Here is a 72,089-nt window from a genome sequence, read left to right on the forward strand (position 1 = left end):
ATCTGCGAAATTTCCTCTGTCTACTCTCATTGCGGCCCGCAAGAGGGTTATTGCGGCCCGCAATAAGGGTACTGATTTTCATTCCTTTGCCCATTTTCGTGACATTTCACCCCGTTTTCAAACCCGATCAAATCCCCGTATAACTAAACAATTATTCCCCATTCACTAGCAATTTTAATGACATTTAAAATGCAATTTCAACATTTAAATCATAACAACCATTTAAAACATACCGTTAGGGTTTTATAACATAATACGGTTCGATAACAACCTATTCATCAAAATAACCGACTACGGGTTCAACTACACATTCAAAATGGGTACAAAAAGGGTTTGGCATAACCTATTAGCTCGGCCTATACTCACGAGTCGAGCCCGAGTCCCACTTCACTCGCGTTTACCTGCACATATCAGTTCAAAGGGAAAAATTCCCCGAGGGGAGGGGGTGAGAAAACCTGTCATCCGTTTTCTCAGTGCGGAATTTAAAGGGCTACTGGATTTGTGCGAAATCCATCACCAGAACTAAATACACTGGCAATAGGGCATCTATTTATTCATTTACCAGTAATAATAAATGCACATGTACCGGGAATAGATTCAAACGGATTTCAATTCACATCTCATCAACATCAATCAACGAATTTTCCAGAAAGATTTGGTTTCACAGATATAATATATATAAGTCTGGTTATGAGGTACAGATATCAACTATCGATCACCTCCGGCTTAACAGTTCTAATTTCTGGTTTCAAGTCATACAATTTCATCAATTCATCACTTAAAATATGCACGGGCATATTCTGCGAATATGCAACAGAATATAAATTTTCTCAAAAAGAATCACTGACACTTTCACTGAATCACTGAACCACTGAACCACAGTTCTACCTAAAATTACACTGCACTTCCCTTACCCAACCGGTACTGGGTTCACTAGGGCCATTCTCCAGATGCGCATAAGGGTCCTGGATGAAAGTCTAGTAGCTAGCTAGACTTTCCACTATGATACACTGTTCACTTCACACAATCAATCCAAGTCATACTGTGGTTCCACTCACTTATTCAAAACGACAGATCAACAATCGATAAACCGTACCAACATGAGAATCATAACAGTTATACAATTCAATTACACTAATATCACAATTAATGCAATGCGGCAACAAATGCTTTCAATCAGAGATTCAACATGCTATGCACAGTTTATTTAAATCAAGCAATCAATATAAATATAATAATATGCACCGTTATTTAGTTCTACGAATAAACCCCAAAACAGATCCCGTGAACCCCCGCAGCTGGTTATGTAGGGCACGTGTTACACTTAGGGGCACCTCTAATTGCTCAAAAACTGAAATTAAATTGCAATTGAAAGTAAAGAGATGAGTTTAGAGAAATTTGACACGCGGGGTGATAACGGAGTTCGGCAAAACAAAGGCCTACGTCTCCGGGGCTTCGCAACCTTGTGAGGTGCGCCTTCCTATTACCCAATACGAAAGGATTACAACTTGTGAACCGTTGAGCCCTTACACACCAAGCGGGAAGTCAAACGGCCAACTCAAAGAGGTGAGAACAAGGTCTCGATTATCTAGGAACACAAGAGAAACACTCAATAGCTTACTCTAACCTAATCTATAGCTAGATTGGTGAAGTAGGTTGAGGTTGCTTGAGGGATTTTGAAGTTATAGGCTCTCACAACAATGGTGGATTCTAAGCTCTCAGAAAATCACTTTTTAAATAATTAGGGTCGGCTAAGGTACTTTTGAAAGTGATCCCCTCAATCTATTTATAGTGGCAGCTCAAAAATGAGCTGTTTGATATAAAACGTTACCAACGTTTTATTCAAATGCGATTTAGGGTTTTAATTCTCTGACAGCTTAGTAAAACGTTGCTCAACGTTTTATAAAACGTTACAACGTTTTATAAACGTTATAACGTTTTCTAAACGTTCCAAGGTTTCTAGTTTATACTGAACACCTGTTCTTCAGTTGTTCTGAGCCTGTTAAACGTTACAACGTTTCATAACCGTTATAACGTTTGTAAAACGTTACAACGTTTTATAAAACGTTCTAACGTTATAACTTGGTTTTCTTTTGATATTATTGAAGCTTCTGATCATTATAAAACGTTACCAACGTTTTGTAAACGTTCATAACGTTTTATCCCACTTTGATCAACCTCACACATACTTTATCAATCTTTTGAATTTACATTTTATATTCTTGATAAAAGTCTTCGTGATTTCTTCAGTCCAAGCATATTTCATCGCAGTTCTTTCTCTTCTTGGACCTATATGTTCTTAAAATAGGAGAAATCGTAAAATTCAATAATTGTATGTTTTTGCAAATTAGTCAAATAGACGTAAAAGATTATTGTACGAACAACAATCTCCCCCTTTTGGCGATTTGCAAAAACATACAATGTGAGTAAGTGCATAAATCGAAAATTTTCAGAAATTAGTTAATCCAGTTTTGATTTTGCATTTCAATCCATTTGTACCAATTTCTCCCCCTTTTGGAAATCGACGAAAGGGTTGAAAATTAGCACTAATTTAAAGTGCTCCCCCTGAAATTATGCACTCCCCCTCAATTTAGTAATATAGCAACAATAATTTACAAACAAAAATAAAGTTGAGGGCATAACTTTTACATGCAAAACAATTCAATTTCAATTCACCATATCAAGTTGTATATATCCATGTGCATAGCTCATGCATATACAACATTTCAACTCATGCAATCCAAGTAATTCAATAAAACTTGTCAAGGCGCCAAGATATCCAATTTTTGCAATTTTGCAATGTAGCCCCTTACAAGTTGCACCGGCTCGTCAATCCAACGGTCGGCTCGTCAATCCAACGGTCGGATCGCCAAGATATCCAATCTTTGCTAAACCGAGAAGAGGAGAGCCCTAGAAGTGCAGTGGTGAAGCCGGATCGTCAATCCAACGGTCGGATCGCCGGATTTGCTCCTAGGGTTTTGTCTAGGGTTTTGGAGAGAGAGAGATTGAGAGAGGGAAAGGAGATTTGGAGAAGAGAATTGAGTAGTGAGAAGAGAGGAGAAGAGAAATCAAGAAGAATTTCTTGATTTGGTGAAGTAGATGGCTAGAATGGGTAGAGAGAGAGAGAGAGAGTCGGAGTAGAGGAAGAAGGAGAGGTTTGAAGGAAGAAAGAAAGAATAGAGAGGAAGGGACGGGTTTGGAGGCTTTAAAACCATTTTTCGCTATAAAACGTTACCAACGTTTATAAAACGTTACCAACGTTTGTTTAAAATACATTGTTTTTACCTAAAACGTTATAACGTTTGTGTAACGTTTGTCCAACGTTTTTGTGAAGCTTTCGGACTTTTTGAAGTCTCATAAAACGTTACCAACGTTTGGAAAACGTTACAACGTTTTCACTTGTAATTTTTGCACTTTTGGTCCCTTGTCAGACAAACGTTGCAACGTTTGTATAAACGTTGTGACGTTTTGAAAACGTTGGAACGTTTGTGCAACGTTTGTCCAACGTTTTTGTGAAGCTTTCAGACTTTTTGAAGTCTAATAAAACGTTACCAACGTTTTCAAAACGTTTACAACGTTTATATTGTAATTTGTCAATATTTTGGCTAAGTATTGGAAGTGAAAACGTTTATAACGTTTATAAAACGTTATGTAACGTTTTTATAATGCTTTCGGACTTTTTGAAGTTTCACAAAACGTTAGGAACGTTTTCAGAAACGTTATAACGTTTTGTTTCTTTAAAACACTCCTTAAATGACCTATTTTGATTGCAAATAATAATTTTGAAATAAGTTATGAATATGACTATTCTCTAAGTTCAAGCATGCCTAATTTAAATCTCAATTCATTGTGTTGTTGTGTATTTAGGGGTTTTGTGAATATATCGGCAATTTGTTCTTTGGTGTCGATATGTATGAGTTCAATTTCACCTTTTTCTATATGATCCCTAATAAAATGATGCCTTATCTCTATGTGCTTGGTTCTAGAATGAAGGACCGGATTTTTGGATATCATAATGGCACTAGTATTGTCACACATAATTGGTACGTTGCGGAAGCGAATTTCATAATCATTTAGGGATTGAATCATCCAAAGAATTTGTGTGCAACAACTACCGGCCGCTACATACTCGGCTTCCGTTGTGGAAAGGGCAACCGAGGTTTGTTTGCGACTTGACCAAGATACAAGTGAACCACCAAGAAATTGGCATGTACCACTTGTGCTTTTTCTATCCATACGGTCTCCGGCAAAATCGGCATCGGCATATCCTATCAAGTCTAAATCCGATTGTTTGCCATACCATAATCCCAAATTTAAACTACCCTTGACATATTTAAGAATTCTTTTAACGGCTTTCAAGTGCAATTCTTTGGGATTTGCTTGATACCTAGCACATAGACATACCGCAAACATTATATCGGGTCTACTAGCAGTTAAATAGAGTAGGCTACCTATCATAGCTCGGTATTGAGTGATGTCCACCGATGTGCCATTTGGATCCGAGTCAAGATTTGCATTCGTAGCCATTGGAGTTTTGCTTGTATTGCTTTCGGTCATCCCAAATTTCTTGATCAATTCCTTCGCATACTTGGTTTGGCTCACAAATGTGCCATCCATGAGTTGCTTGATTTGAAGCCCCAAGAAGAAGTTCAATTCACCCATCATGCTCATCTCAAATTCACTACTCATAAGAGAAGAAAATTCCTCGGCAAGTGCCGCATTAGGTGAACCAAAAATTATGTCATCTACATAGATTTGCACCACCAAAAGTGATCCATCTCTTTTCTTAGTGAAAAGAGTTGTATCATTATTGCCTCTAATGAATTCATTGTCAATTAGAAAGGAACTTAATCTACCATACCATGCCCTAGGGGCTTGTTTGAGTCCATAGAGAGCTTTGGTGAGTCTATATACATGATTAGGAAATGTTGGATCAACAAAGCCTTGAGGTTGATTAACATACACCTCCTCATCTATGAATCCATTCAAAAATGCACTTTTAACATCCATTTGAAATAGTTTGAAATTTTTGTTTGAGGCATATGCTAAAAGCATTCTAATGGATTCAAGACGAGCTACAGGTGCAAAGGTTTCTTCAAAGTCAATACCCTCTTGTTGTTTGTACCCTTGAGCTACCAACCTAGCTTTGTTGCGAATTACATATCCATCTTCATCCTTTTTATTTCTAAAGACCCATTTGGTTCCAATAATCATTCTATCATTTGGCTTAGGTACAAGTTCCCAGACTTTGTTCCTTTCAAATTGAGCAAGTTCATCTTGCATGACACAAATCCAATTTGGGTCTATATTTGCATGTTTAAAATTTTTAGGTTCTATATGAGATACAAATGCACAATGACCAATCATTTGATTTAATTCGGATCTTGTTTTAACTCTTTCCCTAGGATCACCAATTACATTAGAAAGATGATGAGAAGATACTTCCCTTAGGTCTTGAGGAATTTGATACTCAATTCGTGAAGATTGCATCTCTTCGGTTTGCATTCCTTCAACTATTGGATCCATCTCGACAATGTTGGTTGCATCCATTTCGGGTTGAGTTTGCTCGGGTTGATCCTCAATTGTATCGGTTCTTGTCTCAATTTCATCTTGATCAAGAATTGGCACTTCAACACCTACAATCTCAATACCTTTCTCGACCTTTTGATTAGCATTTTCATCAAATTTAACATGCACGGATTCAATTACAATTCTTTGAGATGGAATGTAAATTCTATAGGCTTTACTTGAATTTGAATATCCTACAAACATTCCCTCAATAGATTTAGAATCAAATTTAGTTACTTTAGGAGATTCATCAAGAACAAAGCATTTTGAACCAAATACTCTAAAATGAGATATCTTAGGCTTGTACCATTTCCATAGCTCATAAGGTGTTTTATTCAATATGGTCCTTATGCTTACGCGATTTACCACGTAGCATGCCGTATTTACCGCTTCGGCCCACAAGTGTTTGGGTAAGGAGTATTCATTTAGCATGGTTCGGGCAAGCTCAACTAAGGTTCGGTTCTTCCTCTCAACTACCCCATTTTGTTGAGGTGTGCGAGGAGCCGAATACTCATGTTTGTATCCCCTTTTAGAGCAAAGTTGATCAAATTTTGCATTTTCAAATTCCCCCCCATGATCGCTTCTAATCCTAATGATTTTTGACCCCTTTTCATTTTCAACACGTTTGCAAAATTCAATGAAGTTGCTAATTGCATCATCCTTGTGTTGTAGGAATAAAACCCAAGTAAAGCGACTATAGTCATTTACAATTACATATGCATATTTCTTTTTGGCCAAACTTGGTACACTAATTGGTCCGAATAAATCCATATGTAACAATTGCAAAGGTTGATCGGTTGAAACCATGTCTTTGGATTTAAAACTACTCTTGGTTTGTTTACCTTGAACACATGCATCACATAATCCTTCAAGTTCTAATTTATGTGTTGGTAAACCACGCACAAGGTCTAGTTTGATCAATTTCTTAATGGTATCTATTGAAACATGACCTAACCTACGATGCCATAACCATGATCCACTAGATACGGCACTTAGACAAGTTTCACCGGAATCAAAATGAGTAAAATACAAGTAATACACATTTTTCTTTCGTTTACCCGAATAGATTAGAGCATCATCCGAAGATCTAACTAAGTGACAAGCATTAGCATCAAATTTGGCATAGTATCCCGAATCACATAACTTACTTACACTAAGTAAGTTATAGTCTAATCCATCAACTAGATATACATTGGATATGGTCAAGTGTTGGTTACCAATTGAGCCTATACCAATAATAGAGCTCTTCCTTTGATTGTTTCCAAAGGTAACCGTACCTCCATCATATGGTTCTAAGAATTTAAAGTTTGATTTGTCACCGGTCATATGGTGTGAGCATCCACTATCAATGATCCAAGCACTTTCCTTTTGAGATGAAATCAAACACACCTACAAAGTATATATTAGTTATTATTGAGTTAGTAACTAACATATACCTTGCTTTTAATCTCCCCCTTTGTATTTGGCAATTTTAAAACTTTTAGGGGAGATTAAGTGTGAACCTAAGATAGAATAGATTTAGGAACCCAAACAACATTATGTTTGTTGTTTACATTCCTAAATCCACATTCTAAGGAAGTGTGGCCAAATTTACAACAATAGTTGCATATTGTAGTCGATTGCTTAAGTGTAGTAGAACCTTGTTTGAGAATGGATTGGTACTTCACTTCACATACACTACTCTTATTACTATCATGTGACCTATTTGCAACTTTGAATGCAACACTTTTGATTTTGTTAGAATTAAATCTATTGTGATGTTGGGGAACATCTCTAGCTACACCATTTCTTTGAGTTTGGTTTTGTAAAGCATTTTTATTTTTAAGTTCATAAAACCATCCATCGGGTCCTTTGAAATAAGTTTTGTTTGACCCCTTTGGATTAAACATGTTCTTATCACTATTTTGAAAAGTATTTTTGTTCTTGAAATTTCTTTTATTATACTTATATCTAAATGCATAATTAGGTGACTTTTTATCTTGATTATCATTTGAGGCATGAGAGGACTTCAATTTGGATGACTCCTTGTTCAAGGGAGTCAAACCATTTTTGGTAAAGAATTGATAATTTGAATATTGTTCACAATTAAACTTTAGTTTTTCATTTGGAATACTTGAAGTTTGAGAATGTTCCCCTTTTTCTTTAGGGCTTAGCATGTGATTAGATTTAAGTGAGGATTTACCCTTCTCAAATCCAAGACCAACTCTATCATTTTTATAATAGGATTGATCATTTATCAATTTGCTCACATAGTAGGGATCTAGACTAGTGACTTTTGATAATTCACTAGGAGATTTCAATGCCCGAATTTCGGTTTCCAAAGTTTGAACTTTAACTTTTAAAATGCCTATTTCACCTAAGTGAGATACTTTTAATTTTTTATTTTCAAGTTCTAGCATGTCATTTTTTGCAATTAATTTTTGGATAATACCTTCCTTCTCAACTAAGGTTCTATTTGACTCATCAAGGAGTGATTTCAACCTAGATTCATTATCATAGTGCATTAGAATTTCACTATTGAAAGTGCTTGCATCATTGGTATCTAACCGATTCATATTCAAGTCATTATTGGTCTCATTTGTGATGATACAATTTTCAATATCAATTTCACCACTATATTCTTCACCACCTTCATTTACAAATTCAAGTTCGGTCTCATAACCATCCAGACTAAGAGTTGAATGTACCTCACTAGCAAAGTTTGTTGAGGTGTTGACTCCTTCATCTCCCTTCTTGGCATTCCTTGATTTAACAAGCTCCATGAGAAAGTTGATGGTTGTTTCATCGGTGATGTTCTTGCTAGCTATAATTGAGTCTATGTCAATCTTTGAGGAATCTTCATCTACACTTGCCATCAATGCAAGGTTGATCTCCTCTTCATTATCCGATTCCGTGTCGGATTGTTCCGTCTCACTATCCGAGAACAAGGCTTGCAAAGCTTTGGCCTTCTTCTTCTTATACCCGTCATACTTTTGTCTTGGTTTTCTATCTTGTTGTGTTTCGCCATCCGTGTTCTTCAATTGTGGAAATAGCTTGAAACATGTTTGAATTGAATGCCCTTCTCTATGGCATGCGAAACACATTACCCTTTTGTTCTTCTCTTCTCGTTCCTTGTTGTATTTTCTTTCAAAATCAAGCATTCCTTGAAACATCTTGGATAAGAGAAGAGCATCCTTGGATGTTTCATGATCAATTTTGTTGATAAATTGATCATTTGAGATACGGGTGTTTGAGGAGCTTGGAAAGTTTCGGTTTTGTGCCGGAAAAGCTACGGTTTTGGACTTTGAGCTTTGCTTCAAATCACCGGATTGTCGAAGTTTTTCTTCAAAACTCCTAAAATGAGCATAGAGGTCATCCGGTGTGAATGTGTCGTGCGTGCCTTGGATTGCCTCTAGAGCACTCACCAACCCGGACCATTTATCCCTCATGAGCATCACCCTTAATAGCTTACCTACAAGTTTATTGTTAGAAAGTGGTTCTCCCAATTCGGTAAACTCATTTTGGATATGCATAAGTCTATTATACATATCCTCAATGCTTTCACCATCTTCAACCTTAAAGGTTTCAAATTTTGCTTCTAAACCGGTTATTTTGGTTCGTTTGATTTGGGTATTCCCTTCATACCGGTTTACAAGAGCATCCCACATTTCTTTCGCACTTGATGCACTACCAAAGAGTGAGGCTACCGATTCACTAACCAAATTGAATATGGCATTGGTTGCTAGATCATTGTCTTTCTTGGTTTGTTTGGAAACGATGGTCTCAATTTTGGCATCGGTTGAACCCTCGGTAGCTACACTTGTGTATGTTGGTGTATACCCTTGTTCAACCACATACCATACCTCAAGGATATTCAAGTAATTGATCATGGTTTTCTTCCAATGCATGAAATTTTTGGTAGTAGTACCAAAAATTAGGGGTTCTTTCACGGATCTATAAGGTGCCATTTGTCAAGTTGATCTAATCTCCAATTAAGTGTGTCTTAATTCGAGTAACTTGCTCTGATACCACTTTGTTACACTTAGGGGCACCTCTAATTGCTCAAAAACTGAAATTAAATTGCAATTGAAAGTAAAGAGATGAGTTTAGAGAAATTTGACACGCGGGGTGATAACGGAGTTCGGCAAAACAAAGGCCTACGTCTCCGGGGCTTCGCAACCTTGTGAGGTGCGCCTTCCTATTACCCAATACGAAAGGATTACAACTTGTGAACCGTTGAGCCCTTACACACCAAGCGGGAAGTCAAACGGCCAACTCAAAGAGGTGAGAACAAGGTCTCGATTATCTAGGAACACAAGAGAAACACTCAATAGCTTACTCTAACCTAATCTATAGCTAGATTGGTGAAGTAGGTTGAGGTTGCTTGAGGGATTTTGAAGTTATAGGCTCTCACAACAATGGTGGATTCTAAGCTCTCAGAAAATCACTTTTTAAATAATTAGGGTCGGCTAAGGTACTTTTGAAAGTGATCCCCTCAATCTATTTATAGTGGCAGCTCAAAAATGAGCTGTTTGATATAAAACGTTACCAACGTTTTATAAAACGTTACCAACGTTTTATTCAAATGCGATTTAGGGTTTTAATTCTCTGACAGCTTAGTAAAACGTTGCTCAACGTTTTATAAAACGTTACAACGTTTTATAAACGTTCCAACGTTTCTAGTTTATACTGAACACCTGTTCTTCAGTTGTTCTGAGCCTGTTAAACGTTACAACGTTTCATAACCGTTATAACGTTTGTAAAACGTTACAACGTTTTATAAAACGTTCTAACGTTATAACTTGGTTTTCTTTTGATATTATTAAAGCTTCTGATCATTATAAAACGTTACCAACGTTTTGTAAACGTTCATAACGTTTTATCCCACTTTGATCAACCTCACACATACTTTATCAATCTTTTGAATTTACATTTTATATTCTTGATAAAAGTCTTCGTGATTTCTTCAGTCCAAGCATATTTCATCGCAGTTCTTTCTCTTCTTGGACCTATATGTTCTTAAAATAGGAGAAATCGTAAAATTCAATAATTGTATGTTTTTGCAAATTAGTCAAATAGACGTAAAAGATTATTGTACGAACAACAGCACGTAGAGGGTCCGCGATCTCGCGACTCGGTAAGCTCGTCAATCCCGCTAGCCGTGCTCGTTAGGATCTATCCATAGGTCAATTTATTAAATTCCGGCACTTTTACAATTTAAACCCTCAAATCAATTTTTTTTTGGGAAAAATCCGTAAATTGAAATTTGGTTGCACTTTGGAACACGGAATCAGTCAATTTACACTATATAAACAACAAAGGCACGGAATAATCAATTTGGTACGATTCTACGGGTTTTCACCGAAACCCTAAAAACAAGGAATCACGAAATGAGAGAGAAATAGGAAGGGGAATTACCAATGGAACGGATGGATGTGCGAGATTTGAGCTCCTCTTCCTAAATCTCCGTTTTCGCGCAATACGGTCACCGGGGTGTCTCTCTCTCACTCTCTCTCTCTCTTGGCGGAAACAAAGGAAAAGAGGAAAAGAAAAGGAAGGGGTGGGGACGCAGGAAGGGAAAGGAAGGAGGGGGAAGGAAAGAATGACAAAGGGGCCCCACTTGTAAGTGGTCTTTTTGCAAAATAAACCCTCCACTTGTTCGATATTGTTTAAATGATTTATATAACACCTATTGCTCCTCTTTCTTAACACAATTAATCGTATAATTATTGTTCACCATCCACGTCACTAATTTCGTATATATGTATATATATATTATTCGATTTAACCACTTATTATTTTAATTAAATCTGAATTTTAAAAGTTCACGGTGTTACACGCGGATAAAAACGGGAATCGAACACCCCACTTGGGAGAGGAGGGCTCGCCTTCAGACTCAGTTACATGCTGAGTCTGGTATCACACACTTGGCATAGACCCACCTATGGGCATCGACGAGTCTCGCGAAGACGATGCTGAGGTGACGCTTCATCGACTCGGGATAAAGACGACAGTAGTCCTCTCAATTGAGATATCAGCCGTCAACCGCAACATTATGAGGGGTTAGTCGGACCATACGGGACATGAGGTAGAGCTCAAAGAAATCGACGATGTAACACGTGTAACTAATGCAATTCTGACGAGGTTTATTGCATGATACAGAGGTATCGACTTAGTAATCGGAGGGAGAGCACAGGCCCCACCTTACTTCTTCTATAAAAACATTGCACTTACTTCGAAAGGCGTGTGGCAAACCATTTCTCGATTCCTTTATGGCATTCCTCTTTAGTACATAGACTCCAAGTACTTCTCAGCTTGTTATATTCATGACATGCCGATTGCAAATCGGTTTCCTTTGGAACCAACACCACCGATGATGATTTTGGAGGCGTTCCCTTCGGCATGTAAACACTGGCTCCTATGGAACACCCACACCTAGTTCAACTGCCTTCAGACATGCATTGGCACCCGCTATTGCCGCCACCACCAGAAGTTATAAGGTGTGTCTTGGGTAAGTGTAAAAAATGGAACTTGATATGGGTTGGTTAACCAAGTTGCTCCGCTCGAGCCTTATGAAGGGAAGTTCTTGTTAGGGTTTCCACGAGACCATACCCGTGGTGTCAGCCATACCGAACGGTACAGGTCTTTGGGGAACTCTTTTCAGTTTGATATGGTTGCGTACCAGTTGTCAATACTTCATGAACTGTACCCAAAAGACATCAGAGTGTTGTCCCTTTTCACCGGGATCGGCGGTGCTGAGGTGGCGCTTCATCGACTCGGGATAAAGACGACAGTAGTCCTCTTAGTTGAGATATCAGCTGTCAACCGCAACATTCTGAGGGGTTGGTGGGACCATACGGGACATGAGGGAGAGCTCAAAGAAATCGACGATGTAACACGTGTAACTAATGCAATTTTCACGAGGTTTGTTGCATGATACAGAGGTATCGACTTAGTAATCGGAGGGAGTGTTAGTGTTGGTGTCCTAGACCCAGATCATATCTATGATATGTTTAGTTTATTAGTGAATGATTTTATCATTTTGTACCTTGAGTATTCATATTAGTGGATCATTTGGGTTGATGACTTAAATTGTAGAACTTCACAATGAATAAATTTGTTTACTCTTAAATGTTTCTTATCTTGGCAATCAGCAAAGGTACACTGGTTGACCATATAAGATAAGTGTGGTGATTAGATGATGGCCATGTTCTATAGGTTATACGATAAGGAGTTATCGATCTAATCACACATGTGCATACATGGAGATGTATGGCACTGGACAGACCCAAGAATGAAATATCATATGGATTGTGTTCTGTGTCATTGATATTTCATTGTGTCTAGAATTCTTTGGTTGAGATATTTATTTTTCTACATAAGGGATGTGTATTGTTGGTACTGTCCAACGCTCTCTTTAACCAGGAGTTATAAAGGCAGTTACTGCAGTGCATATAACTTATGCGGAAGAACGATACGTATCAAGAAACCATTGTAGCACAAAAAAAACATATCATAAAATTGGATTTAGTGTTGATATAATTTAACTTGATCAATGGTTTAACAATTCAGAAATTCCGTATACGGTTTCAATCGATTATTTATATTTTATTGATTTAAAAAGAAAAAAAAGGACAAAAAAACAGAAAAAAAAAAACCCCCTGTCCGGACAGGACCAGACTCGTGCTACCCGGACCGTGCAATCCGTCTACCTGTGCTACCTGGGAGTTGGGTCTGACCGGATAGAGTTTTTGAAAAAAAAAAACCGTGCTACTCTACTCGTGTTGCCCGTTATCCGCCGCAGGTTTGACCCGGCCCGGACCGTCCGACCCGTTTTCAATACACTACTGGGTGTACCCAAGAGACAGTATTCAGTCACCTAAAGTAACTCAAATTTTGTGTTTAATCTATACCGTCAGATCTGTTTCGGCACGAATATTAAGGAATCAGTGCATTCCATCTCGGATCGGATTGGTCCGGATTTTGATCGGACGGTAGAAACTAAACTCAAAATTGAGTTACTTCAGAGGATCCGGACTGTTCCCCTGAATACGTATCACCTAAGGTAACACAAAATTTCTGTTTGGATCCGGACTGTCGAATCAGAATCTGCACGACTATTAACCGTTCGTCCACGTCCGACTTGATTAGTCGGATTCCGATCGGACGGTCATGATTCAAACAAAACTATTATGTTACCTCAGAGGATTTGGATTCCTCTTCCCCAGAGGCCTAGACATGGGATAAACTGCGCAAACCCTCTTCCGGCCAATCTCCCTTCCCACCCCGCTCGCGTCTTTCCGCTTTCCCTTTTTAACTTCTTTCCTCCCCCACACGAGCGCGCGAACGAGAGAGAGAGAGAGAGAGTCGTTTCTCGTTTCTTCTTCTTCTTCTTGGAGGCAATTGAGTCGCGATGGAAGAGCCTCTTGATTTCGAACAGGAAGATCACCTCCTCTCCCATGCACCTCGCCTCCCCTCCAAAAGGTACGCTTCCTTGGAGAAAATCATTTTTTTTTGTATTAGATTGTTTTCTAATTGTGTCATTTGTATTCATTTGCGGAACTGTATAGAAAAAGAGCGATTGGCTTGGATGATCTGTTAAGTGATTTCTATGAAAGAAAAAGGAAAACAGTGGAAAAGTGCTCTAGGCATTTCGAAGCGACAAACGGGTATGACTCAGATGAGGATGACAAGCGGTTTGCGCAGATTGAAACTTATTTTCACAAGTTTGTCGAGGTCTGCGAGAAACAAGACAAGTGTCAATTTCTTACCTTTCTTTTCTTATAATCGTTACTTATACAGGATTATTGTTACACCCCAATTTGTTTTTTTTTTTACTTCTATAGACATATTTAATTAAATTTAACAAGCTCCATTACTGATTTACTGGTAGTGCTGTGGTAAGTACATAGCCATGCTGATACATTTCTACCAGAATTGAGTAGTATCTCCATTACAGTCTGTAATCTGTATTGGTGTCATGTAGCTTAGTTTTAAATTCACAGGTGAGTGAGATTGGTTCTGAGGATGAATACCCTATTTGGGGTCGTAGAGCTTTTGGTATGCAGGTACCATTTTTCTCTACTTAAATTTGAGTTAGGAATATTTATATATGATCAATTGGTACTGAAAAGTCGCTAATTTCAGAAAGCTTTTCCACAATTGGAGAAACCAGTGACTGCAAACAGTGACTTTTTTGGGCATTTTTCTGGAACTGGCTTCGCTTCCATTTTCGATTCGAATGGTGAAAGTGGTTTGTATCCTCAAATATTCATACTAGCTTTGAACTGTTGGCAAGTTAATTTTCATTTTATATTACTAATGTACAATATTTTTTTTTGTTATTGATGTAGTTGAAATTTTTTTGGAAGGTCTGTTAACTAATGGGTGGCTGTCATGCTTGGTCGCCACAACAGGTTCTCTAGAAGATTCTATTGCTTCTTGGACATTTCATACAAGTCAGTGATTTATTTCTAAATGATGCAATACTTTTTTATATGGTTGTTAATTGTTGACTTGACCCAATCCAATCTGGTAAAGGCTGACTTGATGGGCCACTGTTTGGGTTAGAACTATGGTTCTTGATTTTCTGCTTAGCCAAGTTGGGCCTGACATTATGCTTGTTTAGTTTTTTGTAAATGAAATTTGAACTTCCTGCTAACCAGATATGTTTTCCTCAATACCTAGCGGTTAGAATTCCATTTAGTTGTTGTGGAGACTTGTGGAGACTTGTGTTCCTCAATACCTAAACCCGGAAGACTTGCATGTCTCAGCATGTGATTTCTGGTGCAGCATTCTCAGATCTGAAAATAAGGTAGTTCTAACTAAATATAATTTCAGTGGTAATTTCTTTCAATCAAACATATGAGTGATGCAGCGCGACTAATTAGGTTATATAGAGTAATCGTGCTGCATTGTTTGGTTTTATCTATGCAATGAAATCCAAAAAAATAATACAGAAGCAGAATTTACAGAAATAGTTGAAGGACAACTTTAGATCTTTAATAGTAAATTAGTAAGAAATATAAAAGGAGGGAAAGTCAAAAGCAAAATAAAAATTGTAATTCGGGATACTTCAGACCCAAAAGGACAGGCGTTTTGGTTGAAAGTCTCATTCCCATAGCATAAATTTATTTGAACTAGAAACAGTTTATGAAACATGTACTGAGCATGATGGTAATATGCAAGGTTACCAGGTATTTTTATTTATTTACTATATTATTATTATTATTATTATTATTTTTTTTTTTGGGCGGGTAGTGGGGTGTCATGTCGCATGCTGCTGCATATTAATTGCAAATTGGAAAAGTACAAAGAGGACCTTACTTTTTAAATAAACTTTAAGGGTGATCAATCACTGGAAAAACTTGGCTGGATACCTTCTTATACTGTACTAAAGGATGCTATCTGAAACTATGGTTATCTATGCCCCACATTCAATGGCACTGATTGTGAGATCTCCGAAGGTCAGTGTAGGCTATACTGCAAGGATTTTAGTAATATTCTTGGGCACTGGTATACATCAGCAAAAGTTCTTCTTTTTTTGTTCTTTTTCATATTTGTTTGTTGTTCACTAATAAAAATGTTCCTTTCCCTTCTTTATGGTCGGCTTGCACCAGTTCAGTTGATCTTGGGTGCTTAAGTGAACATTCAGGGTCAATTTTTTTCAGAAACTATTTGTTTTTAGGTTGCTTATGCCAAAAAACAAAAATGGTTCAAATTGGTTTTTCTTGAAATTGTATGCCTATTCAAGTTATTGCACTATCTGGAAATGTTCGAGGTCACGTGATTAAATTTTTGGTTTTCAGATGGCGCATGTGAAGGGCCACCTCTGAATATTTGTTCATGGATCAGAGCTCTTTCAGCCTGTTGTCAAATTAGGTAAATTTTGCAATACTGATAGGAGAGATGGATACCTTACCAGATAACTATTGTTTAGTGAGGTGTTGTCCTGCTACTCTTGCTTTTTGTCTTCTTTCTTTTTTTTTTTTTAAAAAGTTGTAGGCGAAGTGCCTTGGTCCTATATTTTTCTTATATTAGCAAGTTATAAACTGAAAGGGAAATGAAACTTAGTACCCACATTCCTTATTAACAGTTTGTTATCGTATCAGCACGCATTTTTTTTCTTTCTTTCAGAAACAGGTACCAGATTTTCTCCTCTACTGAAATGCAAGAGTTGCTGGAAGTGGTCATCTGGTTCTATTTGGATCGGCATCTCCTCGGATTGGCGTTGGAATTAAATGGATGTTTCCACTCCATTGTCCATTACTTTTTGGATGCTGAATGGGAAGACAGCTGTGCAAAAGTAGCTGCGTCTATTGCTCTCAGGTAATAGGTTTGCCACACTATTTTTGTACCGTTAAGGTTGCCAGTTCCTAGCAGGTTCAATAACCAAATTTCTTGGTGATGATTTATAGTTTCTTATTCAAGTGCAGGGTACCAAAGGATCTGAACTGTTTACGAATTGTTGAATGTATCACTGGATCAGATAATCGAACCAAGTATCTTAAAAGTCAGCTTGCACTTCATTTACTGATTGTTTGTTTTGACAACAAAGTAAGTTCAATTCTTCTTCTTTCTTCAAAATTGATTCTTTTTGACGTATATATAACTCTGGCACTCTGCAGACCTGTCTTACACTTTGAAACGATTATATATATATATATTCTTTAATTTCATTTGAGTTCAATGTTAGTTTTTTGTTTCCATGGAATTTGTTGGTCTTGAATTGAGATTTTAGGATAGTATTAAATCCTAACTTGCAAGCACGAAAACTAGTATTTGATAATCAAATACTATGCATAGCACATATTGGTCTGTACACTGTACTATGGATCAACATCTGTGTTTTCAAAGTTCAGTCAATCTGAATTGTTTAACATGATCTCCGTATGAAAATGTACTTACAGACTAAATTATATATTTTCTAGAATTTTTTACTATTTATTTTAGATAGGTAGAAAATCAATACTTTTGAATGGTCTTAAGAAATAATAAAAGAACTTCTAAAAACAGGTATATTTCCATATTTTCATATGGAGATCATGTTGAACGGTTCAAATCACGGTTCTCTTCACTTTGGACTCTTTCTAAATTCATCTTATTATATTAGGCAAAAAGTGCTGAGGAAATACTAAAGCTGCTTGCTTCAGTGAACTTGGAAGGAAATAGCTGTGATTTCTTCAAGCTCTATATTTACTTGGTTTTAACAGAGAACCATCTCTTGCTTTACCACCCATTCCAAGAGAAATCTAAAGTAGTCGACTTGTGGTGCCAGTATCTTCGCAATTGTTCTACTCAAATTACAAGCACCGACTGGAGGACTTACCCATCCAAGGTACGCCTTTTGCTATTCTATTTCATTATATTTTGGTATTGCTATCCTATTTATTTCTTTGTTTTCAGGATCATAAAAACCTTATTTAGTACTGATTTATTTTTCTTTATTATATTTTATAGGTTCGGAACAAGGCATCATACCTTCTACAAAACATGGCACTGAAAAGTAGTAGCTGATTACATTTGTACCTCACTCTTTTGATTAGTACTAAATTATAGGAGGCTTTAATTTATCTTATGTAGATGCCCCACTCGTGCGGGTGATTTTGTTACGGGCATGTTCGGTTGTTACGGAATTGTGTGGGATAGAATGTTTGATTGTACTGTAGTAGTAATAGTTATGAAAAATTATAATTAAAGAAAGATATTTATGATTTTTTTTTTATATTTCAAAAATCGGTGTCAATAATATTTCAAAAAATTATGTACAAGTTCAAAAATATGAAAAATAAGTAAAGATCAATTAGTGTCGTATGTTGAATGTGGATCTAAACCTGTTGTACCCTAAAATATTGCCAAATTAAATGAATGAGAAATGACAATGTTAAAACACTTGGAAAATGCCAAACATGCATAAAGGCTCTCCAAAAATGAATGGATAATGGCATGCTAGAATACATGAAAATATTCTACATGTGAAACCGTGAATTTTAATATATCATACATCTCTTAACTCGAAATGGTTGGAGAGTTATTGAATTTTGAAAATTAAATGAAATGAGAAATGGAGGTGTCCATTATTGTTTGAAATGGGTGCACTCATTTAAATCATCAAATTGAGTCACGGCCTTAAATTGATATAGGTCGAATTTGATTGTATTGAACTCCAAGTTGAGTCACGGTTTTAAAGCAAAGAAATGAAATCGCTACATGGATCTGTTATGGTTTGCTTTAATATATAAGCGTGATCCAATTAAAATAGATATGCTTTGATTTGCTTTGATGGGCCGAATTAAGCAAAAATAAACCTATTTGCTGCACAGGCCGAATTGGGCCTAGCACTTCGGTGTGGTTCAAATCAGAGGCGTGAACTATGCCTCTCATTAAACAGGACAAATGGGACCCGCCAAGCATCAACCAATCAGCGCTCAAGGCAAAATCCGCTGGAATTGAATGGAATGCGCAACGCGCCTTGCATTGCTCCTTGCTCAAAGGTTCGGTTCACCAAAGACCATCAAGAACTCTCATGTATGGTCCATAACACCAAGCCTACACAATGCAAAGGTATCTTCATCTCCAAATGATCAACGGCACAGTGAAGAAAACAAACAAAATAGAAGGACAGTAGCTGGCCTGGCCTCTGCGCTCTTGCCTCCCCACTGCCTTCAAACATAGCCGTTGGATGCCCTCAAGAATGGAGATCATGCCAAACAAACTATAACTGGCTCCTATGGAACTGCCTTCAAACATAGCCGTTGGATGCCGCATGTAAACACTGGCTCCTATGGAACACCCACACCCAGTTCAACTGCCTTCAGACATGCATTGGCACCCGCTATTGCCGCCACCACCAGAAGATATAAGGTGTGTCTTGGGTAAGTGTAAAAAATGGAACTTGATATGTGTTGGTCATAACCAAGTTGCTTCGCTCGAGCCTGATGAAGCGAAGTTCTTGTTAGGGTTTCCACGAGACCATACCCATGGTGTCAGCCATACCGAACGGTACAGGTCTTTACGAAACTCTTCTCAGGTTGATACAGTTGCGTACCAGTTGTCAATACTTCAAGAACTGTACCCAAAAGACATCAGAGTGTTGTCCCTTTTCACCGGGATCGGCGGTGCTGAGGTGGTGCTTCATCGACTCAGGATAAAGACGACAGTAGTCCTCTCAGTTGAGATATCAGCCGTCAACCGCAACATTTTGAGGGGTTGGTCGGACCATACGGGACATGAGGGAGAGCTCAAAGAAATCGACGATGTAACACGTGTAACTAATGCAATTCTGACGAGGTTTATTGCATGATACAGAGGTATCGACTTAGTAATCGGAGGGAGAGCATAGGGCCCACCTTACTTCTTCTATAAAAACATTGCACTTAGTTCGAAAGGGGTGTGGCAAACCATTTCTCGATTCCTTTATGGCATTCCACCTTAGTACATAGACTTCAAGTACTTCTCAGCTTGTTATAGAAGAGGGGATATATTCATGACATACCGATTGCAAATCGGTTTCCTTTGGAACTAACACCACCGATGATGATTTTGGAGGCGTTCCTTTCCGCATGTAAACACTGGCTCCTATGGAACACCCACACCCAGTTCAACTGCCTTCAGACATGCATTGGCACTCGATATTGCCGCCACCACTAGAAGTTATAAGGTGTGTCTTGGGTAAGTGTAAAAAATGGAACTTGTCTTTGAGGAACTCTTTTCAGGTTGATACGGTTGCGTACCAGTTGTCAATACTTCAAGAACTGTACCCAAAAGATATCAGAGTGTTGTCCCTTTTCACCGGGATTGGCGGTGCTGAGGTGGTGCTTCATTTTGAGTGGTTGGTGGGACCATACGGGACAGGAGGGAGAGGTCAAAGAAATCGACGATGTAACATGTGTAACTAATGCAATTCTGACGAGATTTATTGCATGATACGGAGGTATCGACTTAGTAATCGGAGGGAGTCCGTGTAATAATTTGGTAGGGAGTAACAAACATCACCGGGATGGACTCTCAGGAGAGCACTCAAGTTGGTTTTTTGTTGGTATGCACAAACAGGTCGTATTTGTCAGAAACAATTAACAAAGTGATGTTAAAAAGGGCCAATTATGGGCCACAAAACTGATTCTATCACTGTGTAGGCCCATAAGATTGAAATAGATGTGTAGTATGCTTATTTAAGATTTGGGCTATGCGGTAACAAGCACAAATATGGTTAGGTAACAAGCACAAATATGCTTATTTAAGGGGTCGGCCTTGTACAACTCCTTGATTGTGGCAAGACCAGGACTTGCTGATGAAATACACAGGCTCGGGTTGTTAGCTGAGTCGATGCCATCTCTTGATTCGATTGCAGCCAACCTAAACTTGACACATGGCAGTGTTGGCCTCCCGCCTTTGCCATTTCCAAAGACAGACTATTTATCTAGTGAGTACTAAATATACTATAGCACCCTGTGTACATATACAAAGACATGCAAAGAAACCCTAATTTATGTTGTTATTGTTTTTTGATAAAAAAGGGGACTTGCAGTCACCGAAGAGGCCGCGTGTAGAACAACGAAGTCTACTGGTTGATCAAACCCAATTAAAATCGCCATTAAGAGAATACCTTCAGACAGTTTGTAGTCCCCTCAAATCAAAGCTATTGTCACTTCAATCTTCTCTTGCAAGGTTGCTGATTATCTCATATCTATTAATGTAATTAGTTTTGCCTATCACTCTGGGCTGTAGTGATAATAACTTTTATGTTGAGCATTTGCCAGACATTAGAGGTGTAATTAAAATAGACATGGCAGAATTTATTGTAACTGTTTGGTACTCTGTCGGTCTCTTCCTTGTGGTTTTCCTACATTAGGTTTATAGTTATGTTCTGATCTGGTTGAACAAATCTGCAAAGAAGAACATATGGGTCCTTAAAAAAAGAAACTCTTGAGGTCTCCAACCAGAATATACCAACAAGTAAATACAACCTTGGTATGAAATTGTTGCTTGAAATTTCAATTAGCACTTGGCTTAGAATACTAGATTTATTTGTACCTCATGGAGGTGCCCTAATCACCTTGATGGTTATCCACACCAAAGAACTTCAAAACATTGTCCGTACACTCTCTTTCCCATTTTTAGAAAATGAATATTGGGTGGCTACTTGTAAAGACATCAGGATAGGAGGCTATAAATTTTGTTTTTACATGTTTAATATGGGTAAATCTATAACATGATATCGTAAGAATTTAAAGTTGGAAAGTGATAAGAACATAATGACAAGTTTGTATGCAGCCCAACAAGGCCAAATCTAGCAGGAGGTGGCCAAACTTGTGCAGAAACCGACATTGATATTTTCTTCTGCAAGGTCTGATTCTTGAATTCAATCTATTATATAGCCTTTTCTGCCTTAAATTCAAGTATTCCATTCCAAGTTGACCATTTCCGCTGACGTATTCTTTTCTTTCGAGTTTGAAGTTTTTGCATTGACTGGGTCTATGTAATGGCATCAAATTGCAATTAATTTAAGGAACTTTTAGAATTGCGACTTGCATGAAAGTATTTCCTGTTGCAAGTTGAGAATTTAGCATAGTGAGAAAGTGCCAAATATCCCATTAACTCATAAGCAATTTCATTTGCTTTGTTTACATTATTGCAGGACATGGGTGTTCAACAAAATTTCTATCAAACACCAATTGTGCTTATGCACAATTAGTTTAAAGTTATTTTGAAGTATAGGTTTCTTTTCTGGCAATAATGAAAATAGAGGGCTTCTTCTGTAAGATGTCTTGAACTTTTCATTTGACTAATTTTATAGTCAATTGATGTAGATTTTAAAGCTGACGGCAATAAGGATAAGAACAATGTGTGAGAGAATGGGACTATCTCAAGATGTATTGAAGAAAGTGTTTTGCCTTGTGAAACAAATTCTTATACAAAATACATTTCTTTTCTTCAACCGCCACATTGATCAGATTATCTTGTGTAGCATATATGGTGTCTCCAAGGTATATTTTTTTTATTTGTTTACCTCTTTCAGAACTTAAAGTAGCTGGTTTTTTCCTTAAACTTGTCAAGAAAAGTAAAGGACTAATAGTAATAAATGGCAAAGTTCAGCTAGATTATCTTGTGTTGCATTTAAGGCACTAAGAAAAAAAGGAGGCAAAACCCTTTTTCATAGGGGTAAAAACAAAAGGGGCATTTAGTATGGGGTCCCTTACAATGAAACAGCAAGAAAATTTTGTCATTCTAGGTCATTTACCAATCAAATCACTCTTTAATATTTGAAGGAGGGGTCAGAATTTGTGAGCTGTGTATAGCTTGTATTTTGTACGGTTCACGGGGCACGCGAAATAGCCTTTCGTCCTCTTCCCTTAGGTATGGGCTGCTTAGTTTGACCAGCTCTTGCACCTTGGTCTAAACCTGATACTATGATATTTTGGAAAGATCAAATGGAAAGCAAGTTTTTCAACGAGTACTTTGTATTTACATGATACAATTCTGTGTTTTTTTGTGTAGATCAATAACTTGAGCTTGACTTTTAAGGATATTATATTCAACTGCAGAAAGGAACCACAATGTAAATCTCAGTTGTTTCGTAGTGTCTTCATTCACTGGCCTTCTCAAAGCAATGGTGGGGTATGTACCTTATGGACTTTGAATATGTTAGATTGACTACAAACTATAACAAACACGATAACTGTTTAACACCTATTGAAATAAAAAATTAAAATTGTTGATATGTTCTCTATTGTTTAGATAGGCCACACACTAAATTTGGTGTAGTTTGAAAGTCTTTTTGTCATTCTTCAAGTGAATTGAACGACTCAATCTATCATCATTTGATCAGTTGCCAAATGATTCTCAAATTGAATGAAATTTATTTCAATTTAGATTAATTTGGTTGTTGATTATTAAAGTTGTTAAATAAGTCTGGTTGTCAATATTTCTCTTCCAAACTGTTTATCTTTTAAGACTTATTCTGCATTTCCACCCTTGTACCAATTCAGATTTCCATAGATGCTCCTTTTACAAACTAGTATATAAGTTCCATGCAATATATATCTTGTACAACTGTACATATGGTTTAGTGGCGGAGTCATGTATTGCTAGGGTGGGCATTTGCTCCTCCCTACTAAAAAAATGGATTAAAGTCTTTCCTTTTGCTATAATGTTTTAGAATAAAAATGCAATATCTGCTTTGCCAAAATAGGTTGGAGATTATGCCCCATGAGAAATTACGATTTCTTTTAGCCCACTCTTAAAATGTTTTCTGGTTTCGCCCCTATATCCATTAGGTTAGTACATGCTTTTTTTTATGCAAAAAGGCTCTCATAAATGTATCTAACTTGTGTAAATTGTCTTGGAAATAGAAAACTGGAGTGGAGTATGTGGATATAATAACCTTCTACAATGAGGTGTTTGTCCCTACCGTCAAGCCTTTGCTAGTTGAGCTGGACCCAACCCGTCAGAAACATAACAATATGCCTGTTGAAGAAAGAAGCACAGCAAATGGTACGTGGGAGATAGATATAACCACTGTTGGGCTGTTCTATAGCAATGACTGTTCAACAACTTTTGTTGGTAGCACAAAGATTGAAAATGCAGTACAAAAATCAACATAATTCCTAATGCAGGATCAGCTTTATTTAATTTCAGGCCAAATATATGCACTATAGCCTCCCTTTACCCAGAAAAGGAAAAAGAAAGAAAGAAAAGCGTAAGAACATAAAAAAGTCACGCCTCTGCAATGGAGCCAGCTCTTGGCCAACTGTTTTTCAGTGGTGCATTGTCATAAAAATGATCTCTTCTCTATTTTTATGTTTTTTCTATACAGGAGAACAACAACTGTCTGGGTCTCCTAGGCTATCCAATTTCCCAAACAATCCAAATATATCTCTGAAGAAAGTTTCTGCCTCCCACAATATTTATGTCTCTCCTCTTAGATCATCCAAGGTTTAATTTCTAATCTCATGTAGAAAACCCTTACTACAGCTGTCAGATATAGTACCAGTGCATTCTGGTAGATCTCCTTGGTGATTTCTCTATTGGGCATTCAAACTTGTCTAGCATGCCAATACACTTCACACCAATCAGTAATGGTACACTAAATGGGTGGGTGGGGACCAGATCCTGGATGAATTGAAATTCTTTTGTTCATTTACTTTAGACCTTGTACTTTTTGAATAGAAATACTCTTTTTCAGAATTCCTCAATGGATAATTGTAATACTGGCAAATTTTGAATAGTTTTTTTTTCCATGTCTATTGCAGATGGATTCCTATGCATCTGTGGGGGAGAGCATGCATGCATATCAAAGACCCTCAAAGGATTTGACTGCCATAAATAACCACCTCAGTTGGTATCACTAGTGGAAAAACAGGAATCAGGATCGACTTATCTGGATCGGGTGTACGAACCAACCGATACTAATACCTATCTGGATCGGTTCTATCACTAAAACCGATACTAAAAGCTAATGAAAGAACAGTACATGCACTATCAGGATCGATTCTTAGCTTAGAACCGATCCAGATACTATCAGGATCGGTTCTAAGCTAAGAACCGATCCTAATTATCAAGTATCAGGATCGGTTCTAAGCTTAGAACCGATCCAGATACTTGATAATTAGGATCGGTTCTAAGCTTAGAACCGATCCTGATAGTGCATATTTAGCTTTATCCCGAAGTCTGATTCTTCACAGAATCATTTTTCTTTCTTCTTCCTCCATTGCTTGGCGCAGCAGCTATCTTACTGGGCATTGATCATCTATCTCACTCTTCGTTCTCAGGTTCATTAACTGATTAATCATCTCTTTTCTCAAGTTTGATGTTAGATCTAGCACAATTTAGGCTCTAATTCGGCTCATTTTATAAACCCTAATCTATCTTTTAGGTTTTAATACATTTTTATATTTTAAGCTTTTCTTTATATGTGAAGATGAGCAAATTCATGATATATATGAATTTTTGATATAACTATATTTGCACATGCATGCTATATTTGAGCTTTTAATATATACCCATATATACCCTAGCATGCATCATATATATGTTATATAGTATTTGGCTAATATGCTATGGGTTGCATAGAGGCCTCCCGTCCTACGGCTCAATATTTGAGTTTTCAAAATACTAACGGTCGATCCGAACCATTCATCTTGTTCTCCATATTAATATGTGTTTGGAGACCAAATTTTACATTTTTTGGAAATTGTTTACTATTTTTTTATGGTCCAGATTTGTCTGAAAAACAACGATTTTCAATAAATCTAAAACAATAGTAAAAAATTTCCAAAAAATGTAAAATTTGGTCTCCAAACACATATTAATATGGAGACCAAGATGAACAGTTCGGATCAACCGTTAGGATTTTGAAAACTCAAATATTGAGCCGTAGCACGGGAGGCCTCTATGCAACCCATATATAGCACCGTAGCCAAGTCCATGTTATATATATATACATCTCTTATTTAGGTTCCGATGGTTTAATTTTGTAGTTTGGCTATTATTGAGAGATTTGGTGCAGCGATCTTCATCTCACTCGGTACGGCATCTAAAAAAGTTGTAAGTAAAACATAAAACTCATGTTTAATTAGTTTTGTGCATAAATGTGTATTTCGATAGCTAGACTAAATAGATTTGTAGTAAGTATGTAGCTAGAGTATTGTCTTAAGAGCCAAAACCGCATGATTAATGCCTTTAAGTCATGATACTCGTTCAAAATTAATCCATTAGGGATTAATTTTGAATAGTCCCCGTTTTGGGACTGCTCTTTGAATACTTTGTCTCAATTAGGATGTGACCACTTGTTAGTCGTGTTTTAGTATTTAAGAAAATTTCGGCAGCATTTCTAATTTTATTATATTTCTTTCAATTCATATAAATTGAATAATATGACATGCTACAAACCTAACATGCAGAAATCATTGGATATTGGTCGTGCTTATGCCAAGAGAACCTGCATTGTACGTGTATGATTCCGATAAGAAGTCTAAAAGAATGCTGATGATCAGTGCTGCTATCGAGGAGTAAGTGTCTTTCCTAAATTTTACGCTTCTTTAGAATACTAATGATTTTATTATTATATTATCATTTCAAAAATGTCTCGTAAGTACTGATTGTTCAATGTTTTCATATTTCAACAGCGTCTTCATGAGGGAAATGGGTGCTTCTTTAACGGTTCGTAACGATTGCAAGGTAATAGTTTCTATTGCGATATGATTATAATGACCTAGATGCACACATTTGTGAATATACATATAAGCCATTTGTATGCTCGTAATACAAATATTTTATTTTTTTTAAACTTGTTATATAGTGCCCACAACAACCAGCCGGCTGGGAATGTGCATATTATACCATGTTGCTCATGCAAGACATAATAAAGCACTGTCTCGATGTTTTTCCGCAATTGAAGGTATATATGCATTTATAAATTTTTCAAAAATAAGCATTGTTGCTTCAAATATAATAAAATACACAATTTAATTGTATATATATGCTCTTCACAAATTCTAAAAATGCAGGATATTCCCGCTAAATATACGGTACAACGCTTGGCCGACTTTCGCCAAATGTGGGCCCAATTTTTGCTGAAAGAAATTAAGTCGAGAAGAAGTACAACAATTTAGGGTGTTTTATTCGAATTTCCATGCATATATGAACATGATTTTTTTGTAATAAGTTAGGATGTGTATGATATATAATTAATTTAGGATGTGTTTTATTGATAATTAATTTAGGATGTGTTTTATTGATAATTTAGGATTTGTGATAATTTGAAATTTTGGCCAGCTAAATAAATATGGAAGCTGGTCATTTAATAAATTTTTTTTTTTAAATTCAATAAAGTATCAGGAACGGTTCTTACGTAAGAACCGATCCAGATAGAATTTTTTACAAAAAAAAATTCAGAAAATAATTATCAGGATCGGTTCATACGTAAGAACCGATCCTGATAGTTATTTTCTGAATTTAAAAAAAAATCTAATTTAAAATATTCATCTGGATCGGTTCTACAGTACAACCGATCATGATTCTATTTTTTCTGAATTTTAAAAAAATCTAATTTAAAATATACATCTAGATCGGTTCTACAGTACAACCGATCCAGATAGTAACTATTAGGATCGGTTGTAACAACCGATACAGATTTATTTGGTATCTGTAACGCCCTGATCAAGATCGGTTGTGAACCGATACTGATATCCGTATATAACCGATCCTGATTCTATTTACTCCACTAGTGTATGTACATCCATTGATTTCAGTATTTTGATTTAGTGTGAACGTGTTCCTAGTACCAAATCCTTACGTTTATATATTCAGTATTTTCTAGCGCAAAACAAGAAAAGAAAGATATCCATTTGAGCATTTACATGGTAGCTTTCATTGTTTAACCCTTGAATAGACATCACATACAGGATTGAAGGCATCATTATTTTGTAGAGGTGCATGAGTAGGGTAATATAGTAGTCTTGAGTTTTTTCAGAGCTATGTAAGAAATCGTGTTAGTGAGATATATTTAATGATCACTCTCTTTTTTCCTAAAATTTTTCGAAGATTTTTTTTTTTTGCTAGAATCTGCCAAAAATGTTGAATAAAAGCTGAGGTTCTTTTTTAATTGTTAACTTTTCGGTCCTAGCTTAATAGTACTAGCATGTAGCATCCAAAATCTTGCACAAATGTTCAATAAAATAAGTAAGGCTTAAGTGAAGCTGATGTAACAATTTTAAAGACTAATTCAATGTGTTGATTCATTCTTGTACCTCCGTATGACCAGCAAGCATTAGTTTACCTAATAATTTGTTCATATCAGGAAGTGTTTTTCAAAACTTTATTGTTAAGGACTGCTACATGACACACATTTTCTTGCAGTGGTGAAGATAGCAAGGCAAAAGACAAGGCAGAATGAATAACATTTTGTTTGGTGTCTCGATGAAGAGAACACTTAGTACTATTTAGGAACTAATATACTAAAAACCTTCTGTTTGGCAGTAGCTCAACACATGGATAACATGCTATCACATTGCATTTATCCCTTTCCCAAAAAGAATTGGTAGGCCAATACTTACAATGTAATGGCAATGAATGTCATAGTTGTAGTTGTACAGTTTTTGTTATGTGTGTCTACTATTGATATAACTTTATATATAGTTGTTAATCTTAATAGTTAATTATCTGTTTTCATATACAATGTCATGAACAATTTTGTTACACACTTGACAATAGCTGCCGAAGCAAAGCGAGCCTCACTTCTAGTGTATATTTCATACAAATACGTGAAACAATATATGAGCACGATGAATCTGTTATATATATACTAAACAAAATCTGATAGCAAGGGACTTGTACAAAGGTGACATTCTGGTGGCATTGAGCGGTATTTTTTACTTTCACCCTATTTGGATGGAGAGTAAAGAATGGGAAGTAAATAAATGAAATGGAATAGAAAGGAAGATTAACATATTTAGCATCTTTGTGTTTGGATGATTAATAAGAGAAAATAAATTTAACTTTCCTTTCTATTTTATTTCTTGTTTGGTTGATTAAAATTTAGGAGGTTAATGAGAAATTTGGTGTCTGTTGTAGGTTTGAGAAAAAAATATTGTATGAGAATTATATATATATATAATATATAATTGGACATTTATGTCTTTTTTTCTAAAAATATTTGTAATAAAATTTCTTTTCATTCATTACACTCCAATTTGGGAGGGAAATTAACCGATTCTATTAATTATAATGATACAAGGTTAAATCTTTCACCTCGTGTACCCTTCATCTCCTACATAATTTTATCAACCAAACATGATTTAATGAAAAGTTTTTGTTCATTTTCATTCCCTCCCTTCCTCTACTCTCCATCCAAACAAGGTGTTAATAAATATAAATTCAAAATATATCTACAAAGTAACAATAAGTTTTGACGGATCTTAAAATTATATTCCTACATTTTTTTTTCTAATACAAACAACAACAAAAATTAGCGAACAAAAAGTACTATTCCATCTTAAAATTATATTCGAAATTCTTTGTAAGATTGGGGTGAAAAAGGATGAAATTATTTTGAGAACAAAGAAATGTTATCTATTTTTAGTTTTGAAATGTGGTAGCATTTTAATTTATCTCATATTTTTTCTTGGATTTTATTGTTTGTGTCAAAAAAAAAAATGTGCAGACTAAAAAGACCATCATTTTTATAACATGAATTGCGTTATTTTTATAAATGTAATTTCCAATTTAAGTTTTGGTATAGAATATTGGGAGCATTTACTCCAAGCTAAAACTAGGACAAAACTGAAAAGGACCCCTGCTTTGAAACATGACTTCCGCAGTGCTACATGGTTAAATTAAACGCTTGCACAATTGACATGTTTCTAGCACATTTCAACATTTTCTTTGTTCAGCCCATCACTAGCGCATTATATACATGCTGTACACACATGTTTCAAGTTTGTTTGCGCTCTTTTTGAACTCCATTAAGCAATCTGACAAGCGCTCCCTTTCCTTGCATCGTTTCCTCTTAAATAGAACACCTAGGTAGCACCTCCTAGCCCTCAGAAATATTCACATGCTTAATTAGGCCTTTTATCCATTCAGTTGCTCAGGCAACTTAAGAGTCCGTTCTTTGCTTAGCAGCCTTTGCTACGTTATTAGTCATATTACTATTTCCTGGCTTAAATTGAGGATTTGCATAGCATCGTGGGTGGCCAGTCTGCATAGCCAATTCAGGCTTTTATGCTGCTACTTGTCAGATTGGCCGAGTGAGGCTGAGTGAGGTTCGAAGGTGTTTCTTCATTCCTTCTTCTCAAGCTATTACCAAACAAATTGAGGATCTCACTGTCCTCGCCTTCCTTCATTTTCTGTCCTTTTCTTCTTTCTTTTTCCTGCTTCACGCAATTCTGAAACAATGTAGCACAGTTGATGATTTCAGGTGTACCAGGTTCAAACGTCTTTATATTTCACTATGTATAGGGACAACATTTATTACATATAGCTAGTCTAGCAACTGAATTGAGTCGTCTATCATTCGCATAATATATTATCGGTAGTTGGAGAAAATTTTGGTTTGCTGGACGAAACGATCTTCGGTTTGCATCAGCCATCTCTTTATTATTCTGCACGGTTAGGGCTCGTTTAGACTGCAAATCAGAAAGCATTGCTATAAATATCACAATACAAAAACAAAACTGAGTACATAGACTACTATTGTCATAACTGAGGAATACATAGACTACTATTCTCATAAACTGAGATGGTGCAGTACTAGCTGAATCTAAGTGAGGAATACATAGACTACTATTGTTATAACAACTAAAAAAGCAGCCCCACTAGATTTATCACACTAAAACATAAAAAAGAAGAAAAATGATCAAGTGTGCCTTGCTATAACAACCTCCATATTCTTAACTTGTTTCCTGCTTAGGAGCAAAGTCTTGTCAACTTTATGGGTTCTAATATAATCATTTGAAAGTTTGATATCAATCCGCTTAAGATTCTTGCATCGAGAAAAGTCCACCCACATTAAATTATCCACTGTTTGGTGGACGTCAGTTTCCTCCCCCGACAATGTATTGCACCCATGTATAAGGTGATCTTCTCAAAATTAGGTGTTTGTTGAAGGAACATTGCAACTGAAATTACAAGTCATGCACCAACCACCAAGACACAAATCCATTACGCTATAGAAGGCTTCGAGGTTTGGTAATGCCACTTCCAATATACTCTGCACACATCATGAGAGAAATGTAAAGAAAAATATTCACAAGATTCAAGATATGTGTTGAGATTCATCATGTACGATTTGTATAGCACACATGTTGAAGATCCACATTATTGGACTATATTGTAGGAAATGAGATATTTTCTAGATTACTAAAAAAATATCTGAAGTTATTTTCTCTGGATATATTATATTGTTGACGATATCTATGTATTCTAGAAAGTTTCTACAAATATCGCAAAAGATATCTAACTCAAAAAACTTGAATATTTTGTGATCTATGTAATAATTTTTTAAAATATTTTGTGATTTATGTAATATTCTAGAAAATCTGATCCAGCTCCATAACCACCTATAAATAGAGGTGTTATTCAACATTTGCAACTAAGCCTCTGTATGAGTGATTCTCTGTGAGAGTGGAAAGATAAAGAGTGTGTGTGGAGATTATTTCCATGTTTATGTTATTTGAATAATTTTGTAGTGTGGAGTGTTATTTGCATCATCTTCTATTATATGTTGTGATAATAAAAATATGTTTGTAATATTAGTGCTTCCCCGATGTGAAGGTCAATAAAACCAAGAGAACTGTCACAGTAAAAATATGTTTGTAAAATTGGATGCTTACTATCATGTCTTCGCTATGTAATTCGAGAACTGTGACATTTGAAAGGCCACCAAAATAGTCACCTAACTCAAGACAATGGCAAAGATTTTGCATAAAAGAAAGCGTGTTGCCCACGGCAGTTGTACGTAGAGTTTTCCACACAAAGTCTTCCCCACCTAATTGGTATGCACAACAAATATCAATTCCTGACTTGACTGCATCCCCAAGGAGGGAAGAGAGTACATACATGAATCTTTTACTGTGCAGATGCAAGAAGCAATGACGAAGAGACAAGTACTTCAGCTTCTAACTGAAAATGCACGAAAATTCACCGGTGCAACCTTCCAATGACATGTCTTCAAGAATTGGACACCCTGAGAAAAGTGTGTTGATGCTCCTAAACAAGCTTGGCAGCATAAACATTTCCAATACATTAGAGCTTTACTTCATTTTTTAAGGCATAAGGCTTATTCATTTTCTTTTCTGGAAAAAGAGATTGACAACCCCTAGTTTTGTACCAAACAGCAGGAAAGATATATAATTTGTTTAGCAAAAATTAAAGTTACCTTCTAATAGCTTTACTTGCTCTTCTTAACCTATACAATTGCAACTTCCCAAATTAGACCAGGCTCTAATGAAATTCAAAGACCAAAATGCAAAAATTAAACTATAATTAGCTATCAAAACCTGCATCCATCGGAGTTCCGAGATGGATTACCATGAAAAAAGTAACATACAAAAATTGAAGATTGGTATTGGACAATTTTCATTCGTAACAACTTGCTCAAATAATGAGATAAATGATATAAAAAATGTAGCGTAAATCAATAAAATAGGAGTTCCGAGATGGATTAATTTCCATGAAAATTAGAGGCATACTAGTGGATGTCGGACAAGCATAACAATTCCTGAGGAAAGAGAGAGAGAGCATCTAGGGTTTGAAGAGGAAGAACACAGCGCCGCCGGCTTTGGATTCGGAGAACACCCCGCTTAGAAGAATCCGAGTCCTCTCTTTTTCTATTCATTGACAAATGGTCGATTGTTGTCATGAGGCAAAAATTGTACTTCCAACAATAACTTTTTACTAAGCTGATTTTTGTGATTATTAATAGTTGGTTGAAATAATTCTGATTTGTACGAACCACGTCTTAGAGTTCTTATCTCTGAAACCAAAATTGCTCTCCTAGGCATATGTACGTTGATTAAAATTCAAACTATTCAAAATACAAAATGAAATTGTATTTTTCTAATGTATGAAATGAACACTTATTTTGTTGAATCAAATCTTATCCGTATAAGCTGTATATTTTCCTAGATAATATAAATTAACTATCTAAAAGTTTTAGGTTTATAGATCTTGGAATGTGAAATGCAAAATAAACTTTATTTGGATCATACATGTCGTCATAGTTGTAAGCTCGGCGCTCTTCACATGGATCAATCTCTGATTCCCATCTCATTGTTGCCTCTTTTTTCTGTCAATTCTATCTTTATTTTTTCTCACTACTATGCTCCAACAATGTTTTTTTCAGCCTTTGAGGATTTTTGAGTTTGGTTCCTAATATTTTGAAAATTAGAAACAATCAAAGCATAGGTGTCCATGATTCAGCTTTCAAGCGAACTTTGTTAGTGGATTGAAAATTTGAGTTCGAGATTGATCATCTATGAGAAATTCTTACAATCTAGAAAATCAGCTGACTTTTTATCAGGAAAAAATTAGGTGGAATAGTTTTGTTCATTCTGCCCATGATATCACCCCATATTAAGTACCTAACAAAACAGTACATCTACTTATTCACTTAAAGCAGCAAAAAGAACAGAGACGATATTGAAATCTACTCATCGCCTGCCACAATCTGAATGACACGTCAGGTAAATTCATCTATGCTAACATGTTATGCTATGGTTACCAAACCATCTGGGAAGATCATATGATAAAAACGTACAAAGAGAGTTACAATACCAGTATGCTGATCACCCACTGAAATTGCACCTGGTACTGATTTTGATAGAGACTGATTTACTCATTATGAGATTTATTTCACAGGAGAACTCCCCCCTGTTTTTCTGCCTCCTTTGACTGCATGCAGCTCTCTTTTGTTTTATCTTTTCAAAGGAATTGATTTGTTTTCCATCGATTAGGCTCAATACTGGCTTACCATGGATTGTGTGCAAACAAGATGATGCCCCAGATCCTGTGGTACACAGTTTGTTTTTTGTATTTTGATTTTATTTCATTTTTCTAAATTTTAGTTATCCAGGTAGCCAGGTTTTTTTTTTGGTAACTCAGCTTTCGATTTTAATTCTGAAAACAGATTAACACTTGCAACGGATTCTACTGTGATTATTTCTCTCCCAATAAGCCTTACAAGCCCATTATGTGGACTGAGGCTTGGACTGCATGGTCATATTTTGTATTTAAATTTGTGCATAATACATTTTCTTCTGATGTGATAGTTGTTGTATATTTATTACTCATTTATTTGTTTTATTTTAGGGATACGGCATTTGGTACACCAGCACCAGCCGGTCCAGGACATGGCATTTGCAGTCACCAAATTTATTAAAATGGAGGATCCTTTGTTAATTACTACATGGTACAAAAACCAAGAACTTGAAAATGGAAAGCTCAACATATTTTGCTTCTTTTTTCTCATCGAAACTTTCTTATTGGTTTAGTAGTATGGAGGAATGAACTTTGGTTGGACAACTGGTGGTCCATTTATAGCAACTAGGTATGACTATGATGCTCGCATTGATGAAGCATTAAAATGGACCTTTGTAAAGTTTACTACTGATGAATCACGAAAGCAGAAATGAGAGATAAATGGCTAAATAAGGTGTCATACTACTGCTGGTCACACCAGCACTATGATATACACATTTGTTCTGTAAATAGATCCAAAATCTTAACCCTGCTTTTGAGATTTAATTTAAAATAAATAATTTACGGTAGTTGTACTTTGTTTGACCATGATATAATTGTAAGATCACTGAAAACAAGGGAGAAGTGAAGTTTTTTTTAAAACTATAAAGTGGAAAATTATAATTGGTCTCCATCAAATTTCAATTTAAAGATTCATTTGCCTGGTGGGATTGGAAAAGATGGGATGGCCTTGAAGGCATCAATCTTCGTCTACCTTTCACCGGCCAGGTTGCCATATGACAAAAAGTTTTTGAAGTTCATATTTTATATGATTTTGTAAATTATTCCAAGTTTTACCATTTAGTTATTTGCAAATGCTCTACTACATTTCTTTTGTTTCCTACTAACACCAAATCAGTAAATCCAACATTAACATGAGTCAAAAATAGCTGAAAATGTACATGGTGGCATTAATTGAAACAAACCTCATTATGATTATTTCATATAAAGTATTATGGAACATGGCATCTGAAAACTTTTATTGATTTCCTACTAGATGAGGTAAAAGTAGCTAACTAGAATTATAATGTAACAGTCAATATTAAATGTAGCATACTTTTTCATAACACACTGTACCGGTCAGAATGAAATGTCAGTTATGAGTTGTAACTTGAGATATTTTTGTGGTATTTGCACAAAAAGGACCACCGACAGCAGCTGTGGATAGATGGTAACTTGCCATGCAAAGCACCATTCAGTATGCTCCAATGTTAGCCCATAATATGTCTGTTGAAATGCTTAAATAAATTGGAATCACCTGATAGTTGTTTACATACTCAAAATCAGCAAGTGTTGTGTTTAGCTTCCTTTATATAGTAACATGTCTTGTCTTAAATTAGATTCATCTTATTAACAATTTATTTTCTGGATTGGTCCTGCAACTTTCAGATGTATAGCAATAAGCATGATGTGATTGATTTGATTCTTTTTATTCCAGTAGGGGTATCAACGACATTATCATGGGGAACAAGACTGAATATAGCGGTTGGAATAGTCAAGGGGATCGCCTTCTTACACAGTGCTGACATACCAATCATGTATTGTGATTTCAAGACCTCTAATATTTTGCACAGTGCTGAGATACCAATCATCTATTGTGATTTCAAGACCTCGAATATGTTGCCTGACTTGATCCTTGCTATAATTATCTATAATTGAAAACCAGTAGAGAGCATATTAATTATTAGTATTTATTCAATGTTGCAGGATTACAGCTTCAAACTTTTGAAATTTCGGTCTCGTTGAGGTTTATGATTTTTCATATGATTGTTTATTGCTGGTACAAATCAGTGAGATGTAATATGGAATCTCCAATTATTAGTTAAATAATTTCCAATAATGAATATCTTGCTGGATTAAAAGTTGTTTATTGAATTAAACTAAGTATCACTAATGAATGTTTTTCTGACAGGAACCAAAAAATATTCCGGCCTAAATAGAGTGCTCCATCTGGCAGCAAGGTCTGCCTCTCTCTCTCTCTCTCTCTTTATTTTTTTGAAACCTTGGCAGAGGCTGCCAACTTCGAAATTATTAAAAACATCACAAACTATTTAGCTTCTCTCTCTCTCTCTCTCACCTCCCCCTCTCTTAGTTTTCTTTTAGATTCCATACACACCCCTACAATATATCATAATGTCATGTACACAAAAACTAAACAAGGATTATTGTGCACCCTTTTAAAGCATTTGGGAATGTCATTTGCCCTCCACTCTTAGTTTCTTTAAAAATCAAAATGTCTCCCAATTCTCTCTAAATTTTGTAGAAGCACTGAAGCATGATGGGGCAACTTTTTTTTTTTTTTGGTGGAATGAAATTGAGGATAGGTATGTAAGATTTTTTTTATGTAGTGCAATTGAGCGACTGAGAAGGTATATTATGTACCTGAAACAACCAACATATATTGGTAAAATTACATCCTCACCATTATTTCATTTGTTATAATCATATAAATACAAATAATATCAAACACTTTTTTTTTATAAACACAAAATTTCATTCATGTAGTTTCAATATTTGTTTACCTATCACATTTCCATAAAATTTCAGAGGGCTATGCAGAAGAAGATAGTCCCACTGGCAAGACTTAATGTCGAGGTGTACTGACCAACAATTTTGTTGGAAATCAAGTTATGGACATCCTATAACCCAACAGATAGAACAAAATACTCACGTGGTTCATCTTAGTTGATAAAGAGAGACTTCATTTTTTTATTTTTATATTGTCTCCATGTTGAGAACAATTGAAATTATTTTGGTAAACCTATGTCTATAGTATAACTATGTTTGCTTATCGCACTTCCAAACACAACCAATGAATATTACAAAACATTTTTTAATTGCGATAGAAATTTAATACTCTCATAGATAGTATCGACTTAATTTTTGTTGTACTATATTTTGTTTGCATATGCAAACTACAGCTTGCTTGACATAATGACATGTACAGTATTTTGTTTTTGTTGATTCATGTGTAGACTATTACTTGCATAACATGTATGTATCGCATTTCATAAACCACTGCCGAAGCAACGCGAGGCTGTTTTCTAGTATAATTTAATTTTGGAAAAAAATTCCGATATATCCATGTAAACTTTCAAAATAACTAATTTATCCATAAAATCACTATAATATTTAATATTCTCACAAAAAATACTAATATACTTATTTCATCAAGAATAAGCATATTTCATCAAGAAACAAGGGTAAATTTCACCCAAGGTAACTATTTTTTTTTCCTTTGTCACGAATTGGTAACTCAAGTCTAATTGGTCCTTTTATAGCTACTCAATTTTTTATTTGTTCTAATCAAGTCACTCTTTAACTTTTTTTCATTCAAAAGAAATAATAAAATATAACCTCCTATTATTATTTTGGATTAATGAGTATATTCCGTTAGTATTTTGGACGAAATATGCTCATTCCGTTAGTATTTTGAATGAAATTAGCATATTATGTTCTTTTTTTGGATAAAAAAGATAGAGAGTGATTTAATTGGAACAAATGAAAATTCAATGACTATAGATGAACAAATCAAACTTAGTGATCAATTTGTGACAAATGACAAAGTTTAGTGACCTCCGGCGAAATTTATCCAAGAAACTATTAAAATTAATGAACATCTCCATTTATATTTAAAGGGTACAGTGGTTAATTTACTTTTTAAAATGATTAAATTGAATATAAAATAAATAAAAGAAGATAGCAGAGAAAAGGTTATTTTTTTATGAAATATTGGACATTATAATAATTTTATGAATAAATTGATTATTTTAAATATTTAAATGGACACACCAGAAATTTTCCCTTTAATTTTTCGGACGGTCAAGTAACTTCTAAATAACCTGTATTTTTTTCGAGCAGTTCAGAGTACACACGATTCTGTTATTTATTATTTTAATATACATACTTTTTTTTTTACTGATAACACATCACACATATATTACCTGCGGTCAAAACACGTTTCAATAATTATTTTGAACTTCCATACTCAACATTCGTCTCGAGAATTCATAATTAACCATTGCAAAATGTATATTATTATTTTAAAGTTTCACACTCATTGTTCGAAATATTTGCGTAATACACACTTGTTTGATGCATAAGAAACAATTGACTATTGAAAAATACATACTTATTATTTAAAAAAAAAAAACATGGTTCAAATATTTCTTATCTTTCAAATCTCAATCGTATCTTGCATTCTTATTTTTATTTTCAAAATTTAAGCAGTTGATTTAAACCGCTCAACATGACCTCCATATAGAAATGTGCTTGGAGACAAATTTTATACTTTTTCTGAAATTGATACTATTATTTAGATAGGTCAAAAATCACAGTTTATTAAAATATTTTGGACCAAACAAAACAAAACAGTAATTTTTTTTTTAATCTATCTAAACAAAAATTTCTTTCTTTGAAAAAATTAAAAATTTTGATGTACAAGCACATTCTAATATGAAACGTATGTGGACTTTAAGACAAATGGTTGATTTAGTAAGATTGCTAAGTTAACAAATGTGCCACATGTTTCCAATTGAAATTGTAAGCAGCAAGCACCACGTCAATATTTGAAATTTCTCATATAAGTTGTAAAATGACGTTTAAAAAATGAATGCATTAAAATAAATTTATAAATCTTTTAATTTTGACCGCTTGACACTATACTAAATTAATTTGAAGATTTAAAAATTTTACATATAGAAGCATCACTCATAAATTAGATGAGTTTCAACGGTTCAGATTTGTTATTTAAAACTCTGTGGTAGATGAGTTTTAAAATTGAGTTCTCAGAGAAACTGACTTGTGAACTTAAGAACACCCTTCTACTCTTATAATTTTATTAATAGTTCATAAATAAATGTAAATAAGTCGTGGGTCGCGTGTGTTAACTTATGAACTCTACGAGTTGTTAGATGCTTTTTCTAGTGTCGGCACGAAGACCTCGCTCTCACTCATCATGTCTCCCGAAGACCAGAACTCATGAAGTAAACAGTAAAAGAGTAAAAAGAAAAGCAATTATTTCGTCCGATGTCATGTCACTGCATTCCAGGTGTTCAACTAGGTTTGTTAGCTATCTTCACCTTAATTATGAATTTATGATATGATATTTACTTGAAAATTGACACGGTGAATTGCTACCAGAGTACCAGCCAATCAATCGTTAAACCCCTCAAGAGTTCGTTGACGCACGCACGAACCATAATTTAACGCCCTTTAATTATAATTATACCAGCCAGACGAACTGAATCATGTTCGAACCTAAACTCCACATATAATTATTAATTATATCACAGAATCAAATTGCATATCAACCACCGCATTTCATTTTTTTTTTTTTTTTTTTTTTTTTTTGCGTAGTTCATGCCCGTAGGCCAAAAGTACATAGATCAAACTTACATTCCTAGAAAAACCTAGAGCATCAATATATATAAATCAAAAGCTAATATAAAAGCTAAAGATTTTGGTATAATGAAAACACAGATTAGTGAACCACCGCATTTTAAAATTAGTTGACAGGAGAGGAGAGGAGAGGCTTTCAATTGCAAGGAAGCACATCTCACGAAACTACATGTAGAATTCATTTTCATTCCAGGAACAGAAGCCACAAAATTTGCTAGCTAGCTATTACCAAGTTAATAGGAAGATACATCAACCCAAAGTATGAGGCAATGTATAGCCATTTGCTCAAGATTATTTTCTAAGACCCAACATAAACTAAACAAAAAATAGGAAAAAAGAATGGACTTACACGAGGTTGAGGTTGAGGTGGAGCCTTCTTCATCCGATTTGATGCACTGACAACATCATCATCACCATCATCATCATCATCATCATCATCATCATCATCATCATCATCTTCATCTTCATCTTGGTCTCGGTGCATGAACAAATTATGGGCGAAAGAGCTTTCTGCCTTTCTACCCCTATTTGCAGGTGTAGAGCGCCTCTGCCCGTACCTCTAGTTGCACCTCTTTTTCGACCTTTCCCTTGTACACTTTCTTCGGGCTCCTAGAATGAGGGGAATAAAACGGTTGGCTAGGTGTACAACAGGTACAGAGACTGGTAAATGACTAGGTATAAATTTGAATCAAAGTAACGGAGAGCATACGGAATTTTCGACAATTTCAGTAGCTTCATAAGTCTCTTCTTCACTTAAGGAAGAGTTCACCTCTTCTTTTACTATGGTTCTCACTGCTGCTGTGGCTGAGACTGATGCTGTCCTGCTTAAATTACAATAACACCATTTGGACCTTATTTGTATCCAATCTCTAAAATTTCTTACTCTTCTCTTTTCTTTTTGGGAAACATTTTTAATGAACCTTCTGAAATAGTATATCACATTTTTTTCACAAGATGAAGCAAGTGGGTGATGGTGTGGTGGGGGTTCCGAATTCCGATGAGGGTTTGCCAGCTCATTTTCTGGGCTCAGGTCAATTATGGATTTCACCTATTTGAATGGATCATTTTGTGTTTCAGTCAAATTCCGATCCAGTCAATTTAGAATCTTGGTTTACTCATTTAAATTAAGTCCAGCTATCAGCTTGTGGTATCTAGTCAATTATGTGCATAGTTCATGAACTTCAGGTCATTACAAGCTATCATCCTGACAACTACATTGGGTTATGCATGTGTTTTTCTAGGGTCAGAATACATTTTGGTTTGGGTTTTGGATCAGACTGGATTTTCTTTTGGGTTGTACAAATTTGGATCATTTACTGCTAGTCCTGTTAAACTGGTCGATTGGTGTTCCATGTGAGGTTGCCTTTGATTTTTGACATTTTAAGGAGAAAAAATGGACCTAGTCAGGCTCTAACGCTTGCACAAGTCCCCGTGGTATTTTGGATTCTGCCAGATAGGTATAGAAAGCTTTTAAATAATTAAAAAAAGAATAAATAAAAAAACAAACAGATAAAGAACCTTGCAGATTGGCATGGTATGAGAGAATCAAGAGTCAACTGCTTGTAGCCGCTCGATCCCTCTTTCCCTCCACGCCCTCTTCCTCTCCCTCTTCTTGAAGGAACCGAGTCTGCACCATCCATTGAACCCCTACGGGTTCCAGATCTCCCCCTTCCTCTGCCAAAATTGGAGGCCGGCATTGAAAACCTCTCACCACCAACTTCATCATCGCTAAATGCATTGGTGCTACTTGCAGCCACCCCTGTTTTTCCTTTGTCATTACCCTATAAAAGGACATTTTAGCTCCTTATTATAGGGAACTTATAGCAAGAATCGACCAGATTTTGGTTGAACAGGTAGGGGTAAAGCTGCAGTCAAAGACAGAACAGGGGATTTTCCTAACTTATACAGCACCAACAAGTAGATTTGACAATCTAATCATCATATAGTGATGAATTTCACGTGAGAGTTATCTAATTTTTTTTATTGACTTAATTGGTTTTAAATAATATAAAGCAAATCTTAAGAGGTAATTATGACAGAATGGAAGAGGGAAGTAATAAAATTACTAACAGGTATAATCTGTGAACTCGAAGAGATTCCTATACTATCCTTGGGTCTTAGTGCCCTTTCCTTTGCTCGTTCCTGAAACACGATTAGAAAAACAAAGCAACAAAATAAAAATGGAAATGAACAAAACTTTGATGTAAACATGCCCGCAAATTAAAAGCTAGACAGCATGACAACTTGACAAGATAAGGGCTTAGTACCTGCATGTATTCACTCACTTTGACAATGATTTCTTCTTCTTCAATGCTTGAAGTATTAGCTTCAGAATTTAGCTTGTTCTGCATATAAGACGCATGAATGAATTATAAAGATCATACTAAACCCCCATGTTTAAAGCTCAAGACAAATCCAGCGGTGAGGAACCAGAGAACACAGTTTAATGGTGAACTGGCAGATGTTAGTATCCACCAGCTGGTAATGAATCTGGCCTGGTTAAGTTAGAGCTGTAACGGTTGTTATTTATTATGGAAAGACAAATGTTAGCCAGAACTGGAACCAATCGGCAACCTCATAGATTGCACTACGAATTTGCAAAGCTGTCATAATGGTGCTTGCCTCATAGATTTTATGTATTAATGGTCCTATATTTGGACAAAAAAATAATGATGTTCTGAAGAGATTGAACTCTTATTGTAAACATAAATAAGTAAAATTAAAATTATGGTCTGCAGGGGAATTACCCTCAGGGAACCAGCTCAATAAGAAAGCAACACAGGCTCAATCTTAAAAACTAATTAACCCCAGCAACAAACACCCCTCTCCAACCAGCTCAATAAGAAAAGGAAATCAGCCTCCTTCAAATGTAAAATGTTGCAAATATTAGTGCTTGACTTGTGGGTTTTATATATTCATGGTCCTTCCATATTTTTGAATGGCAAAAATTGGATTACTTGGGAGGTTGACCTTTTATATTTAACATTAAATAACATTTAAAAAAGACGGGGGCAAAACAACAAATTGATTAGTCAGGTCAGCTCAGGAGGTCCCCTGAACATTGCTACCATATCACTGAACTAACAATTCCTCCTCCCCCCCTCCAAGGTGCGCCCGGGACAGCAAATGAGAGCACAGGACATAATTATGATCAACAAGATTCTAAAAAGACAAAACACAACTCACTCTTGTGTCCTCAAGGTTTCGTTTAAGACAAGCAGAAAATGCAGTTATGTCATCCTTGTTCACAAAATCTTGCAGTGCAATATCCAAGTCATTAACTGGCAGTATCTCCATTTTCTGTCAAATTTATTGCATAATATTGTTAAGGCTCTTTTGCTAAAGGAGGACCTGATAACGTATCTCATTAACAAGTACTTAGGATAACCATACTTTCTGTTCATATCAGTACAGCACGTCAGTGAATGGGATTCGACAGTTGCTTAAGAAATTAAGTGCTAAACCATAACCAAACCAAAATCCTATATGACCAAACGATAATCACTGGACCACTTTAGTACAAATATTGGCATTATCAATTTGAAGATGTAAAGATCGCTAAGCCATGAATTTTGTTTCGTAATAGTTCTAAAGTAAGATAAGGTTTATAAAGTTCGCTGAAAGTTGAATAGAAGAGATTGAGTTAGAATACCAAATTGCTCTCTGCAATAAGAGCCTCAATATTTTTCTGATTTAATTCCTCTGGCCGAAATCTCTCTGATTCATCCATGGGGTCTGCATATGAATCAATGAGTCTTTTAACAATCAAAACAATAACTGGTATGCAACCGTGCCCTGTGGTACAGTACAATGAACCAAGTACCTTGAACAGATTGGCGCTTCTTTGCAGCCTTAGAAAAGATGAGAATGTCTTGTGGATTGGCGACCTATATGTCAAATGGTAAGTGGGTACGCACTGTCTAATAAGCACACTGCAAAAATAAGCCTAGTTGATTGATAAATTATAGACAAACTACCTTCCCTACATACTTCTGGCCAAACCTCTGAGGGTTTATTGTTGAAAATCCTGAGTAGTCAACCTCAAATTATAACACGGAAAATAGTTACTATTAAGTATAAACTGATTTAATTTCTTTAATATATTTACTAAGAAATTATTTAAGAAAAAAATATTACATTTATTCTAACTAAAGGGAGTTTGAGCTCCGATCTACTTGGTATAGACCTGCTACCCTTTTCAATTAGATCTCTCACCTATTTAATGTTCATCAATCAACCAAGCCGGCCGCGTCAAAATTGTTTGCAATGTATCTTACTTGAAATTTGGAACATCTACCATATCAAGCAAGCTAATGTCACCATTGTTTCAATATTTTGTCTCTGTAATCCCCGACTGGCCGCGTTTTGAGCGGAAGAAAGAGACTCACCGTCCGACTGGCCGCGTTTTGAGCGGAAGAAAGAGATTCACCGTCCGACTGGCCGCGTTTTGAGCGGAAGAAAGAGACTCACCGTCCGTCCGTCCGAGTGAGTTGCGCTGATTCTCCCTTCACCGACTGAGTCTGAGTCTCTGAGACACATTCTCAAAGGTCTAGGCTGCCCATGATATTAAAAACAATCTTGGGCCGGGCCGGGCCGGTCCCTTTATTTAAGAGTTTTTTTTTTTAATTTGGACCAAAAGTAGAATGGCTGTTCTTAAGTTCACCGAAATGTCTGATGAATTCAACCCTATAACATATTGGATTAATTTCAAACGACAAATTTAAACCGTTGAAATCTATCTAATTTACGAATAATGTGTCTACATATGAAAATTTTAATTTTTTTTACTATTTTTATATAGAACCAAGTAGTCAAAAAACATTCAATAAATGAATGCATTAAAATTAATTTCTAAACTTTATAATTTTAACCGCTTAACTTTATACTAAATTAATTCAAAAGTTTTAAATTTTCGTATGTAAACACATCATTCGTAAATGGATTTTAACAATCATTGTTTGATGCACTTGATAAACTTAAGAACACTCTAGTTCTACTCTTGAACCATCACAACATCTGAAAAATGGAGTTTAATATTTTAGGGTAAATTTCGCTGTAGGTCACTAAACTTTGTTATTTGTCACGAATTGGTCACTCAAGTTTGATTTGTCCCTTTTGAGTCACTCAACTTTGTTATTTGTCCCAATCAAGTCCCTCTACACTTTTTCATCCAAAATTTTAACGGAATATACTAATTCCGTTAGTATTTTGGATGGAATATGCTCATTCCGTTAATATTTTGGATGGAATGAGTATATTCCGTTAGTTTTTTGGACGGAATAGGAATATTCCGTTAAAATTTTGAATGGAAAAGTGTAGAGGGACTTGATTGGGACAAATAACAAAGTTGAGTAACTCAAAAGGGACAAATCAAACTTGAGTGACCAATTCGTGACAAATAACAAAGTTTAGTGACCTACAGCGAAATTTACCCAATATTTTAATAAAAAGTAATTAAAAGATATTTTATTTAAACAAAAGGATTAGTCAGTATTAGCGGTATTAAAGATAATTACATACGTGTTTTTTTAAGATAATCACATACAAGGAATGTTACTTATCATTTAATAATCTTATTTAACTAAACATATTTTTATTCTTAATTTTAGATACACAAATGCATATAAATCCTATGAAGATGAGGATATATGACCGTTAGAATAATAACAATATCTATAATATGACAACAAAATGTGTCACAATATGACAATAGCAAGTAATACAACTTATTTTGATAATTTTAGTTAAATATGAACAATATCTCTGATTGTGTTTCGTTAACAGGGTAAATATTGACTTGCCATTCTATGCGAAAATTGTGAAACAAATTATCATTGTTTGGTGGTTAGGAAAACTCTGACAATAAGCATTTTCATTAGATAATAATTAATTTTTTTTTAAAGTTATGCATAAAAAAAAAAAAACCATACCCAAACTCTTAAATTTAAAAAATAAATTAAATCCGTAGCATCAATTTAAGAAATTGTCCTGCATCTATAGCACAAACGAATTAAGCCATTGTTCATTATGGAGTTTAATTATGAATTTAACATTATGAATCAGTACCAGACTGCAAGTAGTATTAAAATCTATGGATAACAAACCAGATTTGGTAAGATTGACAAAATTTCGAATTAATACTTTCCATATCCGAATACCAACAGAAACCTTTTCTCTGCTTTAAAAGAGGTGAAATTACAAGTAAATTACATGCAAAAAAAAAGATACAACCTATAGTAGATTCTGAAAATTCAGTGGAAATCTAAGCCAACCAACACAAACATAGATCCTTAATGGTCATCCTTGTACCAAATTGCATGCCCAGGCATGAACTTATGGCCATGGGATACCTCTCCTACTTGATTTATGTTTGTTAGTCAAACTAAAACCTTCAGGTTGATTTCCTTATGAGTGGGTATGGGTTTCTCATTTTGTATTTCGGTGGGTGTGTTGTGGTCTGTGAGTCGGTGGGTCAACTCGATCCAGTCAAAGCCACTGAGGGAAAAGATCTGATCTCAGGAGGGAACTCGAAAACTCGCTACCAGTTAAGTAACGTTACGAACATCACAAGGCAATACCATACTACATGTAGCACCTTAATCCTTGTATAATAAACCAGCTTCAATAACATTAGCACCAGATCATAGTCGTTCTTACAAGGTTATGATATCGAACAAAATCTCCTTCAAGAATTTCATCGAACACCTGTTTTACCTTAGAGATGTTTTACCTTACCAGTAGATACACGCCAAAGCTACTGTAATTCTGTCAATTCCATCAATTCATAGGGACATTCATTACTCTAACCAACACAACATCAATACATATACCATGCAGATATCTTTCTACCATATTGCACGCCAAGTGACGTAAGGAAATCGCTAATGCTGGATTGCAAGAAAACAACAGAGGTACTTAACTGCCAAATCTGAGGTTTCTTCTCAGTTAGAAACCTCAGGGATGACTTTAGACGTGGATAAGGCTTACATTTGGTTGGGGTGCACACAGCTAACGTGAATTACAATAGCAGCACTGTTGGGGCGGATGCATTTCCTCTGTACCAAAAACAGAGCAAAAGAACTGGCCTTGAAAAGAGTAAAAGATCTGACAAGTAAAAATAGTCTAAGCTTCGAGTGTCTTAGCTCAATGGACACCTGGAACCGTACACAGGAAGACCTCTTTTTGGTGTTCGATCATTTGCTTCGGAGCAGGAGAGATTTGAGCATCATCAATCATTTAACATGTCCCCACACCTCTCAGAATCTGTATCCTCCTAGCTACCTGACTGAATACAATGAGCTCCAATGAGCTTCCATCCAAGCAATTGAAATTCGGTGCCCATGTAGATATAGGGGCCTGTTTCGATATTTGTGCCAAGTCAAAACTGATAACTCAGATCTAATTGTACTCAGTCAGGTATTGCACTGGATGAATTCCTCCTACCTTGACTCAGTAACATAAAACATCATCAAGCATCATATTTGTAATTTAGTTATCTTGAAAAGCAGGACGTATTCGATAGATATCAAATCTAAATCGATCTGATTCCCTCTTGAAATTGTCTGATTCCCTTTGTAATGCTTGCATACTTGATATTTAATAAAAAAAAAATTTTAATGGGATGTACAGCCTAATATAGCAGCACCTGGAGTAAGCATCTTGGCTGCAATGCAAGGTGGTTATCAGTTTGCTTCTGGCACCTCCATGGCATGTCCACATGTGAGTGGTATTGTTGCACTTCTCAAAGCTGTGCATCCTGATTGGTTCCCATCTGCTATCAAATCTGCAATTGTCACCACAGGTTAGTTTAAAATTATCATTTGATCCCTTTATTTTCCCTTCATTTTCTAAGTTGAAATTTGAAAAGTGACTCCTTTTCAACTAATATGTTTGAAAATGAGATCATGTTTTTATTAATTCATCCTCCCTTTTTTTTGGGTTCTACTTGTTTTGCACTAAAAAGACATGTACCAAACCTAACAGTACAAAAACCTGATAGATTAATTACTATTACCAATTTTGAACACTTGCATTACTTTTCTTGATACAATGGACTAACTATTGACTTCAATTTTGAGCCAACCAATTTATCAAGCTTGTTATTAGTATAAACTAACTTGTAATTGAATATTTTTTCAGCATCTGTTGCTGATGCTTATGGTGTACCAATAAAAGCCGAGGAAACTTGCTGATCCATTTGACTATGGTGGCGGTCACATTGACCTAGCTAAACAAGGCGACTGATCCTAGTCTAGTGTATGACATAGACCCAAGTGATTACACCAATTTCTTCAACTGCACTCTCGGCCCATCTGACAAGTGCGAGACATTTGTAGGTCAACTGTACCAGCTAAATGTCCCATCAATTGTTGTACCGGATCTTAAAGACATCATTTCTGTTTTTTCAAACAGTTACCAATGTGGGGCCCTCTAACTCGACATACAAAGTTTTTGTACAGCCTCCGGCTGGAGTCACTGTATTTGTTGAGCCAAATTTGATTTCTTTTGATAGCAGTAAGAAAGTAGAGACATTTAAGGTGACTTTTGTGGCAAATCGCAAGGTGCAAGGAGATTACACATTTGGAAGCTTGACTTGGTCTGACAATTATGCAGATACTGCTTAATTTGATCTGAGGGCTCGGATGCTTTGTAAATTGAAGTTATTATTTGTTAGATTTTCTAGGGTTTAAGAAGAGAAAGAGAGCAAAAGATAAAGAGACAGCTCAAAGTGATATTCTAATTAGACTTAGTTCTCTCTCATAACAAGAGTCTGCATATTAAAGATACAAGGCCCAACGGGTCCGAATAGCAATTTGGGTCAAAATATAACAATCTCCACCTTGAACCAAATTGTATCTAAAACAAACCAAAACATAAAGTAAATACATAAAGCAAACATAACCTAAATAAAGGTAAACATAAAGATACACTAGTAACATGCTAGAAACAAAACTAGCTCAAACTAAGCTAAAAAGAAACCGACACCAAGCTTGAACAAAACTTTAACTTTACAATTGGAAGAGGCTTTGTAAGCATATCGGTCGGATTCGACTCGATACCAATCTTCTTCACGGCAACCTTGCCTTTCGAGATCACATCTCGAACAAAATGGTACCAAATGTCAATGTGCTTCGTATTCTCATGGTACATGCGGTCCTTGGTCAAATGAATCGCGCTTTGGTTGTCACAAAATACTGTTATAGGACCTTCAAAAGAAGACATTACCAACAAACGCCTTGAGCCAAATAGCCTCCTTAATAGCCTCTGTAATTGCCATGTATTCGGTCTCGGTACTTGAGAGTGCAATAGTTGCTTGAAGTGTAGACTTCCAACTAATTGCACAATCTCCAAATATAAAAACATAACCCGTCAAAGAACGCATCTTGTCCAAATCACCTGCAAAATCCGCATCCACATAACTCGTTAGTGCCTTGCCATTACCAAACTCCAAACGAGTATCAATAGTACCTCTTCAATAGCGAAAGATCCACTTCACCGCTTCCTAATGCCCTTTCCCGGGACAAGAGAGATATCTACTTACTACACTAACGGCTTGAGCTATGTCGGGTCAAGTACACACCATCAAGTACATGAGACTTCCGACTGCACTCGAATATGGAACTTTTTCCATATATTTGTTCTCAGCATCAGATTTTGGGCTTAAAGCGACCGAAAGCTTGAAATGCACCGCAAGAGGTGTTGAAACAACTTTAGCTTTATCCATGCCAAAACGGCATAACACTTTCTCGGCAAAACTCTTTTGTAAAAGAAACAACTTTCTTTTGGACCTATCCCTTGTGATCTCCATCCCGAGAATCCTTTTGGTGACCCCCCAAATCTTTCATCTCAAATGCCGAACTTAGTTGCCCTTTCAATCTCCTAACTTCTTTCAAGTTTGAGGATACAATCAACATGTCATCCACATAGAGCAACAAGTAAACGAAATTCCCACCATCAAACTTATTGAAATAGACACAACTATCATAATTGGAACGATGAAAATTAATACTCACCATGAATGAGTCGAATTTCTTGTACCATTGCCGCAGTGATTGCTTAAGACCATAAAGGGACTTGTAGAGATGAATTATCAGGCTTGGCTTAGGTTGATGGTTGCTGGCTGTTATGGTTTACCTCAATTCAAAATGAGATCATTTTTATTTGGTGCTTTACCTACTGAGGTTTTGCCACAATTTTCTCTCCCTACGCACAATGTGGTTATTAGGGGCAATGTTCCCCAAGAATTTGCACTTCATGTTGTTGCATTAGATGAAAATGCTGATCGGTATGTTTTAAAGCCAGAGTTGTTTCTCGGTGATGCCATCTCATATTTTGCCACCGGTCCCCAATAATGAACTTAGGGAAGAGATGTCACATGGAGAACCACCCCAGACTGAATTCTAGTAATATATCCGCTTGTCTCGTAAAGAGATGTTAGATCACTCATTTGGGGATGTGGACCAAGAGCCCAAGTTGTTAGACCACCAGCCTTTGAAATTGAATGATGATGACTACGCTCGAGTTTGTCAAATTCCAATGAGAAAGGGTGCAAATTTCAGAGATCTGGTAGGAGTTAAGGTGGGACCCGATAATGTCTGTTATTTGGATAAAGATATCACACGTCCCTTGTTGCCATCGGGCAAACCTTTGGTCCCAGATTATGTTGTATCACATCTAAAGGGACTTCTTCAAAACACGCACACGGTACTTCTTTCCTGCAATTTGAAAACCCTCCAGTTGACTTATGTAAATTTGCTCATCTAAATCACCATACAAGAAGGCGGTTTTTACATACATTTGCTCCAACTCCAAATCCTTCATTGCCATCAAAGAGAGCAAAACTCGAATGGAGGTATGCTTTGCTACGGGAGAAAACACATCATTGAAGTCCACACCTTGGACTTGACTATACCATTTAGCCACAAGTCTTGCCTTGTATCGAAAATCTGCGGGATTTGAGCCATCAATCTTCCTCTTAAACACCCACATGCAACCCACAATTCTCTTACCACTAGAAGGCTTCATAAGAGACCAAGTCTCATTTTGTTGCAAGGATTGTATCTCTTCATTCATAGCGGCAACCCAATTGGCCGCATCCTTAGAAGAAATGGCTTCCTTATAGGAAGATAGCTCACAATACTCCATATCCTCTGCAATTGTCAAACAATAAGCAAAGTCGGAGTATCCATACCTTGTAGGTGGTCGAATTACTCTTCTATCTCGGTCCCTTGCCAATGCATATGGTTGTGCCTCTTCTTGGCCTTCCTCCAAATTGACATCATCATGTGAGATCACATCATCACCTTCTTGGATTGGCTCCTCAAACTCCACCTTCTTCTCAACCGTCTCATTCTCCTTAATGGTCGGTGAGGGTGCAACATCATTTGCCTTCAACATTGCCTACTCATTGAAAATGACATCTCTCGAGATAAGGAACTTGAATGATTCGGGACACCACAATTTATACCCCTTCACATTTTCAGGATACTCAACAAAAACACACTTCTTTGATCTAGGTTCCAACTTTCCTTCATTCACATGTGCATAAGCGAGACAACCAAACACCCTCAAATTTGAATAATCGATCGGCTTACCTGACCACACTTCTTCGGGTGTCTTCAACTCAATTGAAGTGGTAAGAGATCGATTCACCAAATAGCAAGATGTGTTAATGGCTTCCGCCCATAACTCCTTACACAAACCCGCATTTGAAATCATACTCCTAGACCTCTCAAGTAGTGTCATATCCATCCTTTCTACAACACCATTTTGTTTAGTGTGAACCACCGTATTGTGCCAAACATTCCCTACGACCTTACAAAAGTTATCAAACTCACGGTTGTAAAACTCCAAACCATTATCGGTTCTCAACCTCTTAACTTTCCTTCCCGTTTGGTTCTCTTTCAAGAAATAAACTCAAACATTTCTTGAGAAATCATCAATGAAAGTAAGAATGTAACGAGAACCATTACCTTTAGAAGGCTCAGAGAAGGTCCTCAAAGATCCGAATAGATGTAGTCCAATGTCCCCTTGGTCGAATGAATGGTCGTGGAGAAGCTCAACCTCTTATGCTTGCCAAATACACAATGCTCACAAAACTCCAAGTTGCCCGTGCATTGGCCACACAACAAGACTCTATTGCTCAAAATGATCATTCCTTGCTCGCTCATATGCCACAACTTTGTAGCATTCGCATCCGAGAAGTACTCAAACACGCAATAGAGGTAGAGCCCGTGACCGTGGAGCCTTGTAGAAAATAAAGAGTTCTAATCCTCTTCGCCTTCATAATTGTGATAGCCCCTTTAGAAACCCTAAGGACTCCACCTTCACTCTGAAACTTGCACCCATTTTCCCCAAGAGATCCCAAAGAAATCAAATTCTTCAACAAATCGGGTATATGCCTCACACCTGTCAACCTTCGGACCTTTCCATCATAGAACTTAATTGTCACCAAACCAATTCCGGCAACCTTACACATGTTATTGTTTCCCATGAGAACCTTATCATCTGTAGACTCATAAGTCTCAAACCAATCTCTATTCGGAGTCATGTGTTGCGAAACACCCGTATCCATCACCTGACCCACTGGTTATTCATCAAAGGTTTCAAAATAATGCTATGCAACTCAAAAATGATGCGATAATAACTTCAACAACAAGAACACCGGCTCTGAGATAAGCATCGCCATTAATATTTTCATCCCCAGTACTATACAAAGCATAAACTGTTGATAACAGATAAATGAAAGTCACATGGCCGGGATCTCAGGGTGGTCAACTCTGTCGTGGTTTGGGTCTGGGTAAGTGGTATAGTACTCAAAAACTACAGCTACTTAATTGCCTCGGGAAAGCAACTCCAATGTTTGTCTTTTTGTTGATAATTTTAAAATCAATTGTGCAACCAATCAATTACTTAATTTTGCTTACAACTCGGACCATTTACTTATAATTGTTTATTGCACCGGTTGGATATCGCGGACCATTTTTTCTAATTCTCAGCCCATCTCTTAGAAATATATATAATTGGTAAGCAATACAACTCTACTTACTCCACTACACTGCAGATCAAAAAAGAAACAAAACGCATTTGATGTGTTTTTAGCTCTTTAGCTCTTTAGCTACCTCAAATGGCGGTTCCAACGCCAAACCCCCCCTTCACCTGAAAACCTCCTCATACCAAACCTCCACATCTCTCTCCCCTCTCTCTCCATCAACCCCCCCTTCATCCAGCTCCCCTCTCCATCTATCTCCCTCTCCAACACCCACCTCTCCCCATCTCTCCCCATCTCTCTCTCCTCTCTTCTCCCTTCCTCTCTTCTCCCTTCCCTCCCCTTCTCTCTATTTTTCTCTCAACTGTTCACTCACCAAGTCACCCTGCATGGAAGTACCGTATCCACTTACGCCCCAACCAATCACACAAACTCAGGTCTTCTTCCCCAAAACACATCACAGTGACCTACTCAAGAATGATGCGAATCACACCATTGTTGTTGTCTATTTTAGGCAATCACATGCAGGGGACTACATTTGGATTCAGGACAAACTAGTCGATCTCTATGGGGGTCGAAGAGAGGAGTATCCAGCATTCCGGTATGCACTCTCTGCGTACCTCATCAGACTACCAGAATTTCTAGATAGAGAGGTGGTGCTCCAAGATATTCGAGAATGGGCCTTCTCAAACAGTATATACACCTTCATGTTTGTCCCTGATGAGATTTGGCACTCTACCCCGCCACCCTTCCGAATTCAGCTGAAGATCCACAACTATCCCAAACACTTCTGGCACCCCTACTACTTTCACCTTCTTGTTGCCAGTTTTGGTCTTCCCATTTATGTTGACGAGGCCAACCTCGGTGGCATGGACCGAACTAGCCTCCGGATCACAATAGTGTGTTACCACCCCGAGAGAATACCAGAAATGGTGGTTATTCACCATGAACATAAATGGACAACCTGCCAAATCCTTATTACCAGATGGGACCTAAACTTGAACTTTCCACCAGACGGTTTTGACGGACCTACCTCAGGAGGGGAAGAGGGGGAGGGTCACTGGTTGGAAGGAATATCTCAGTACCAACAGGGATCGGATGCTGGTCTGAGACGAGGGCTAGTCACGGCGGGAGAAGTACTAAACAGGCGGCTCAGCAATGCTCATGGCAGTGAAGGGGAGAGGGAAGCTCGGTCCATAGGAAGGAATGCTGCACCATGTCCACAAATGATCAGAGGTAACGGTCAAAAGGAGGACACTGTAGAAGTCAGGGGGATACAAAGTTCGGATATACCTAAACGAATGCAACTTTTGGTGTGGCGTTTCAAACGTTGGGCTAGAACCACAAAGAAGAGGATGAGCTGTATGGGGAAGCTCCCCTGTGCAAAAGGAGGGATGGCCATAGTAGATCGAGGCAGGCAGAATTGTTCTGATTTACACGGAAGATTCCCAGGCAGGGCTGCGCTGATACGGACCTCTTTGGCAGCTTACGCAATGAGCCGTGTACATAAGGAGAGGTATATGGAGGGGTTTTTGATAAATCTACACTCTCTGTTAGCAAAGAAAACCTCATCTAACGGCGCAGATGGCTCAAAATCCATGCCTCTGCATGATAGCAAAGTATCCTGCTCAATCCTTGGGCCACAGCCCACACCAAGTAGCCCTAAAGGACAAGGCCATAAAAAACCCATACTAGCATCCAAACAACCTCACCCTTGCGTGTCACACGCCTATCAGCCAGCCACCATACAAAAAACAAAACACAGATACTTCTACCCTTCCATAATACATCACCCCACACCAGGTAAAACACACGCAACCACCTCCAAAAGAATATCCTCTTCTCTCCCTTCAATCCTAGGTCCTGCCCCACCATTACCCTTACATCACAACAAAACACCTTCCTCCTCGCAACAAATAACCCATTACCACACCAGACCCAAAGAAATCATGAGCAAACTCACTAAAGAAGATGAAGCCTTGATAGAGAAGTTCATAGGACTGAGCACTCACCACCCCAAAGGTCTCTCAATCGCTGTCCCTAGCCATGCAACCACTAGCACGGCTTGGGACAGGAACCTGCTGGCCAAGGTCATCACTGACCGCACCGTGCTCGAACCTTCTTTCCTCTCGGCTATGCTGAATGCGTGGGGTGCGGATCCGGGAACAATCATCAGGCCAGTAGGTAGGAATTGCTTCCTCTTTGAGCTATCTAATGATGAGGATTTGAAGAAGGCATTATTCGGGGGTCCATGGGCCTACCGGGGAGACATGGTGGCTTTGAAACAGATCCACTCACCAGTTGAGATAGAGCCGAACAGTTTCGAAACAGTTGATATCTGGGTTCAGCTGTTTAACCTCCCAGTCAATGCTTACACGGATGAAGGAATTGCAATCCTAGTCGGGTCTTTTGGGGTCCCATGCTCAGCACCTTTTGATGGTTTTATCATGGGTAAGCGCTTCACTAAGATCAAAATCAAAGTCAATATACAAAAACCTCTCCAAGATTGCCTCAAACAATGCACCCCACACTTGGTGAGATCAAAATACTATGCTGCTATGAAAAGTTGTCGAGGGCTTGTACCTTCTGTGGCTGTATGGGCCATGAGATGGCCTCTTGTGAAGAATATGGGCGGCTGTCCCAAATAGTGCAGGACCATAATCAGAGCCTGGGAAGCAACATCACCAAAGCCCAATTACTTGCTCCAAAATTTGGGGCCTGGTGATGTGATTCAGCAAAGCTGCCAAGGGTCACGCTTCGCATGAGAAAGACCCAACAGCCCCCAAAAAGGGGCTTCGCTCATCCCTCCCCTCCACAGGCTGAAAACAGAACAAAAGCAGGCCCAGTGGGGAACCAATTATCTCTGGACCTGTCAGAAGAAGAGGAATCGTACACCAATCCAGCTAAAAGGCCTAGGCCGGCGAGGCAGAATTCGCCGGCAGTGGACCCATGAGTACCCTGTCGTGGAACTGTCGGGGTAGCGAGGGCACGACAGGATACACGTTAAACAGATACCTTCGTTGTACAAAGGCGGGTTTGGCATTCATATCCGAAACTAGATGTAATTCCAAAGTTGCGGGTAAAAGAATTAAAAGCCTCTCTTTGTGCAATTCAATTGTGGTGGCGTCACAAGGAAAATCCGGAGGACTCTGGATGATCTGGAATGATGATTTTGAGGTGACCTTGATTGAAAAAACAAAAAAATTTATTTGTGTTATGGTTCGGCAGAATAATGGAAGGGATGAATGGATGTGTTGCGGGGTGTATGGAGACCCGAACAGGACAGAGAATCAAATGATCTGGGACAGATTGGAGGTAATCATGACGAGTTATGATGGTCCTATTTGTTTGTTGGGAGATTTCAATGCTATAGCTTCAAAGAAGGAGAAATGGGGGGGTAATTCACAATTTTCTCCAAACAACCGTGCTTTCCGACAATGGATCCATGGGGCCGGCCTCATTGACATGGGCTATCAAGGGCCGGCCTACACGTGGTCAAACAAACAGAGTGGGGCAGCACTCATATCTCAAAGGCTGGACCGGGTGCTTGTTAATCAACAGTGGCATACCAAGTATCCCAATGCATCAGTATTTCATTTACCACGTTTCTCAAGTGATCATTTGCCGGTTTTACTAAAGCCGGTGGCAACCCCTAAGAGAAAAACCCCTCCTTTTCGATCTGAAAACTGGTGGAGACTCGACCCAGATTTCAAAAAAATATGTGAAAAGTTTCTAGAGCAAGGAGACCAGAACTGGGACCAATTAACGGGCAAATTCAAGGCAGAGGTTAAGAGCTGGCTCAAAGGAAGAAGCTCCCCACATAATATGTTGTTGGGCATTGAGAAGGAGATGGAGGTTCTATTGAATCAGGCCCCTGGTTCAGTCTCCGGTGAGGAAGAAAACGAAATTGGGAAAAGGCATCAATGGTGCCTTCAGTTGAATGAGTTGTATTGGCAGCAAAGAGCGAGAATAGACTGGATTGTATCTGGTGATAACAATTCCCGGTTTTTTCATGCCATGGCGGTGGCTAGGAAGAGGAGAAACCAGATCAATGCAATCCTGGTGGATGATGGAGAGTGGGAAACCTGCCCGAAAAGAATCACCGGCCTGTTTGTCAAACATTTTCGGGCCATATACACAAAACAGGCCACGCACTCTGTACATCAGGTATTCACTCCTCATTTCTTAGAAGGGCTGCCAAAAATCCAGGACCTGATCCTACCACATCTGGAAGCAGTGCCAACGGACCAGGAAATTGAGCAGGCTGTAATGGACCTGGGCCCTGACAAGGCACCAGGCCCCGACGGCTTCCATGCAAGACTGATACAAGAAAAGTGGGATATCTTCGGCCCAGCTGTCATCTCTGAGGTTAGATTGTTTTTTGAAACAGGTACTCTGAAAGATGGAGTTGCTAGAACAAACCTAGTCCTTATACCAAAGAGGGAGAATGCCAACCGAGTAGAACACTTCAGACCGATCTCTGTCTGCAATGTGATCTACAAGACGATATCTAAAATCCTCACAGCGAGACTAAAACCTTTCATTAGCAACTGCATCTCCCCATCCCAATCCGCCTTCGTGCCTGGAAGAGATATTGCCGAGAATGTAATCCTACTAAGGGAAATCTTGCATTCATTTAAGCAGCCGAAATACAAAAACCCTGAATTTTGTCTTAAAGTTGATCTTTCGAAAGCTTTCGATAGATTAGACTGGGATTACCTGGAGGCAGTTCTGCCGCTCTATGGAATCCCTCCAAAGCTAAGTGGATGGATTATGGGATGCGTTCGATCTGCCTCTTTTACTTTGGTTTTGAATGGGGCCGGGCAAGGTTTCTTTCGTCCCCAATGCGGCTTGAGACAGGGCTGTAGTCTATCCCCGTATCTATTTATACTAGGGATGGACTTGTTAGCTAGAGCTCTTGACAACTCGGCCTCTGTAGGGGAACTGACGGGGGTGAAAGTGGCACCAAGAGCAAAGGCGATCACCTCGTGTATCTATGCGGATGACCTTCTCTTACTTGGGGCGGCCACACAACATGAGGCTGAAACGGTGATGGGAACACTCTATGCTTTTGCTGCTGTCTCGGGTCAAAAGGTGGGACCAGAGAAAAGTCATATCTGGTACAGCAAAGCCGTATCAGAGTCACAACAAATCATTATCTCACAAATTCTCCAAGTCCCACTAGGAGCCACGACAGATATGTATTTAGGGGCGCCAATTCAGACTGGGAGAGTCGCTTTTGATTTCCTAATCGAAAAGGTGTCAGCAAAATTACAAGTCTGGAAATCGCGGCTTCTTTCACCTGCTGGCAGACTGGTCCTGATCAAGGCGGTGCTGCTGTCAATCCCAATATACTACATGGCGACCACCTTTCTGCCTCAATCAGTGATCAACACCATCAATGGACTGGTAAGAAGGTTTTTTTGGGGTGCCGGGGACAAATCCAGATACCTGGCTTACATCTCATGGGATACGATTACAAAGCCGAAGGAAGAAGGGGGCTTAGCGGTGCGAGACCTGAAAGCTATGAATGAAGCCATGCTGCTGAAGGCACTCTGGAAAATTGCAGCAGGTTCAGATGCAATGTGGGTTCAAATGGTGGTAGCGAAGTATATTCCGAGAAGTAAGCTGTGGACTTCAAAAAGGACATATAACTGCACACCTTTCTGGAGAGCGATCATGAAACTGAGAACTCTGTTGTTGCCTATGATTAAGTGGAGCATCGGAGATGGGGAAAAATGTGAGGTATTCGGCCAACCTTGGTGCCCAGAAGCTCTGTGTACCATGCCGCAGAATGTGAATCAAAGGGACATTACAATCTCAGAGCTGACGGGACAAGAGGAAGACACCTGGGATGTGAACCGGCTAATTGACCTATTTGGGATGCAAGGATGTGTGCGAATAATCTCAGCTCTGACACCACCCAAACCTCAGGCTGGGGAGGACAAACTTATATTCACGCAATCAACAAACGGTTCCTTTCAGGTCAAAGATGCATACTCTCACATAAGGGGGCTTGTCAACCCTCCACAGGAAGATCCAACTGGGATATGGCGCCAAATTTGGAAGAGGGGCAAAGCAGTTCCTAGAGTCAGGCTGTTTGTTTGGAAGCTCATACAAAATGGCTTACCTCTGAACATGACCATTGCCTCTCGTACATCTCAAGGGGATCCAACATGCCCCTCATGCAGCCAGGGGGATGAGAACCCTTTGCATCTCATCTTCAATTGCTCTTTTGCGAGATCATGCTGGTTTGGAAGCCCATTGGCAATAATGTCAGATGCGCTAGATACCGATGGAACGGTTAAATCCGCTTTCATCAACCTCGCGGCTATTACTGACAAGGAGGGTTGGACGGAGGCTCTCAACACATGCTGGGCGATATGGAGAACCAGGAACGATAAAGCCTATGCAGGTAAATCACCCACCTTCCAGCAATTCAGTAAGTACCTGAGTCAAATGAGAAACGAGTGTACAATTGCTTTTGCCGGGGATAAGGTCAGGCAAGTCACACCGAGGCCTGCTACTCAGGACAGCGGCTTCAATTGTATGACTGATGGATCTTGGATCTCAAACTGGAAGGGGGGTCTGGGTTTCGTGTTGAGAAAAAGGGACACCTTGGTAGCAGCAAAATCAAAAGGAGTAAGGGCATGCTGCCCCATACAAGCTGAGGCGCAAGCGCTGCTCGATGCAATTCAGTTTGTCAGTGCGGAAGGAATTGACCAGTGTGTTTTTAGGTTTGACTGTGAAGTTCTGGTAAACCTGTGCTCATCCCTACAACCACCAATTCAGACGGATTGGAGAGCTTTTAAAGAGGTACAAGAGATTTGGGAAAGACTGAAGAGAAATCAACGGTACTCATGCGAATTCCTTGCTAGATGCCACAATGAGCTGGCTGACCTTCTGGCAAGAAAAGGAACCAAAGAGGATTGGGAAGTCATGGCATACACTTACCCCCTGTTTAATTTTGATTCTTAGATGTTTCTGACTTCACCTTGTTTAGATGTCGTCTAGTGTTTAGTTTATTTAGTTTTTTTAGTTTCAATTTTCCACTATTATAGAGGTTTATGATTTCAATTAAAGGAAGGGGGAAAGAGTAAAAAGACATGAGACCTTAATGGTTCCGGTCTGTCAGTATGAGATGGAGGGTCTTTACTACGATACAAACTTATGTAATCCAGTGTTTCTGTGAAATGGAATGCCCACGGGCTTTAAATTGCAAAAAAAAAAAATACAACTCTACTTCAATTAAGTAGAGACTACATAGTGGTATTCATAAATCTGAATTTGATGTTTTCACTGTTTAATTAGTTTTATAAATCGTAGGTCTGATTTTGACTTGTCTCTATGATCGATTTATATGAAGCATTAATTTGCTAAAATTTTAAGCATCTAAACATGACCATTTCATTCAAATTCCTGATTAGGATCATATTGCTGCTTTATTAATTAAAAAAGTGGCAATTAATTTCCAAGAATTTATACTTCAACTATGTGATAATAGAAAACTGTATGGTATTGGAATTATAAATATCTTTTTGGTAAAATAATAATAATAATTAATTAAACAAGACATACTTTGAGCAATTTAGCAGTGCATCCAGCACTATGTTTCATTACTGATAGATCTAAATATTTTTATATTAAAACACATTTCTATTAAAAAAAATATGAAATTAATTTTGCCAGTTAAAGACATGCACAAGAAGACTATATTGAAGTGTTTTAGTAATTGGAATATTTTCTAATAACAATAAATTGAAGATCTACATATGATCGGTGATTACACTGTCAGCAACAGCAAGAGGTTTGGTGAAAATTTTCCATATTATAAAATAATAATAAGAATTTAAAAGAAAATTATCAATCATCTTCCCACACTCATAATTCGTTAATTCTGATCGACTTTCCTCTTTCATCTTTAATCCCCTCATAATCGGTGATCAAGCCAATGAATCGGGCGTACCTTAATTCTTATGGAAACGACGATAATAGAAAGGAATCATAATCGGTGATCAAGCCAATGAATCGGGCGTACCTTAATTCTTATGGAAACGACGATAATAGAAAGGAAAGCAAACTAGGAGAAAACAAAATAATATCTGTTTAATATATCCAAAATATCTGCACGACTCTCAAAGCACAAATAATACAAGCACCCTGCGCTATCCCCGAATAGGCACCGGACACGTCGGTCACGCAAAAGTTGAGATATCACAGAGGATAACCACTCTTCACTAGTTACTAGCAGACAGCAGAATCGCTTTTCGGCAGTGAGCAGCTGATTTTTCAAATGATCCATGTTTTGTCTGAATTTTTTTTTATAAAAACTAACATAATTACTTCTTCTTTTTTTAAATCATAAGAACTGTAATGTCATTTCGGTATGAATTTTTTTTTTTGGTTCAAAATGGCAATTCGGTCCGAAATATTTTCACAATTTTTCAATCTCATTTTTGTACGAAATTTGTGAAAACAGTCGGGACCGAAATGATAATTCGGTCCAAAAAAAAAAAGAAATTCGGACCGAAATAACATCTCAGTTCTTATGATTTTTGTAAAAAAAAAAAAATAATCATGTTGGTTTTATAAAAAAAAATTTCTAATTATGATTTATAAAAATATTTTTATCGTCTGATGGGATTAGAAAAGCTTTATAAAGCAGCAAGTTCTGTTCACATTTAAACTTGTAGTAGATATCTTCTGTGGCCAGTACATTTTTGCACAATTGTGTGATCCTTCACACGATTAAGCAGCCCTGATTTTTATTAAGATTTGTAAAGTGCTTTGAAATCCTTCACAAAAAGGATAGCACTACAACACGGCGCGCCTATCCCTCAGACCAGGGTGAATTATTAATTCTTTTTATTCGCATAGTAACGTACTAACGTGCGTAATATATATAGGAATCAATAGTCAAAATAGGTATAACACAATGTATATATATTTATTTATTTTGGTTCTTTCTATTTCAGCCCCTTCTATTTTTCTCTATTATATTGTTACCATTCGAATTTCAACATAACTACGAGTCTGATGCAGTGGACGTCAACTAATAGAAACAAAAATAATTTCAACATAGTTTAGTCGCTCATATATATAGTTATTTTTGCATTTTTAAAGTTTCAAAAGTCAATTCAAACATTTCAACATGATATTCAGAGGCGGATCTTAGTGTATTGAAAAGGTGGCTAAGTTACCTCTATAATTTTAAAATTTTAGTTATATATATTGAAATTTAATTAAATTTTATTTTTTCCGAACTTTCTATATAGTGCAGCCCTCCTCAATAATAAATAAATGTTTACTTATAGTATAATGGTGAGAGTTTTATCTTGTAGTTGGAAGGTCTTGAGTTCAAATTACACTCACCATATTTATGAATTTTAATTTTCAGCCCCCTTTATCAAAATTTTCTAGTTCTGCCTCTAATGATATCCATATTAAAATGTGCTTGGAGATCAAATTTTACATTTTTTTGAAACTCTTTTTACTATTTTTTAGAATAGGTAGAAAATCATTGTTTTTTATGATCCAGAATCTTCTGAATTAATAGATTTTCTATCTAACTTAAAAAATAGTAAACAAATTTATAAAAATATAAATTTGGTCTCCAATGATTCCAATCACATTTTAATATGGATATCATATTGAACGATTTGGATCGACTGTTTGAATTTTTAAAATACAAAAATGACTTATAAACATATGATTTTCAAGTTCCTATGTAAGCGTATTAGTCGATCCAAACCATTCAGCATGATCTCCAAATTAAAATGTGCTCAAAGAATAAATTTTATGTATTTTTGAAACTTTTTACTATTTATTAAGATGGGTGCAAATTTGTTGTATTCAGAAAATTCTGAGCCATTGAAACCACAATTTAAAAAAGAATTCCAACAAAATAGTAAAACAATTCCCAAAAATGTAAAATTTGGTCTCCAAGTACATTTGAATATGAAGATCATGTTCAAATATTGGATAACTTGAATTACCGCACCTCAAATATATAATTCAATCCGTCCATGCAATATGCATGACAATCAGTTTTTATAATTCTAAATTACTTTATATGATATGAGTAAAATAGACACTTCCACAGTATCTGTTCAAAGAATTGTTTCCAAATATCACCGATCGACTTCATTCATAATGATCACTAGTTTCAGCTAACAAATCACTTTAAATAACCAAAATAATTACTTTTTCTATCAGTTCAGAGCATATCTAGAGTTTCTCAGGATGTCTTGTGCATTTTAATTTTATTTTTTTATATTTTGAGGGAACTGGGAAAAAATCAGGACCGTTGACAAGTAATCAGAACTGAGATCATAATCTTATACAAAACTTATTAGTGACCACTAAAGCATCAATTCACAAATTACCCATTTACCATCGAAAACCGATTAATTAGAAAAATAATTCATATTTTATTGAAACATGGTACATATTTTTCGTATTTTATGAATTTAAAATGAGTATTAATACAAATGACAAAATATATAACTTTGTAAGTTTTTAAAATTTAGAAAAATAAATATGATATTATAAATTTCAAGAGAGATATACAAAATTGTGATGTTTTTGAGGGATATACATTAAATTTCCCCTTTTGTTATATATTTGTCTCTACGTTGTCAATTGGATTTGGTGCATTGAACGGTTGAACCCTCAAGAAATAAAAGGTCTCTTTCGCTGTTTTTGTCTTTTATTCTTTGGTCACAGTCTCACAGACATCTAGACAGGGACACCGGACGTAATTTCTAGAAGCTTAGACATGAACAACATAAGGGGGAAAACATCAAAATTTTGAAATCTCCCTCTAAAATTTATAAGAGTGAGTCTATGGTACTATGCATATTACGATTTGGGATCGTGCTACGGCTCTATATTTGAGTTTTCAAATCATAACGGTCGATCCGAACCGTTCATCTTGTTCTCCATATTAATATGTGTTTGGAGACCAAATTTTACATTTTTTTTAAATTTTTTTACTATTTTTTTAGATATTTAGAAAATTACTTGATCTGAAAATTCTGAACCATCCAAAAACAGTGATTTTCAATAAGTTTCAAAAAATGTAAAATTTGGTCTCCAAACACATATTAATATGGAGAACAAGATGAACGGTTCGGATCGACTGTTAGGATTTGAAAACTCGAATATAGAGCCGTAGCACGGTGTCAAATCGTAATATGCATAGTACCATAGACTCACTCAATTTATAATATCATATTTACCCTTCTAAATTTTAAAAACACATAAAGTTACCCATTTTATTGTCTTTTCTATTAATACTTATTTTAAATTCATAAAATACTCATTGTAATTTTTATTAAAAAGGGATAAATAAAATACGTATCATTTTTCTAATTAGTCGATTTTTAGGATACATGGGTAATTTTTCTACTTTCAACACTTACATAGTGACATTTACACAACTAGAATAATTATAAATTTATCTTTGAAAACCGATAAATTAGAAATTCACATTTTTCTAAAACAGAAAAATAATGTACGTTATTTTTTGAATAAAGGATAAAAACAGGATTTTAGGAATTTAAAATGAATTCTATAAGAATAGACAATAAAATGGATAAGTCTGTGAGTTTTAAAATTTAGTAGAGTAAATATCATATTATGAAACTTATAAGAGTAAATATATTTTCGAAATTTTTGAGGGGTTTACATGAAATCCCCCTCATAACAAAACAAATTTATTTTAGAAACCATAAATACAAAAATAGATTTTATCAAACCAACTTGATTGCTTTGGTTTTTACGGTTCCAAAAAAAAAAAATTTGGGACCACAATGATATTTCAGTTCTTATGGTTTTGTAAAAGAAAAAAAATAATCATGTTAGTTTTGTAAAAATCTTTTTTGTAATTATGGTTTATAAAAAAATTCCAGACTATATGGTATATGCTCTAAGGTAACATAATATGTCTGTTTGGATCAGGGCGGTCCGATCAGAATACATGGCAATCCGGTTCGAGGTGGAACATACAGGGCCACTGTTTAATTTATTCTGATATTGTCCTTAAACCGGTTGCATCAGAAACTTAAATCAGCGGGAGGGGATATGATTTAACTCAGCTCAAATTATTGAGAGTAAAGAACTAAATTATGTTTATATATACTTTTAAGTTTGGAAGACATTTTTTAATAATTATAACTTGATTAGAATTCCAAGCAAAGAAAATAATATAAAAAAAAAAAAAACAAACATGAGAGATAGGAAAGAAGGGGAAGGGGCAAATTAATGTAACTTCTTAGTAATTCCAAGATTAAATTAGTTTTTGAGATTTCAAAGTCCGAACAGTCGATCCGAACCGCTCAATACGATCTCCATACTAAAATATGGTTGGAGATCCAATTTTATATTTTTTGAGATTCTTTTTACTATTTTTAAAATAAGATAGGTACAAAATCACTCTTTTGGATGGTCGAGAATGATCTGAAAACAATGATTTTGTACCTATCTTAAAAAATAGTAAAAAAATCTCAAAAAATATAAAATTTGGCTTCCAAGTACATTTTAATACGGAGATCGTGTTGAGCGGTTCGAATCGACTGTTCGGACTTTGAAATCTCAAAAATTGACTTGTAATAACTTAGGCTGAAATTATAACGTTATGACATTAGCCGGACTCTAATTATATATATTAAAATTATATGAAATAAATATGTAAGTTATTGTAATTTAGAAAGATAAATATGTTATTGTAAATTAAAAAATATATATATAATTTTGTAATTTGTATAGATATAACTAAAAGTTTTCATTCAACAATTCCTTGTGTTTGTAGACTTTTTTTCATTCAACAAAATAATTTCAACAGGAACCACATTACATACATTTTCTAGTGCATGAAAGTTTGACAAAAATAAATCAACAAATGGCATGTCAGATGTCGTTCTTCCAAAAACAATGTTCACACAAAAGTTTGCTACAAAGTTTCAGTACAGCAAGCTGTACCTTTTAAACTTTGACTTGTACTTCCAATTCGGACTGCAAGTGCACAATCCTATCGTGTAGTATAATCAGGTATCGATCCAAGGGATGGTTCAAATATCAACCAGATTCTACCTAAATTAATTAAAAACTAGAAGTTGTAAAAGTTGGTTTGGTTTGTTTAAATTCTTAAATTCAACAACTATAATTAAAATGACAGAAAGTAAATTAACTTGGTTTAAATCAATGATAAAAAGACGTTTCCAGGGTTTCAGACTCATCTAAGTTCTGCCTCTCAGTCCCTGACACGGGCCGTACAGCTTCCTGTACGGGTCATATCAGGTTATACGGGCCGTACAGCTTCATGTCCGACCCGTAATAACTTCGAGTTAATGCACCAGATACAGTTTCTTTGTGTTGTTCTTTTGTGTAGGGTTCTACTGACCATACCTAATGTTTCTAAACCTCAACCGTCATAATTTGGTTCAATAATTGTAGTCACTAATTGTAGTATTAAATGCGAATCTTGTTAATGTGGTCAGTAATTGTAGTTATAACAACTTGCTACATGAATAGATGCATTAATTAGCAAGCTAGAAGTGATCCCTTTTTAGATTTGGAAGCTTTTTTGTGTCCCATTTTTGTGTAGCAATCCATGTACAAGGTTAATTAGGAAAGGAGATCAAGGCTTGTTATAGGAATGACTATACTAGTTCTCTACAACTTCCTTCTCTAAAGATTTTTTGTTTCCATCCGTTTTTTCTTCTACCAAGAAGTTTTTCTATTCACATTTTTTTATCATGGTGACCATAAATTATTTTTTACAAGAAGGAAACGAAGTACATATCTAAGAGAAAAAATAATTTGCACTATCTACATATTTTAACAATCTACATTTTTTTTTTATAATTATGTTTTACTAATGATTGCAAATTTGCCCAGTAACTCCCTCCTATTATCCAGGGTACCGACATGGAAGTTTATATATGTGATGGAAAAATAGCATATATTTTTATGAAGAAAAGTCGGTTAAAATTTTCTAATGCAACTTAATTCTTTTGTCAGGTTTGCATATTTCTTACTTGATTTTTTCAATCACTTAGTTCATGCATGATTGACAGAAATTTTTATTAATATCCCAAAAAATATTAAATTTCCGAAACTACCCAGGATTTCGTGTTTTTTCGAAATCTACCCAAATCATAAAATTTTTTGAAACATGAATAACTGCAAAAAATAGATGAAATATTTATAATTTATTTATTTTTTGTATTGAAATATTAGAAATATTTTATATATTTTTAAAATAGATGAAATACTATATAATTTGAATTATTAGAAAGAGTGCTACAAATTAAATAATCCGGATCAACATTTTTCATGTTGGACTTTTTGCGGTTGTAAGAAAAATTAATATATTTCTTTATGTGTTATTGGAAAAAAAAATGTTTGAATTCTGAGTAATTGATCCCGGTTCAAAAGTCACTTCTAAGTAAATACAGAAAATATTGTTATTCTTCTAGTACATTTAATTTCTAAAAAGTTGTATCTATTTTTGAGAAAAAAAACAATAACTTTGAGTTATTTAATAATTGTTATTCTAAAAGAATTCAAATAAATACAACTTTTTAGAAATTAAATGTGCTAGAAGGATCACAATGTTTTATGTATTACCTAGAAGTGACTTTTAAACCGCAATCAATAACTTCTTACTTGATATTTGAATTACTTAGTTCATGCATGATTGACTTGAAATTTTAAATTTTTTTATATATTTTGAAATTTTTTCAAACGGGTCTATCAGGTTCAAGTGCAATAGCATGTGCAGCATTAAATAGCCTACTGGATTTTTATAATGCAAGGAAAGGTTGAGATAAAGCCTAATTTGATCTAATTTGTTTTTGAGTGCTGAGAAAGAACTTTTTTATAATACCGAGTAGTGCAAGTCTGTAACATCCCGAAAAATTATGTTATTGTTATCTATGCTGACGTGTGTGTGTATATATATATATATAGAGTACGGCTAACGCGCTTCCTCTAGCATATGGGCCGAAATGCTTCTGGTGAAAAGTTGAAATTTCAAAATCCAAAAAGTCGATCTGAACCGTTCATCTTCTTCTCCATATTAATATCTGCTTGGAGACCAAATTTTACATTTTTCTGAAATTTTTTACTATTTATTAAGCCATTTTGAAAATCGCTGATCCAACGGTAGCTTCTGATTTTTACTGTTTGGTAAGCCACCGTTGGATCAGTGATTTTCAAAATGGCTTAATAAATAGTAAAAAATTTCAGAAAAATGTAAAATTTGGTCTCCAATCAGATATTAATATGGAGAAGAAGATGAACGGTTCAGATCGACTTTTTGGATTTTGAAATTTCAACTTTTCACCAGAAGCATTTCGGCCCATATGCTAGAGGAAGCGCGTTAGCCGTACTCTATATATATATATATATATATATATATATATATATATATATAGAGATAGGCTATTATACATTGCAATGTATAGGACCCTTTGTGCATTAGATTATGGATCGTTGGATTGGCTATAAGATTCGTGCAGATCAGTGTGGATCAGTTCGCTGACCAATTCAAATTTTCAGAAATTTTACTCCTCAAGTGACTGGAGGCATCCAGTCAGCACCTCTCTCTTCCAACTTTTCCCCTCCCCCATCCCCTCTCAGAAAGGAAAAAGAAGAAGACGAAAAACCTAGCCTCCGGTGACTCGTGTGCCACCCCTCCTCCGCCGACCCCATCATCTCTCGCAAAGAATCGATCTACTCCCTCGCACCTCTTCCCCTTGGTCGTTCTCTCTCGCCATTGCTCTTCTCCTTCTCTCGCTCTTACTCATGCGCTTGATGGTGCTCCACAAACTAGCCGCCTCTTTCTTGATCGAGCACGAACCCGTTCGCTTCTCCTGGTAAGTCTCTCTATGACCAATTTGATTGTACTCAGTCCATCTTATAAGTCCATCTTATATGGTTTCAGATCTCGTACCGGTGCATATCTGATTCTGGTACGGAATCCAAATGAACTGTGGTACTTATCATAATGGAATGATTTCTCTATTTATATTTAAAACTAAGTTTCTATTGATCTTTTTATTATAATTATTATCAAGTGATCCTGTACTTGCCATTTTCTTTCAACATACTTTTTGCCTTTATTCCAGGAACAGTGACGACAAATAATCAACACACAACCAAATTAAAACTCATCTCATGTGATTTCCACATCAAACCAATTGTTGCATAAGCACAAGGCCATTCACTGTTCCTTCTGGCAGGAAATTGAAGCTGCTAACAAGCCTTCTGAGCAATATACGAGGATGATGTTGTATGATGGAGCTTTGTAATTTAGAATTTTTTTGTCATGAATTCATAATTTAGCTTTGTATGATGGAGCTTGTGTAATGTTTAGCATGGTGAAATGACTTGGTTTGTGGAGTCGTGCATTTAAAAATTGCTATTTGCTTGTGTAAACCATTTTAAAAGAAACATGAATTGTTGTTTTATCTTAAACACATTTATTTTGTGAAATTTTGGTTTATGTATCTGTTGTTATTCATTTTTCTTTTTCTTTTTATATTAGGTTCTTTAACATCTCATGTCCTTATTCTTCCTTGGAATTAAACCGAAACTTCAACTTCAACTTCTTTACAGTAGTAGTTTTAATTTTATACATGCGAGACTGTAGAAAGGCCACAGATTGAACAATTAATTGATTTTCTATACATCTTTGCTGACATTGAGAAAAGTACTGAGCCTTCTACTTTCGGGATGAAATCTTTAAGTACTGGTTTCTACTACATCCCAATTCAATCTCGTTTGTCAGATAACTGAAGAGTACTGGGTTGATCTAGAAGAGAACCTTCAAGAGATATGTATAAAACTGTAAAAGTCAATTTAATTGGGAAGTAACTGGAACAACAATCCCCGTATGCACCCTCACAACTATCGTACCACTCTATACCGACTTTGCAATTTGTAAAATTGAAAAAAAAAAAAAAAAGTATACATAAATCTTTCTCAAAAATTGTGAAGACAGATTTGAATGGTGTCCAATATATTGACTTAGATTTCCATGAACATTGCATTTCGTAGAGTAGAAATCTTTTTCTTCAATCATTTAATAGAAAAGTAGAATCACTGAGAGGGGAATCAAGAGTTAGCAACTGGGAACGAGTGAAACACGGAGAGCGAGAGAAGGAGAAGAGCAATGGCGAGAGAGAACGACCAAGGGGAAGAGGTGCGAGGGAGTAGATCGATTCTTTGCGAGAGATGATGGGGGTCGGCGGAGGAGGGGTGGCACACGAGTCACCGGAGGCTAGGTTTTTCGTCTTCTTCTTTTTCCTTTCTGAGAAGGGATGGGGAGGGGAAGTGTTGGAAGAGAGAGGTGTTGACTGGATGCCTCCAGTCACTTGGGGAGTAAAATTTCTGAAAATTTGAATTGGTCAGCGAACTGATCCGCACTGATCTGCACGAATTTTATAGCCAATCCAACGATCCATAATCTAATGCACAAAGGGTCCTATACATTGCAATGTATAATAGCCCATCTCTCTATATAGAGTTAGGCTGGGGTGCTATGGATAGCATAGTGGCATCTATGCTACGGCTCAATATTTGAGTTTTCAAAATCCAAACGGTCGATCCGAACCGTTCATCTTATTCTCCATATTAATATCTGCTTGGAGACCAAATTTTACATTTTTCTGAATTTTTTTACTATTTATTAATTATTTTACAAAATTGTTGATCCAACGGTGGCTGCACAAAACAGTAAAACCGTTGGATTAGCGATTTTCAAAGTGGCTTAATAAATAGTAAAAAAATTCAGAAAATTATAAAATTTGGTCTCCAAGCAGATATTAATATGGAGAATAAGATTAACGGTTCGGATCGACCGTTTGGATTTTAAAAACTCGAATATTGAGCCGTAGCATAGAGGCCACTATGCTATCCATAGCACCCCAGCCTAACTCCTCTATATATATATATATATATATATATATATATATATATATATATATATATATATATAGAGTAATGCTATCCTACTTCACGAATTAAACCACCTGTTTTAATTCACGTTTCTGACCCTCCGATCTGCTTCAAAAATCGTATAGATCTGAGATGATGAGATGTTAAAAATGCGGAACTGGACATCTCCAGTTAGCTCCCTTTACAGTTCTGTTTCTAATTTTCGGGGAAATGGACATCTCCCATTAAAACAGCCCGACGCGACCCAACCCCTCTCCTTCTCTTTCTCCTGGCGAAAACCTAAAGCGTCAATCTCTCCCCGATCTCCTCTCCAACGACAGCGGAAGAGTCGACTAACCCTTCTCTCTCACAGCGTATTCTATCCATTACCCGCCCAGACCAAAACAGATCGGCCCTCTCCTCTCCTCTCTCGGCGCCACTCAGTCCGGTGGCTCTTCGGCAACATCGGCAACCTCTTTCTCTCTATCGACGAAGCTCTCTACAGGTAGCCCTTTTTTGTAAATTTGATTTATATTTAAATCCAGTGACAATGGCTTCCATTTGTTTCCGCTTCCTTTCCTCTTGTATAAACTCTGATCCTTTATTATACTCTTCATTACATTCTTTGAGATAAGCAAACAAATTTATCTGATTGGCGCACTTGTAAAATGCACATAATACCAAACTAATTTACCATGTTATATGATTTTTCACTGACATTGGTGACATTCATTTTCATTTGAATGCTCCGCAGTTTGTTACATTTTGTTTTCTTAATTTCAACTTCAATTTCAATTTCATATGGTAACTTCAAGGGCTGATCTGTAACTTTCTATGATCAATTTCAATTACATTTTGTTACATTTTTTGTTCTTGTCTAGGTCTCCTTATTAATTGGTTAGTAATAAACATAGGTTTTTCCCTTTTATGATATATTAGAAGGGAATGATGTTTCAAATTACGAATTGCAAGCTCCTATTTTAGAGCATAGTCATAGTCATGTCATAATAAGATGGACAAAATGAATCTAATTTCATTAATCGAACCCTCTGAGAAAGACATCATGCTCTTGTCTAACTGGGATGAATTTAGGAATACTACTTCTTTCCAAGGGTTACTCTTCCTAAGGGTTACTCTTTATAATAGAAGCTGAAATGAGTGTGGTTCCCATTACTCCTTTGATTTAATGTCGGTGAATATGACTATTACAAATGCCTACAAAAATCTGAAGATAAGGGATATGCTTAACAGATCTTCTTGTTGTAGGAGTACAGTACCAGTTATATGTATATAAGGGAAATGCACTAATAGCTATAATTCAACCATTTCATATCAAAATTGAAGTAATTAGTTTGTTTTCTTTGCAGCCAAATTAACAAGTATGATGATTCTTTTCTTTGCAGCATCTTTTGCAAGAAGGGTCAAACTCCATGCGATGAATTAAGTCAATCTATCTCAAACACCAATTGAAGAATAT

The 72,089-nt window shown here is 36.4% G+C and overlaps 2 protein-coding genes, 1 long non-coding RNA gene and 2 pseudogenes across 4 annotated transcripts; 4 read left to right on the forward strand and 1 right to left on the reverse strand.

Moving 5' to 3' along the window:
- Positions 1-11,491: 11,491 nt before the first annotated feature.
- On the forward strand, positions 11,492-12,484 carry LOC144564415 (DNA (cytosine-5)-methyltransferase DRM2 pseudogene; annotated as a pseudogene).
- A 1,314-nt stretch (positions 12,485-13,798) lies between these two features.
- On the forward strand, positions 13,799-18,214 carry LOC144564416 (uncharacterized). The gene is made up of 10 exons (XM_078314010.1): positions 13,799-14,031; positions 14,118-14,303; positions 14,558-14,615; positions 14,695-14,800; positions 14,901-15,005; positions 16,356-16,428; positions 16,684-16,875; positions 16,983-17,103; positions 17,660-17,884; positions 18,007-18,214. Exons 1-10 carry the CDS (start codon positions 13,961-13,963, stop codon positions 18,061-18,063), a joined length of 1,194 nt encoding a protein of 397 aa, XP_078170136.1. The 5' UTR covers positions 13,799-13,960; the 3' UTR covers positions 18,064-18,214.
- Positions 18,215-19,330: 1,116 nt separating this feature from the next.
- On the forward strand, positions 19,331-24,744 carry LOC144564418 (retinoblastoma-related protein-like; annotated as a pseudogene). Its single transcript, XR_013514626.1, has 9 exons — positions 19,331-19,758; positions 20,376-20,598; positions 20,788-20,968; positions 21,063-21,213; positions 21,820-21,892; positions 22,356-22,532; positions 23,044-23,163; positions 23,898-24,039; positions 24,362-24,744. The product of XR_013514626.1 is annotated as a retinoblastoma-related protein-like (transcript).
- Positions 24,745-36,122: 11,378 nt separating this feature from the next.
- LOC144564724 (uncharacterized) lies at positions 36,123-37,172 on the forward strand. Its single transcript, XR_013514719.1, has 2 exons — positions 36,123-36,242; positions 36,829-37,172. It is a non-coding gene; the product is annotated as an uncharacterized LOC144564724 (long non-coding RNA).
- Positions 37,173-39,680: 2,508 nt separating this feature from the next.
- On the reverse strand, positions 39,681-44,137 carry LOC144563809 (double-strand break repair protein MRE11-like). Its single transcript, XM_078313269.1, has 10 exons — positions 44,070-44,137; positions 43,659-43,721; positions 43,505-43,568; positions 43,334-43,416; positions 42,868-42,981; positions 41,949-42,026; positions 41,752-41,823; positions 41,200-41,462; positions 40,391-40,502; positions 39,681-40,290 (listed from the first exon to the last, which is right to left on the reverse strand). Exons 4-10 carry the CDS (start codon positions 43,409-43,411, stop codon positions 40,060-40,062), a joined length of 948 nt encoding a protein of 315 aa, XP_078169395.1. The 5' UTR covers positions 43,412-43,416; positions 43,505-43,568; positions 43,659-43,721; positions 44,070-44,137; the 3' UTR covers positions 39,681-40,059.
- Between the last annotated feature and the right edge of the window lie 27,952 nt (positions 44,138-72,089).

Source organism: Carex rostrata, chromosome 13 (assembly GCF_964058835.1).
Source record: "Carex rostrata chromosome 13, lpCarRost1.2, whole genome shotgun sequence".
Taxonomy (NCBI): Eukaryota; Viridiplantae; Streptophyta; class Magnoliopsida; order Poales; family Cyperaceae; genus Carex; species Carex rostrata.

Coding starts and splice junctions, on each gene's coding strand:
- LOC144564416 (XM_078314010.1), top strand. CDS start 13,961: ATGGAAGAGCCTCTTGATTTCGAACAGGAAGATCACCTCCTCTCCCAT. Junction 14,801..14,900: donor CGATTCGAATGGTGAAAGTG/GTTTGTATCCTC, acceptor TTATTGATGTAG/TTGAAATTTTTTTGGAAGGT. Junction 16,876..16,982: donor GCTGCGTCTATTGCTCTCAG/GTAATAGGTTTG, acceptor ATTCAAGTGCAG/GGTACCAAAGGATCTGAACT.
- LOC144563809 (XM_078313269.1), bottom strand. CDS start 43,411: ATGGATGAATCAGAGAGATTTCGGCCAGAGGAATTAAATCAGAAAAAT. Junction 42,027..42,867: donor GAAACCTTGAGGACACAAGA/GTGAGTTGTGTT, acceptor TCTTATATGCAG/AACAAGCTAAATTCTGAAGC. Junction 41,463..41,751: donor CGAGTTCACAGATTATACCT/GTTAGTAATTTT, acceptor GTCCTTTTATAG/GGTAATGACAAAGGAAAAAC.